Genomic DNA, 70,456 nt, shown 5'->3' with positions numbered 1-70,456 from the left:
GTATGGGACCGTGGAGAACCTCAACGCTGCCAGTGAGAACCGTCCAAGCCACTCGGGACGTCCCAAGAAGCGAACAGCCGAGCTGGTCGAAAGTGTGAGAGAGTCTCTCCAGAGTCCGAAACGCTCTGTGCGTAAGCGAAGTCAGTCCCTCGGTATGTCCCGTGAGACTTGCAGGAGAGTGCTGGTGAACGATATCAGGGCTTACCCATACAAAATACAGACGCTGCAGACCCTTACAGCCTCAGACAAGAAGCAGAGGAGCGCTATGGCAGTCAAGATGCTCGAGAAGATCGAGGAGACACCAAGTTTCCTTAACCTCCTTTGGACCTCAGATAAAGCCCACTTCCATCTTGACGGAAAGGCGAACTCCAAGACAAATGTCTTCTGGGGGTCCTCCAGACCCAATGAAGTAGCCACCAAGCCCTTGCACTCTCCTAAGTGCACGGTGTGGGCTGCAATCTCGGCCAGAGGCATCATCGGACCAATCTTCATCGAAGAATCTGGCACAGCAGTGACAGTCACCAAGGAGCGGTATGTGGAGGTCCTCAAAACCTTCAAGAGTGAGCTCCAGACCCTCTACCCGTCGCTCATGAGCAAGTTCTGGTTCCAGCAAGACGGAGCAAGTTCTCACACCTCAAACCTGTCCCGAGATTGGCTGAAAGAGAACTTCGGAGGCCGAGTGATCAGTCTCAAGACTGATTTTGAGTGGGCACCCCAGAGCCCGGACCTAAGCCCCCCAGATTTTTTTCTTTGGGGATATCTTAAGGACAGAGTCTACGCAGGGAAACCCAGAACCATCACGGAACTCAAGGAAACCATCAGGGAGGAGATGAGAGCCATTACCAATTCAGTCTGTAAGAACGTCATGGACAACTTCGTGCTGCGCCTCAAGAAATGCACGGGGCTAAATGGAGGCCATCTAGAACACATGCTGTAGAACGGAGAAAAAAAGGCCAAAGACCCTAGTGTTTTGATTTGATGTTTTGAATATAATAAACTAGTTATGACCAAAGTTTCATTTCATTCGGACAAAACACTAAGAAACGGGGCCTAATTAGAGTTGGGGCCCGTTTTTTTTGGGTCACCCTGTATATCCAAACCAAATAGGTCTACATGTTTCGTATCTTCTAAACTAGTCTCCTGTTGGGCTAGCTGATTCTTCCTTAATGGACAAATCAACCTTTACTTAGCTACTTATGCTCGGTGCATGTGTAAGAACCAATTATCGATTCATGGCAATTATTATGCAACTTTTGTACCCATGTTACCTTTAGATGTAAAAACAAGTTACACAGAACAGCCAAGAAAGAACCTATTCTTGAATAAAATTGTGAACCTGAATCATGTCAGTTCATCAGATTGCATTGGGTGAATCGTCACACTGCTAATAATAAAAGTTTTTCAGCATGTCGGTCATCCCAATACACACTTATAAACTCTATCCCAAAATCTTCTTGGTTCTTTTGGTAAAGTCACGTAGAAGGGAAATAATAAAATAATAAAAATAAACCAATTAAATCATTCTCACGACGTTTCGGCCACAACGCAAGCAGCCGTCCTCAGGTGAAGAACAGGTCTGTCGGAAAGACAGCGTCTGAATAACTTTCTGACAGACCTGTTCTTCACCTGAGGACGGCTGCTTGCGTTGTGGCCGAAACGTCATGAGAATTATATTTTATTATGTTTTATTTTTTTTATTTTATTATTTCCCTTCTACGTGACTTTACCGAAAGAACCAAGAAGATGAATCCCTGCAGTCACGAAAGCTTTAAATCGAAATATATCCCAAAACACTGGGACTTAGGCTATAAAAAGTGCAGTTTATTAAGTGTATTTCAGATAAGACCCATTCAGCTCGGCAGATCTTTTTCGATGGCTACCCGGCCAAAACGGCTGCTCTGGTGCCAACCACATTAATGGGAAGGGAGGATTTGCATAGAACAAAAATAGGGACAATTTATTAACATGGATAATAAACAAACCAGAACTATATACAATTGAAACCTAGCTAGTAATCCAAAATAACATTATGCAGGGCACTTGTGAGAAACTGACATGGCGTTATTTATAATGTAATTTCAAACCAGCATTCATTACAATTGCATTTCCTATTTTATATTGACAGTCTTTCAGAAAATGGAATTCTCACTGCAGTCACAAATAGTTTTACAAAGGGCATTTACAAATGTGGCTGTAATAGTCATGTTCGCAATGACCTCAATGCAAATAAAGATACGCAAGGTCGTAATATTGAGATCTGTGATCAGTCCATTCCACAATTTAGGCACTGCAATTGAGAATGCCCTTCCTTGCATTTGAGCATGAGTCCCTAGTGCGATGTGTGAAAAACATCATCACTCAGGAGACAAAGGTGGCCAGGCGTGGTGCTGGCCACCCACCCCTTCATGTGCCTTCATAGGTGTTCGCAAACAGCACTTGTCCTCATAGTCTATTAAAGGCTATAGGGGTATATTTGTCTTTGTTGTGGTTTAACATAGAATGGATGAGACAAAAACTTCCTGGTAGACTGAGTCCACAACGTGGGTGGAGGAATCCACGGGCATAATCACATGTTGCTACCCGCTTTAAAACAGGATGATTTCAGTGGTGCTGGGCTCATTCCTGTCTCGCAGACTTTATACTTTCTGAGACACAATGTTGTTTAAATTCAAGTAAAGGCTTTTGTTTCAACCTAGCTTCAATAACAACGGAAGCAGCCCCATTGCATTAAGGTATCAGGGACACACAAACATCTGTTCCCTTGTGAATACGCATGCACTGAATTAAAAGAAGTCTTTGTTTTTTGGGTCTTCAGCTGTGTGCAGCACAGAGCTGTATTGTAAACAAGCTGTAGGCGAACGCGGTTGCTGTACAACAGCAGCGATTCATTTACCAGTAAACGTTGCTCCCATCGTAATTCGACACAGCTCCACATTATGCGGTTGTGACTTGTGTGCCATGAAGGGCAGCGCTATTTTAAATGCACTCCGCACTGTCTTGAATGGGCACTTTCTTCTACTTATTGTTTTTATATGTTGGGGGGTTGATCAGCAATGTTTATACGTTTGTGCCACGATTGACGAGCCAGGGAATGGCTTCAGGAGTAGCCTGGTGAATGTCTGAAATGCTGGCAGCGAATGATAGTGGGCAGTGCCGTGCTATGCGCTCCACGGTTCAAGATTAGTGACCACAGTCCTGAGCTGTTCTTAATTTACCACTGGTGTAGGAGGGAACCACATCTGTTGTGTACTTTTGCACAACGGGAGGGCGTTTCGTTGTTAAACTGTAACCATGTGTAACACTGCTCTTAAAAATGTTTACGTTAACAACGATAAAACGGTTTACCCATGGCACATCACGAGAAGGGAAATAGAATCAAGGATACAATTTATTGAAAAATAAAAGGGAACGGGAAAGAGAAGAGCAAAGAGAATGAATGGGAAGTAAGAGGAAAATGATGGAAAAGAAATGGAAAATAGAACCACAGGGTGTGGAAAGATGAGAGTATGAAAGTAGAGGCTGCTTCAGGGCCTCATGCTGCACCGAGCAATGTCTGTTTTTATAAAAGGTCATGATTCAATGGGGGTGGCCACACACAGGTCACGTGATTTAGGGGAGGGATTCACCTCATGTCAATGTATAGATGTGCACCGCTGTTTAAGTCTCTCGTCACAGATAGCACCAGGCCAGGGCCAGCGTAGTAGGATGGAGAGTATATTCTTGGTTCTTTCTGTAAAGTCACGTAGAAGGGAAATAATAAAATAATATTAATATAATATCAGAAAATTTAATATTTATTATTTCCCTTCTACGTGACTTTCGATAAAGTCACGTAGAAGCGATATTAATATAATATAAAGTCACGTAGAAGGGAAATAATAAAATAATATTATTATTTAATGTATATTACTTTGTCTATTACATTGATAAATGTAATATACAAGGTACAACACGTCAAAGAGGGAAAAATACAAGCATTTCAGGCCCGCCACTTCATACAAGCAAGCGACAGAGTCAAATCAGCTTACTCATGTACATGTAGACCAGACGTTTGTTCATAATGCAAGTTTGTACCCAGTCGGGATGCAACAATACAATTCGGTTATTAAAATAAAAATGTACTTTAATAATACACACATCGAGTCGTGTGTCTCAGACTTGATTACAGTATTTATGACAAATGCTCATTAAAGATAATTTTAGCCTTTGCCATGTTGAACAAGGCAGAATAGGAAAGAGAAAAAAAAATATAAGCACATTTGCAAATGATACACTATTAACAAGGGAAATGAGCATAGATACTTGAATTGAATCGTGCCTCGGAATCGTGACAATCGATTCGCTGGGGGTTGATTTGTTAGAGACCTCGTACATAGAGTGGCTGATGACTAAATCACCTGGAATGAGCCCCAATCTTGGCAGATCTCGGCAGCTAAGCGGGCTCGAGCCTGGTTAGTGTTTGAATTGGTAGCTTAGATCAGTGCAGCAAAATCGATCAATTAGTTATACTTCAATTTTCTCACATCTATGCTCTGTTTCTTCACCAACCTGCACTGACCAGCATGGTGAAGTTTGCTAAAATGAACGCACATGGTCTGCACCGCAGTAGATTGACAAAGGGCACAGTGAGTGTCACTTCATTAGTGACAAGGCCTGGGGTTTCTGTTTCTCTCGGTTTCTTTGTCTGCTGTAAAGGTCACCTCATCACCATAATTCCCGCGTGTGTGTTATTTTCTAACAGATCTTCATGCTTCCAGTCAGCCCAGTGAAGTTCTACTCACCAGTGCTCTCCGGACATCGTCCCGGCAGCTAATGCCATGGGGTCAGTACACTGTTCACACAAACAACTCGGCATAATAGAAGATGCTATGTTAATATCTCAGTGGCAGAGGAGGGCTTTGCACACTGCGGTCTATAACTTAACAACCTCCGTTCAAGTCCAGCTAAATGGCTGATGTCAGTGGAGAGTAATATCTGAACGAGTCCTCCCCCCACCTCTTGCCCTTCATCTTAATCAACTCGCACTGACCGTTGTGGCAAAGTTTAGTGAAACAACCTCCAAAACTGACGAGGCATGGAGAGGCCTTATTTCAGCAGTGGTTGGCAAAAGGGTTGTCATGAGCGATCCTGATTAATTCAGTGCTGGATAATTCACCGCTGTCTCCCAAGATCCTGTATTGTAATAATGCAACGAATACCTGCACTCGAACTGATTTCATCGCTCCATCTCCTTGACCATTTGTAACGTCGTATCGTTAAATATCTGAAATGTTTGTCAATTGCTCCCCCAGCGTGTGGATCAATGATGGAGGAGATGAGCGGGCCCTCGGGCGTCATACACAGCCCTGGCTGGCCCACGGCGTACCCCGGCAGCCTCAACTGCAGCTGGTTCATCCGCGCTCAGCCGGGACACGTCATTACCATCAGGTACGGGACGTGACCGCTATTAGGAGAGGGGGGGCAGCGTCTCACCGGCGGCGCGTGCTCGTGCGTGGGAGAGACTTGGACAAGGTGGCAGTTGAGAAGCGAGGCAGTAATGATGTGGCAATGATGCGGCGTGTCCTCGAAATAACGTGGGCACATATACCGTGTCTCCCGTACCTCTGATTGGCACTGTTGGATACGTACGGTGGGAAAGACATTCTTTGGGTCTTTCGGTAAAGTCGTCATGACGATCGCTTGTGTTGTGATCGAAATGTCGTAGTTTTTTGTTTATTTTATTTTTATTAATTTTAACCTATCTACGTGACTTTACCGAAAGACCCAAAGAATATGAATTCCTGCAGTCACGAAAGCTTTAAGTCAAGGTGGAAAAGACGTTCAACATTCACACATGGGTGACCGTGTTGTTTGGGAGTGCCGCGGTGATGAGATGTTAACTCCCTCGTCTGGTATGCAGGAGGTTGTGGGTTTGATTCCAACCCTGATGCCTGTGTATTTGGAGTTTGCCTGTTGTCCCTGTGGTAGCGTGGATTTTTCTCCGCATCCGCCAGTTTTTACATCCACATTTAGAAGCGTGTTTAAGAATATTTGGCTGGTATAAATTCCTACACGATAAGCCATTTCATTGAGCTATCATTTGTAGCCAGGTCGCTTTTGAAAAAGCTATATAGCTCAATTGACCTTACTTGGTCAAATAAAACAGTGTTTTATAGTTTTTTTGGAGAACAGCTCAAAAATAGAAAATAAATTGGAGACTAAAAAATCTCACTCCTGAAGCTCAAACATTGAACAGCAATGTTGCCTTGTTATCTGCGTCTCCACGCTGAGTGGAAACGTCATGAGTTATCCAGGTTTAGTACTTTACAATAACTACTGGCTCGTTTAGTTGTGCTCCAAAATTGGCTTTGAATTTTATTTGGTTTAATTGGTGGGTCCTACCTTTCTTTTATTCGCATTTCATATTTTTATAATCTTAAAAGCAATATAAGTAAATTACAAGCTATAAACATGCAAAAGTTGGTCGTTTTAGTCAACTGGGTTTCAGTAAGGAAACTGGTATACCAGGGCAACTGCTATTGAAATAATAAAACATTTTAAGGACACACTGTGCTGACTATAAATAGTATATAATTAAATTGCTTACTTTCACCTGTTAATAATTAAAAGGCAGTATGTTCTGGTCTGTTTAACACCATCCTTAAGGGAAATAATATGGATCCGATCTCTGACCCTTAAGAACAGGTTCGCAGGTTTGCTTAGCGTTTCTGTGAGGTCTTGGGGTGGGGAGGGCAAGGTGGGGCTGACTGTCCTGGTGCTTGTGCTGCTGTGCCTCAATCAAATATTGGAGGAGGGAGCCCACTCCTTGTGAGTAGTTGGCTGATCTTCTTGGTTCTTTCAGTAAAGTCACGTAGAAGGGAAATAATAAAATAATACAAATACAACAATAAAATAATTCTCACGACGTTTCGGCCACAACGCAAGCAGCCGTCCTCAGGTGAAGAACAGGACCTGTTTTATTTTTATTATTTCCCTTCTACGTGACTTTATCGAAAGAACCAAGAAGATGAATCCCTGCAGTCACGAAAGCTTTAAATCGAAATTTAGTTGGCTGATGTGCCATCGTTTGAGGATGCTGCGGGAGAGTGGAGGCAGTCGCCCTCCCAACAACAGCGAAGGCAGAGGAGCGACGCTCACAACAACGAGCGACGTGCCAGGCAGATAAAGTGCGGAGATGGCACAGTGGGGAGCACAGTTGGTGTATCTGCTCGTCATCTCAGTCAGTGAACCGATGGAACCTGGGTCTGTTCTGTGGCCTCCTGCCAGCAGGCCTTGGACACTTCACATGGCCTCAAAGTGCACCTAGAATGGCACAAGCGCCATGGTGACGTCACCGCTACTTTGGTGAACGACGGTTATGTTAAAATTTGTTTTGAAGCTTTGTGAAAAAAATAGATTGTAAATTGAGGTCAGGTGTGCCGCTAAATGATATTCTAGGGACATTTATGTATTGAGGCTCGATTGTATATATTTGTGTGATGGGATATAGCTGAAATTCCATAATTTCTTGTAACTATGACGATTGCTTGTGTTGCAATTGAAACGTCGTGATTTATTATTTTTCCAACTACGTGACTTTACCGAAAGAACCAAAGAGTATGGATTCCTGCAGTCATGAAAGCTTCAAATCAAGATTATACTTTTTTTGTAACCGAAGCTTCAAGCTTAGGTCGGACAGCTCCCAGATTCGCCCCGAATGATGTGCTGAATACATTCCGATCGTAAATGACTCGGAACAAAAAAAAAACCCGTCAAATAAAATTTGGTTCCACACTTAATTTTGCCCAACGTCTAGCTTTGATAATTAGAATATCAGTATGAATGTCATGGGGCAAACATTAATCTCGCCGGCAGAGTGGGTGAGAAAGTGCTGCCCTGTACTATGTGGACCAGGTCATTTGAAAGGATCTCAGAGGTAACTCTGTTACCGTGGGCCGTTCACTGCTCTGTGAGTGATCTGAATGGTTGCTTTGTCTCATGATGCTGACAGCACCATCAAGATAATGTTGTGGATTATTTTTTTAAGAATCGATTCCCGTGTAAATCTTCTACTCCAAATCGCTTACAATTCATCACCGCATGATTCCAATCGCAACGGCGACTGCTCGTGTGCGAGCCGTTTGGATGATGGTGTGCGCGTGTGTTGTGTTTTTTCCCGGCGGCAGCTTCACGGGCTTTGAGATGGAGGGTTCCGAGGGCTGCACCGCCGACTGGCTCATGCTGGGGCCGGGCAGTCGCGGCGCGCACGACTACCGCGCGTGCGGGAGCGCGCTGCCGCCGCCCTTTATCTCGCCACGCGACCACGTCTGGATCAAGTTCCACTCGGACGCCTCGGCCTCCGGGTCCGGATTCGAGCTCCGCTACGTCACCAGTGAGTCCTTCTCCCCCGGCGCGATCATTTGTTGTCACTCATCCATCTTATTGTTCTGCCGCTTGGTTTAGAAAGTTAACGGGAAAGCAAGGACTGCAATTCATGACTGAGCTGCAGAGGTTAACTTCGTGTGTTGGACCGAGCATTGTGGCACATGAAATTCCACACTTTGGTGGGTAGGTGACATAGATTTGTGAAAATTCCCAACCCTTCTGGGCTGCGAGGCGATTAGGAATAAGTATGCCATTGGTGTGGTAAGTGGTGTGGGCAGGCCCTCATTCAGAAGTGGATTGACATAAGGGCGGTGTATGCCCATGTTCATGAGCGTTCAGCAGCAGAAACTCAACAATCCTTCGACCAAGTGCACAAAGACACAAACCAGATGGCCTGGCCTATTTTGTGCACGCCACGTAAACGTTTACAGTTGCAGTGTGTGTGTGTGTGCGTGTGTACCTAAGCATTTCTGTGAGGTCCAGGGGGAGGGGACATTCCTCAGCCTGGATAACAACATGGGACAAAGTGGGGGTGACCCTGCCGAGGCTGCGGTGCCTCAAATATTGGAAGAAGTCACCACCTATGAGTGGCTGGCTGAGGTGCCATCTGTTGAGGAAGTATTGAAGGCAATCCAGAATCTGAGTCCAGGAAAAGGCACCGGGCAGAGATGATCTCCCAAGCGAAATGCTTAGGGGGAGGGTGGCGTTTGTGCACAGACTGCCCTACATGACATAACAGTCTGGACCACTGGACGGGTTCCGCAGGATTGGAAGGGATGCCCTATTGGGGTCCCCCTCTTTAAGAAGGGGGACCGCACAGACTGTAACAACTACAGGGGCATCTCTCTCCTCGGTGTGCCGGGAAAGGTCCTGGCAAGGATTATTCAACATCGCCTTGCTAGGCATACTGAGGAGAGGCTTGCGGAGCCCCAATGCGGTTTTAGGAAAGGGCGGTCCTCCTGCACAGATGCCATATTTTCTGTCCGTCTGCTACAGCAGAGGTGTAGGGAATTCCAACAAGACCTACATCTCTGCTTTATTGATCTGGTCAAGGCCTATGATACCATCAGTAGGCCTGGCCTCTGGGTTGTTCTTCATGCTTTCGGAGTCCCTCATCCTCTGCTCACGATCATTAAGGACCTTCATGATGGTGAGCGGGCCCGGATAAAACTACGTGGCCGGGAGTTGGAGCCATTCCCTGTACACCTTTGGGTGCGACAGGGATGTCCTCTGGCTCCCACATTTAACATCTATTTCGACCACGTAGTTCGTGAAGCCTTCAATAGCTGTACCGGAGGAATTTCCATCTGGTACAGATACAATGGGAAACTGATCGATGCCCGGATGCGGAAAGGGATGGCTCCCTATTGCTCAACCATGTTATGTATGCCGATGATCTGGTAATTGCTGCTCACGCAGAGGAGAAGTTGGAGGTGCTGCTGCTGAACCTGGAGCTTGCCACCAAGAGGTGGGGCCTTACCATCAGCCCCACCAAAACTAAGCACCTGCCTGGGTATTTTGTACAAATCGGACATTTCACCCCCACAACTCCCAATTGGTGATAGGGCAGTTGTGGAGAGAATGGAGAGTTTCCCATACCTGGGCAGTGTGCTCATGACTAGCTCCGGTTTAACAGCAGGTCTCACTCCGAATCAGTCGAGCGGCATTATCTTTTCATCGGTTGCATAACGCTGTGTGGAAGTTACCTGGTCTGTCGCTCCGCATGAAGCTTCACGTCTTCCCGGCCACAGTCATTCCCTCCCTTCTCTACGCTTGCGAAACGTGGACCCCCATAATGGAACATCTTCGCTGATTAGAAACATTTAGGCTGGCCTGCCTACGATCCATCCTGTATTATCCAGGCTGAATTGTGTGAGGAGCTCACAAATCCTTGAAAGATCTGGAAAAAGTCCCATCGGTGAGCTCCTCTGGCAGGCAAGGCTACATTGGCTGGGTCATGTAGCCCACATGACCAGCCACCGCATGCCTAAACAGCTTTTGTTCGGCCGGATCGAGGGGGCTAAACGGGCGCGGCACGAGCTAGAGAAGAGATGGAGTGATGTGGTAAAGGAGGATGTGGAGCTGAGCGGACTTGCCGATGACTGGTACCAGCGGTGTCAAAATCGGCCTCTGTGGAGGAGGCCCGTGAAGGACGCTACTGGGCAGTTGGAGGCAGTCGCCCTCCAACAACAACGGAGGGCGGAGGAGTGACGCTCACAACAACGAGCGGAGCGCCGGGTGGCTAAAGCACAGCAAGTTGGCACAGTAGGGGGCACAGGTGGTGTATCAGCCAGTCATCTCAGTCAGTTGACCCAGTTGCACCTGCGTCTGCCCCGTGACCTTCCAGCGGGCGTTCGACACTTCACGTGGCCTCAAGGTGCACATAGCCTGGCACAAGCGTCATGGTGACGTCACCGCCACTTATTGGCGAATGGCGGTTGTTGTTGTGAGTACCTGTGGGGAGCAGTAGTGCAGTGGTTAGCGCGCTGCACTCCAAACCTGGCGATCTGGGTTCGATCCCCTCTCATGGCCAACACCGGTGACCATTATCTGAACTGGTCCTAGACCTCCCCTAAGTCAACCCAGCCTCACATGAGTACCTGGTGCGATGTGTAAACATTTCCACTCGGGAGAAAAAGGCGGCCGGGCATGGTGCTGGCCACCCACCCCCTCGTGTGCCGTGTCGTCCTTCATAGGTGCTCGCTAACAGCACTTGCCCCAACCATCTGCTAAGGCTATGTGGGGGATCTTTGTCTTTTGTGTGTGCCTGCAGGTCTGCTGCAGGCAACTCAATGCCCGGACGACCAGTTGCGCTGCGCAAATGGACGGTGCGTGCTGCGCACCTGGGAGTGCAACGGACAGGACGAGTGCGGCGACGGATCAGACGAGCGTGGCTGCAAGCCCAACGTTGCACAGGTGAGGTCCCCCCCCCCCCCCATCACCTGTCCAGCCACAATGGCCTGGCTGAGTCCCCTGTCCCATAGTCCCAGGTTTTTTAATAAGTATAACCCGTAAAAATATAAAGGATTTAAAAATATATTCGCCTGTGGAGGACGCGGTGATCGATCCCGCGACCTTTGGCATGGGAAGCGAGGGCGCTACCAACTGTGCTACTCCGCCACGGCCTGTGGAGGGGTTACGCTCTGGGCTCTTACACTGTGACGTTCAGCCAAAGCCATGAATGAGTTCTATTTGAATATATGTAAAATACAAAATGTTTGCCTAAAAAGTGTAAAATTTTGGGATTTTTTTTTCACGAACATTAATTGTCTCGCACAACGAGTCTGTGTGGAAAATGTCAGCTCGATTGGATCACGGGAAGTGGGTTAAAAAACGACCGAAAGATTTGCACGGTCGTAAGCAAGCAAGCACGCAAGCAAGCACGCAAGCAAGCGAACTTAATATAAAGGATTTAAAAATATATATTTTGCCGAGGGATGTACGTTCCCTCTTGACCGATGGTTAACTCTTGAGACGGCGTTGCATTTCTTGAGTGGTGTCCCCACTGTGGCCGCATTGTCAGGCTGCTCAGTGTGAACAGAGTTTCTGCTGCTGTCTGGTTTTGAGAAGTCTTATGTCGGCGTTTATCTGTGTGTTTCGGCCGATTGCACTATGCGCCGTAACCCTATCAAGTTAATATTAGTACGTGCTATATTTTGTAAGTGTCAATCGTCTAAGGTACCTTTGTTAAAAAGAAGAGAGAGCGACACATAGCTTCAAAGTCTCTTCACATGTGTGATTCATTAAAATGGAACGCGCGACTCTGTAAAACAAATGGTTTTTGTACTTAGGTGCTTGTGCTACGTTGCGATTTGTCCCATGAGGTCGGTGTCCTTTGTAAATGACAAAAAGACTTGACACGTACCTTCAATTGCATCGTTGTAGCACTGGTGACATTGCTGGCAATACTTGCATACAGTTTAATATAACATTTTAGCAGACGTGTCATTGGAGTGTAGTAGTTGTGCATTGGACTACAGTGTTACAGTTTTCTTTTTCATTCATGAAGCCTCATACCCTTGTTGGACCGTATGAGAGACAACCTCAGTGCTGGATGATCCACCAACCCCTTGCTTACAAAGCGCTGGATCACAGGCATGCCCCATCGCCACCACGCCTGGCTCAACCCACCGTCGCGTCCTAACAATCCCGCCCTCTAACCGACCGACCCGTTGACCTCCCCGTCGCAGATTGGCGGACCAGAGAACGCGCCGTGTGGGTCGCACTGGCTGCGCAACTTCTACGGCTGGTTCAGCTCTCCGCGCTACCCGCACGCGTACCCCGCGGGCGCCAACTGCCGCTGGGTGATCAACACGGACGACGCTCGGCCGCTCGTGCTGCTCTTCGTCGACCTGCAGCTGGCGCCGGGTTCCACCGACACCCTCGAGGTGTTCGAGGGCCTCAACAGTGGCAACGACAGCGACGCCGGTTTTGGCAGCGAGGTGGCGGTCAAGCCGCTGGTCCAGTTGACGGGGCTGAAGCGCTACGACCTCCCCGTTAGTGTGCAGACGGCGTCGGGCCAGGTCGTGGTGCGCTTCTTCTCCGACCGGCGCTCGAGCTCGGCGCGAGGGTTCAACGCCACGTACCGCGTGGCCGGGTACTGCCCGCCATTGCAGCACCCATGCGGCGGAGGTGAGTGGGGGTGGCGGTGCCATCCGCGGTGAAATGAACGTGAACTCTGGTCGTGCAACAAACTGATGCTCTGAAAAATAGCAACGTAGTCAAGCGGTGTGCCTACCCCCAGCTTCAAACAATGGAACGAGTCAACAGCTTCTCCATTGTACTAGTTCCCCACAAACATGAAATTGGATGGATATTAAAACTTCACCATCCTGTAAAATGTTGTGTTTCCTCCATAAAACTTCATCACCCCTATCCCGAATGCCAATCAGCAGTCCCCTGTTCATGTACTTGGTTTATTCGCCTATTATCATTCCATGTGGGCCTGGCACAGATGGTATTTTACATAGCATGAATATTTTTCACGAAAGAATATCCACACATATAATACCAGCTTAGATAATGACAAGTATATCCTCATGATCAGCTATGGGTCGATCCACAGTTGAGCTCAAAAACATCAGTACGCACATACTGCCATGCTTCTTGTATAGTGTTTGGTTCAGGAATATCCTGTAATATACAGGATTTTTTGGCCATTTTGCCTCTGCCCCAGTTGTAACTTTAAGCCTCCGAGCCTCACCCATGGGTACGCCTCTTCCTTTCGTTCACTACACGGTCGTAATGTGCGTATGTATGTTCAACTTCTTTCGCGTCGTACATAGTCAACCGTGCTCATTGGAGGTGCGGGGTAAGGACGACAAACTGAACACAAAAAACTCTTCAAAAGAGTTGAGTTTTAGAGGCATGACGTGATGCAGTAGACGGGTGCGATGGATTTTGACAGGTTTGACATCGTGTGTCTCTGCGAGCAGGTGGCTCGGACGGCGGCTGCTATGACGACTCTCAGCGCTGTGACGGCCACTGGGACTGCGTGGACGGTCGAGACGAGGCTGGGTGCGGTCAGTGCCCGCAGGAGCAGTTCCCCTGCGCCAAACCAAGCCTCGGCTCTGGTGAGCCTCTCCCCCACTTTAGCTCCGCTAGGGGCACAACGTGTGTGGTTAGATGTTATATCTCCCTCGCCAGGTATGCGGGAGGCATGGGTTCTATCCTGACCCTGCCGCTTCTATATTTGGAGTTTGCAACGTTTTCCCCGCGGTCGCATGGGTTTTTCTCCAGGTTCTCCGCTTTTGCCCTCCACGTTTAGAAACGTGTGTTTAGTTATTTTGCTACTCCTATGAAATTCCCACGTGATGATGATATTAGCCTCTTCGATGAGCCATCTTGTGTAACCAGGTCGGCGGTATAAGTGCGTACACCGCAGCTGGTTGGCAGACCACTTGTGGTCATGTCAAGTGTGGGTGCTCCCACCTCTTCCGAGATATTTGGCTCGTGTGGAAGAGTTGGAGAAATCGAGGGTTTCTTTAGAACTCGAGTGAAAGCACTTCTGCCAGTAGTGGAGTGAGCAAACAATTGCAGGGTGGCTGCACCTTTACTTTCATGAATACATCTATATATAATCTTATTTATACAAATGTTAGCTGTCAAAGCATGAACATTTTGTAAAAAAAGAAATTGTCTAACTTCTCTCAGGCGCCGGCACGAGCTGCTACGGCCGCGCCGAGCGGTGCAACTACCAGACGCAGTGCCCCGATGGCTCGGACGAGCGGCACTGCCTGTCGTGCCAGCCTGGCACGTGGCACTGCCACAACGACCGCTGCATCTTCGAGAGCTGGGTGTGCGACGGGCAGGACGATTGCGGCGACGGCTCGGATGAGAAGGAGTGCCCGCTTGTGGTGCCGCGCCGCGTCATCACGGCCGCCACCATCGGCGGCCTCGTGTGCGGCCTGCTGCTCGTCATCGCGCTTGGATGCTCCTGCAAGCTCTACACGCTGCGCTCGCGCCAGTACAGGTGCGCCCTCCTTCCTACGTAGCCATCACGCAAACTCTGGTCACGCTCACAGCCGCAGCTTTTGGCTAGCCATCGAAAAAAGATGGTCACTGTGTCGCGTGCTTTCAGATGCGCTCCTGAAGCCGTCTGGAACGTTCTTCCGATATTAGGAAGCGACTGGAGCTATGCACTTTTAAATCATCTCGATTGCAAGATAGTTTCTTTAGAACTACTTTTTGTGTTTAGTTGGCCTTCCTCTGATTAGCATGGTTGGCTATGTACGGTTCATAGAACCTCCCAACCTCTAACCCGCCTGTTGCCAGCTTGCTCATAGCCATTCGAAGACACTTCACCGTTCTCCTTCTTTCACATGGTGAGGAGTTGATCGGCAAGGTTTACATGTTCATGTTGAGTTTGGTGAAATGGTGAACGGCTTCAGTGGTACGCCGATGAATATCTGGAATGGATGCCAGCGAATGATCGAAGTGAGCAGTAGTGCGTTATGCAGTCCATGGGTTTGAGATTGTGGGTAATTTATATTTTTACATGGCCATTGGGGTAGGAGATGTTCACATCTGCCATGCGATATTTTGATGTGGTTTAATACAGGCCATTGATTGCAGGGTAAATTGAAACTGGACTATGAGCCACTCTCACTTGCTCTCACGTCTCATTCCCACGCCTCATTCCCACGCCTCGATCATACGGAATGAACAAGATGGCACAAAACACTACAAACGAGGCAATGCAAGTGAGACAACAAAGGATGGTTTAATGATATCAACCACGATTCATGTCATTCGAATCTCGGGTGCGGTTTAATCTTCGTGACATGGCTCACGAACGAGGCTTGAGTGACTGTTCCCCCGTCACCTTGTGCAGGTGGTTCGACAGCCCGCTCACGCGACTCGATGCTGAGCTGCTGTGCCGCGAGCCGCCCCCCTCCTACAGTCAGCTGATCGCACAGGGCCTTGTGCCGCCCGTAGAGGATTTCCCCGTGCACACGCACGGTCAGGTGAGCGCCCTGCTCTGCACTTTCCTGTTACTTACTGTGTGACACAGGCAGCCTCGCCGCCCTTTGCTTTGTGGTTATTCATTGCTACTAAAGGGCAGATTTTGTTGTCCTTCCCCCGCACCTTCGATTAGTACGGTTGGCTGCGTACGGTGCGAAAGAAGTTCGACAAAAAATACATACATACCGCCCGTCTTGTAGATGGCTTATTGTGACACACGACACTTTACTGCTCCTTACCATACACTCATCACCATGGCTTAAATTCAGCTGGGTTTGTCTCGCTCGGCAACCCATAAAATACTTCTCCATCCTGTACACCACAACCAGCATGCCTCTTGCTATTGCTGTTGCTGATAGTCACATGCCTGCTTGAGTCTGCCAGCGACCTCGTTAAATGTTTCTCTGTGTGGAGGATACATCCTGTGTTGTTTTTTTCATGTGATTTGAGGCCACATGAGTCCTTCTGCGATGAAACGGCCCACCAATTCCATGTATCCATCACTCAAAGCATCTTAAGCAAAACCAATAATGTACTCGAGAGGAATAAATATCCATCTGGCATAACTATTTCTAATTTAGCGTGCTCAGTCACTTCTGTCCACTGCAAGGGCTTCTTGCAGTGACAAGTAACTGAGGTGTGCATGTTAATGTGTGGTTGTTCTCTAAAGGTATTTGAAAGTCCCATTCAGGCCTCGGTAAGGAAAAGGTTCCCCAGCCCTGGTGTATTGAGATCTGATCTTGACATCATTCAGGAATGAAGATGTTGAGAATAGATTATGAGATTGGATGCTGATATTACATTCTGGAATTGTGTTGATAATAAAGAGCCGATATTGGAGGCAGGTGTTTTATATTCTATGTTGCTATCACAGTGTGGATCTCTAGAGTCTTAGTAATGCACGTTTGTGTTGTATTCTTTGCTGGAACAAGGTTTTGATCTGAAAATCTTGATATTGAAGGCTGGTATTATGATTTTCTCTGCTGGGCTTTTAATAATAATGAATCCACTATTGTTAGGGTTTTATCTAGCAGTGGATTGCCAAAGCGTTATGCATTATTAAAGTAATTTATCCAGAAAGCCTCACTCTGTAGAAATACTTTTTGTGGAGTTTCCTGCAATTTCTGTGTTTAGCCTTTTTTTTGCTTTTGCGTAACGTAATGCATAACAAGGAGATGACACTCGCATATCCAGACAGCTGCATCTCTGCCACCTCAAAGTACAATGGGTTTGGGAGTTTGACAAATCTGTGTTATCCACAACCCTAACTGCCAGAGCATCGGAACACATGCGCGTGCCACCATGCCCGGTGAAATCACCCAGAATGCACCCGATCTGGTGCGATCTCGAAAGCCAACCAGAGTTGAGCCTGGATAATGCTTGGATGGGTGACCATGATGCAAAATAGGTTTTCATAAGTCTTGCAGGGCTCCATTGTGGGAAGCAGAGAGCAGTGCTTCCAAGTACTTTGTGGTACTGCTATGGGTTGACGTCTATGCCCCTGCGTTGACCAAACCCACAGTGACTCTTGTAATGGAGTACAATCAATTAACCCCACAACCCTCGCAGTGTGTGGAGGCCCTCTTTCAGTCATGGATTGATAAAGGGCTGCACCTTTACCAGCATATCTCAGGAATAAGTTTCGCAGGCTGGTGATACCATAGGCTGGCATTGTAATGTTGTGTACGGGGGTAAGATGAGGTGCTGATCTGCGTGCGTGTCTGTGTGCGCTCATCAGGCCTCGGTGCTCGAGAGCCTCCGCTTGGCCATGCGCACGCAGCTCGGCCTCTCCGTGGCTGTGGGTGGCGCCCACTCGCGCCACAGCCACCGCCGCGGCCGGCTGTGGCGCCGCCTCCGCCGCCTCCTGCGCGGCTCATCCCGGAGCAGTCGCTCCGGGAGCAGCCGGCGCCACCACGGGGCGGGGAGCTCCGGCCGGGGGGGCGACAGCGGGGAGACGGATGGGCTCGGGGAGGGCGGCCCGGGCTCGGGGATGGCGGGCGCCGGCCTTGACTCGCTGGTGTCGAACCTGACTGGCGGGGCGGGCGCAGGGGTGGGCAACGGGTCGCGCCTGCAGCTGCTGCCGTCCGACGATGACGACAGCGACGCGGAGTGCCAGGACGGCGCGGAAGTGCGCGGCGCCGACGCAGGTCCCCCCGGCCTCTCCTCGCCGCTTGGCCTGCTGCACAAGCAGCCACCGACTCACTTCGTCGAGGCCGCAAACGCCGGCACGGCCGCAGCAGCAGCAGCAGCAGCAGCGCATACAGCGACCGCCGAGGATGCCAGCATGTTCGATGCTGCGCGGCGCTCCCGCTCCAGGCCGACCGCGCTCTGCGCGCAGGCCGCCAGGGCGCCGGTGGCCACCAACGGCCGAGCAGGCGTGGACGGCGGCAGGGGCGGCAGCCCCAGCGGCAGCGGCGGGGGGCTGGGCCCGCTGAGCAGCGTGGCGAGGATCCTGCGCGCGAGGATCGGGAGCCCCCTGTCGCGACGGCGCGGGCCCCCTTCGCCCGGTGGGGCGGCACCGGACGCGGGGGAGGCAGCGGCTGACGTGCCGATGCTCATCGCCATGGAGGACTGCATGGGTGGAAATGGTAGCGGCGGCGGTGACGGCGATGGAACGAGAGCGACGGAAAGTGGCACGGGGAGCACGGGAGGGGATTGGGTCGGGTGGGGGGGTGCTCGGCCGCGAGTGTCGCCCCCCACGGAGGCGAGACGCGTGGCCGGTGGTGGCGGCCGTGATGCTGGGGACACGAGCGACGACGACAGCCTCCTGTCGTGCTGAGTGGACGGCGCCAGGACCCTAAGCCACCGCCGCCCTCTCCCCACCTCCACCGCCCGCCCGGCCTTTGCACCGGCAGTGGCGGATCGCCAGATTCTGATCCACCGCCTGTGTTATCTCTCTCTCTCGTGTGTGTGATGTGTTCAACTTGTTGATTGTCTCCCCACAGACAAGTGATGTTTTCGAGGAATTACGGGCAAAAGACGAATCTGTTCTGCCATTCCTCGGCGCTGCAGAGCATGTGGTCGCAAACAAGAGGCTACCCCCATCCACTGCCTGCTCAAGCACCGTAATTAGTGGGCAAATATTGTCAAATCTTCCCTTAATCTCTCAGTCTGGAGAGCATCGAATGGCAAACGTGGGGACCGGTTTGACAATGGAATCATTTGGCAAGGTGTTCAGGCGCTAATAATTCACGCTCGCCCCATGCTCCCACGCAGCCCTACCTTTCGTAACGTTTCATACCTAGAAATAATTTCGTACAAGCAAAAAAAAGGGATGCATTGGTCCAAAGATTTTGCGAAGTTTGGCATTATTTACAAGCTTGCATAGTGCTGCAGCGAAGGGTGAGTTCTAGAACAGTGTCTTGGATGATGGGTGGTGTGGATGAGGCTGGGGAGGGAACGGTCTTCTCGGGGGGAGACTGGGGATTCACCATAGAGCCTCCGCCGCCGCCGAAGGAAGGAACAAGACCAGCCTCGGGCAATCAATGCATTTGATGAGCGGGGAGTGCAGCGGGGGGGGGGGGGCGCCTCTGCGTCTGTTATTTTTAACGGAAGCTTGCCGAGCCGGCAATGGTGGCAGGTTTTTTTGCGGGACGTCACACGCCGCTTCCCTCGGTGCCGTAGAGTGGCATCAATTCCACGCTCGTTAGTGTTGCGCGGTGCACACGTGCCCCCTGTGAGAGGCCCCGTGGGAGAGTTCGCTCTGCGATCGGGCCACACGGCACTCAAAATTCCTCCTACCTCGACTGCCTCCTGCTATAACCACCGGGAGCCATCCCAGCCAATGTGGGTGAGAGCAACATCTGTTGGACAATTATCTAGGGCCTCTAGAATTTTGAGATTTTCATGTTGGACCCCCCCTCTACAGGCAGAGCTCACAAACCGATCTGTCACATCAGTCTCCTGACTACTGTGATCTTTGCACTTTTATAGCAACTACGCTAAGCTGTTGCCGAAATATAACAATGTAAGATATTTGAGAGTTGATGGAATGAAAAAAAGATATATTATAGTAATTATAATTATATTAAAGGGTAGGTACATTTACGGCGATTAATGGTACACATTTTTAGTGTTTAGAAAATAAAGGAATATGTGCTTGCTTTATTTGCTTTAGGATAAAAAATAGGACATGTACAGCAGTGTTTATTGGTCACAATGAATGTTGTGTGGGGAATCCTGACTTGGGAACTTTGAATCAACCTGTGCTGGGCACAGCAGTGCGGGCTAAGACTTATTTTGCCTGTGGACGTAAGCTTCAGAACCTATGCGGGGAGGGTTTGAGAGAAGAAAAAAAACTACACCAAGCATTGCCCAGTATTTTTTTAGCGTTATGATGGAGTACGGTTTCAGGCACTCACAATGCAGCATCGAGCTTTAATGAACTTGCATTATTTAGTCTACTCTGCATATGCAGAGAGATTTGATTAATTGCGTGCGATGTTTAGAGGTGCTTGTAAATTCGTTGTTGAGCACTTTTGCTTCAAGGCTGCTTGCTTCAGTGGTGTTGGGATGGTGGTTACTTGGTAGAGGCATTTTCTTTGAGCGCTTAGGTGGAGAATACAAAAAACGGGGCCAGGGCAGACTGATGATTATCTGAACCGATGTGGACTTGGCCCCGTCTCGATCAGATACCGTGAAATCCACATTGCACGATCGTTAAACGCAATGAAACCTACAGCAGCGCCCAGCGACAGGTGGGATGGGACAGCACATTGCACTGTGATGTCAAATACCACTTCTGAGTCCACCCCAGGTCTCCCTTGCACTGTCTGCTTGCTTGCTTGCTTTGTAGAAGGATGTTTTGTGTCTTCGTTTTTACATTTTGATGGCAACCTTCATGAATTTAATATTAGTCAGATAAGCATTGAATGCACTGACGAATGAACTTTGTGATCAGAGTTTGGACATCAATTGAAAAGGGCAAATGCTGGCCTGCGAGGTGGGTAGATGGGCAGACCTTGAAATTCCCTATCGGCTATACAGGACATCTGTATCCATGGGATCTGGATGTTGTAACAAACCCACATTATTAAAGGGGAACTTTTGTGGTGTTGTCATAGCAGAATAATGCTGCCAGCCTTTTAACCTGAGCTGTGTGTTTCAGTTGAAAAGACAAATAATGTTTGTTCTATGTTAAATTAGACTTAATAGGAAAATAATGTCGCATTTAAGAGCTGTTGTTGTGGGAAATGGGTGAATGTAGTGTATACTGTTAAATCGAAAAATTCCAAAGTTGTTACTGGTCTTGAGAGCAGACAACTTAAAGGGGGATACTGAAATCATTTTGCAGAGGGACGGGGTATCATTTATAAGACGCGGAAAATATGATGCTGAGTAAACACCATGGACGAGCAGTAAATGCATTACTCTGGCTCCCCATCTCCGCCCGGTTTTTGTCGCATCTTGTGTCTACCCCCTTGGACCTCTTTTTTTTTTCCTCCCAACGACGACTAAGCGGTGCCGGAGCTGCGCCAAGCCAAGCCCGGCGTGGCTCAAGGGGCCAGCAGGTTTTTTACGGAAGCTGTGAGCTGTGCCACTGACGTGACATGCAATGAGTTGGTCGAGACGCATGTAGATAACACGTATGATGATAATTATTGACTCTCTGGCCTCGGTTGGCCCTTGGTCATATTCATGTTTTGTGAGGTCAGTGTGTCATGGTCTTGTTCTGGTTCGGCTCGACACATAGCTTGTGGAAAACCACCCGTAACCATGATGAGGGCCCTGTGCTGGCTTGAATCCGATGTGCCGGTGGACAAGGTATTATATTTCATGCGTTGTGAAGCATTATGCCCACCAGCGCTACCTGGATCATGATTTAGGCCATTGCTGATTTGCAAACTCCTGCTTTGTAATCAGTGCTCAAAGAGCAGGGGTGGTGTATTTGCAATTACGATCCAGTGATGCAACACAATTTGCTAGTTTTGCAACTTAAAACGCAAACATTCGAATGTTTGTGAGAACTGCATCGATGCCATTTCATGCTCTGCTCGCCTAACTTTGTCAACTGGTTTCTGACATCGTCTGGCTGGTGATATTAGAGACTGGCTTTAGAGCCAAATTATCGTTAACTTTTTCGACGTGAAGGAATATGCACCCGTTTAGTACAATTAGGCCTTTTTACAACTTTAAAATACATCTATTTGGTTGAACTGTCTCAACTAAACCATATGAAACCCGGTTAAAAATGTATTTGTCAAAACGTTGCATGTTATTACCCCAAAGGGGTAGTGTCGTTTATTCATCTTTTAAACATTTTGATCAACAATTGTGCTCAATTTAAATTATTTCATGTAAAGGATTATTGTCAGACAATGCAGCTACCGCTAACCCCGTGGTCTTGAGAGGTCAGGGTTGAGAGATACATCGGATGCTGTCGAGTTATGTGTCTCGACAACACTGCCCTAGCAGAGCGACCACCCACGCAGGTTTGATATGTAGCAAGAGGCCATCGAGATTCAATGCCACGCGCAAGGCTGCACAATACAAGGCTTCCTCGGAGCCTTCTTCAGAGGAAACCCTCCCTTGAAAACGGGTTGTTGGGTCGATTTGCTGCTGTCTGCGCATTATAAAAGTGTACATAAAGAAGAGTCTTAAAATAAACGACTACAATGTGTGTTCTCTTTATGCTCTGATTGCAGAATTTTATTTTGTAACTGTAAAACAGCAGAATCTATATTTGTCTTGTGGCACCAAGATTGCCTTTTTCGTATGTCGCTTATCTCATATCTTACTCTGTCCCATCCCGTCTTCTCCCAATCTCGACTGCCCTTCTGTGCCTCCCTCGCCCTGCGTCCAGTCCCTTCTTGTTCCTACACTGGAACAAACACCCACTGCATATTAAATAATCATCTTCACCGACATGCTACTTCCGTCCCTCAACCCCCATCTCTTCTCCCTTGTCCATCCTGCTACTGCCTGCCCCGGCCCCGCAGCTACGACCAGGCCTACCCCAAACCCTATAACTACCAAAACCCTATTACTACCCAAAACCCTCAACCACTCCCCATCTGTCCTGTCACCATAACCACACCACTTTTAATAACGCCACACTTTATTTAAACCACTAGCATGTTACGTACGATTTGTATTACTCTTGTAAAACGTCTTGAATTAAAGCGCGATATAAATTTATGTAAGATAAAATTTGATTTAGAGGGTAGCGAGAGCAGGTTGGAAATTATTTTAGAAAGCTGAAATTGATTGTCAAGAGCAATACGTGCATACCAATGTGCCTAAAGTGTTCAATCGGGGTACAGTATATTTGCTTGCTATGACATGGATCGGAAACATTGACCCTGAAAAACATTGAAACGAATCTGAAATGTACGCGAAGCTTGAAAATTCATGCATTTAATTACAGAGGGTCACAATGAGGAACACATGGATCAGAACAAACGTGAAACACTTAACAGAAAACTGAACTGGGCTTGAGCAGTAAAGGTCGTTTGGAAGGTGAGGGAGCGGTGGCCGAGATGTACGTTGAACGTATTTCGCACCGTACGTAGCCAAGCGTGCTAATTAAGAGGTGCGGGGAGAAGAACGAAACAAAAAAAGTCCTAAAGAAATGAGTTTTCAATATACATTTACAAGTGCATAGCTCCAATGGCTTCCTAATATCGGACGGAAGGTCGTTACAAAAGGCCGCAGTAACGCAACTGCAAGCTCGCGATGCGGTGACCGTCTTTGCACGATGGCCGAGCCAAAAGCCGCCGCCGCTGCTACGAGGATGACGGAATGAGAGGTGGATTGACAGGTCGAGGAGCAAACTTCCACCCCGGAGATTGCGCAGCGGTGCGATCATCTCGTTTGCAGGAGCTTGCTAAATCGAATGGCCGTCATCCAGCAGTGGACAGCGATTAAACAAACGCCAGGATCACAACAACAACAACCGCCATTCGCCACTAAGTGGCGGTGACGTCACCACGACGCTTGTGCCAGGCCATGTGCACCTTGAGGCCACGTGAAGTGTCGAACGCCCGCTGGCAGGAGGTCACGGGGCAGACCCAGCAGGTGCCACGGGTCGACTGACTGAGATGACCGAGATGACTGGCTGATGCACCACCTGTGCCCCCTACTGTGTCAACGGGATCACGCAACTACAGACAGCAGCAAGCATCGCCATCCGCCTACCCACCACCACCTCATGTTCTTCTGTTTGGGTCTCCCCGCACGTGTTGCTCCCACCACGTGGCTTCCTTGTCACGTGGTGCGGACTGCGTGACCCCCCCCCCCACCGGGCTGCGTGACCCCCCGGGCAACCGTGCAGCAGGAGTCGCGATGTCGCCCGGCTGCCGCTTCTTTCGTCCTCGCGGGCTCCTCGCGGGCTCCTCGTCGTCTCTCTCCTCCTTCGCCACCTCCAGATGCTTCGCCCCCTTCACCTCGTTCTCCTCGTCCACGCCCGGTCGCTCGCTCACGGCTGTAGCCGCAGCGAGGAGGCGCCCGGGCCTAGGCCTGGACGTCTTCCGCGGGCCCCCCGCCCTCGCCTGGATTACCAGCCGGGGACCCTGCGGTGGCGGCGGCGGCGGCGCCGGCGATGTCGCCGCCCCGTCCCGTGGATTTCGCACGGCCGAGCTGCGGTTAAACTACGACCTGAGGCAGGTGGACCTGACCTCGACGGAGAGCCGCAAGTTCCACTTTGACACGCACGCCATGGTGCGTCTCTTGGAGAGCAATGGTACGCGGTGGGGTGGTGGTCAAAGTGGTGAAGGTTGTGCTGGTCCCGAAGGTGGTGTCGTGTCTGTGGTCTCTGGAGGCGAAGACGCTTTCGGAGACAAGAGCCAAGGGTTGATGGAACACGTGGAGATTTGGTGGTTGCCGGCAGTGGGCCAGTGAACCCGTCTGTGCGGACGCTCGTCTTGTGGCCAAATCACGCGGAATGCGCCTCATCTCGGGGGTTAAGCCTGGTCAGTGTTTCGTTAGATGGCCATGAACAACCAGGTTCTCGGGAGTGACGGGGTTACGTGTTTGGTAAGAAGATGGTAATGCACACCAATAATTACACTACTTCTGCGGCTTAGTTCCACACCTTTAACCACTGCGCACTGACCAGCGTGGTGAAGTATGGTCACATAATCCTCACGACCCGCACAGTGTGAGGAGACCCTCGTCCACCAGTTGGTGAATTGTGGCTTCGTTACCATCGGTATTTCTCTGCTGCTCCCCTGTCATTGTTACCATCTCACACTGATGTCATTCATACATTTCCAATATGACTAGAGCGTCTATACGATAGGTACACGTGTGTTTTAGATGCTCTTCACACAAGCTCACAGTGTACTCACTCGCCACAGTCCATTCTCAATCCACTGCTGTCCGCCTGTCTTATAATCACTTCATAACATCACCAAACATGAGCCTTCAACATGCGCCAACCCTTGTTCTTCAATGTCCTCTGACCCGCCCGTACTGGACATGTGTAAAGAAAAGAGCTTCATAGCTTATCGGATTCAATTTAGGATAAATCAAAATTCTGATTCTTTGGTTGGTCCCCACAATTCATTTCTGGTGAATTCCCAATGTGGGTCTGTCCATAGCTAGGTTGCCGCAGCCACGCTGGGATTAACCGCCTTGTGCATGCCCTTCTGGGCCGGCACCATACAGTGACATCCCAATGTCACTACACAGGCAACAGCATACAAACCCCCCGACCTGCGCAATAACAAGCATCTAACATCAACATAATAAGACCATGGGAACCTCATTTGCCAGTGAAATTATGATAATTGGTTTTTTTACCCTTATATCTGGCAACAAAACTGACACCTTTTTTACAAGGAGTCATGTTTGCATAGACCGCAATACTTGCAGTCATAATACAAACAAAAGACATAACTCTGATAATGTGCACTGTCCTTGAAGTTGATTGGTCCACACCCGAGACAGCTTTCCTTAGAGCCTAGTCTCACATGGGTTGGACCAGATGATGCCAAAAGGCGCACTTGAAGTTGATTGGTCCACACCCGAGACAGCTTTCCTTAGAGCCTAGTCTCACATGGGTTGGACCAGATGCGCCTTTTGGCGTCATCTGGTCCAACCCATCTGGTCCAACCCGTGTGAGACTAGGACCAGATGCGCCTTTTGGCGTCATCTGGTCCAACCCATGTGAGACTAGGCTCTAAGGAAAGCTGTCTCGGGTGTGGACCAATCAACTTCAAGGACGGTGCACATTATCAGAGTTATGTCTTTTGTTTGTATTATGACTGCAGGTATTGCGGTCTATGCAAACATGACTCCTTGTAAAAAAGGTGTCAGTTTTGTTGCCAGATATAAGGGTAAAAAAACCAATTATCAACATAATAAGAGTTATAACGTACTGCACAATGCACCCTTTGACAAAATAACACGTTCAGGGATCTTATTAAATACACACTCTGTTCCAAGTGTTAGCAATTTGCTGTTTTATCATGACTCGCATTAAGTAGCTGCTTTTAAAGAAAATCGACCTAGTTGAAAGAAGGAATGGGCTGAAGCCATAAAATACCGTGTGCATCTTACTCTCCGCACATCTTGACAAGAGGTTTTATTTGGTCCGTACTGGCAGCTGTAATATTGATCAGAAACATGGACATTAGCAAAAATGTAACAGAAGACCGTGCAGAGATGCATGCCCAGAATTACACTGAGAAAGGAGTGCATGGATCAAAAAGCAAATGCAAATCAGAGACATTGTATTAATTCTTGAGAAAAGTGGGCTTTGACAGGACACATCGCTCGCAGGGATGATGGCCATTGGACGAGACTAACCATGGTACAGCAGCCAAAAGTACAGAATACCTCAAAGTGGACAGCCATAGCAAAGATGGAGTGATGATATCAGTTCGTGGTGGGAGTTATTTTTATCCCGGTTGATAAGCACAGGCCCAGTGGCCAAAAACTCCAGAGCCTTGAGCCACAAATAGCACTATTGAAGGGTTCATAGACATGGTTATGTAATTCTTGAATTGAGCAAGGCTATAGGAACTTGGGAAAAGAGATGATGAGAAGGATGAGATGGTGCAAGGTGGCTTTTAGGACTGAGCCTGGCAGATAATGATGCTTACAGAACTGTGGTAATATTTCATACTGCGAAAGGCTCCGTCCCGCCATGAGCCCGTAGGCATATTCCACTGTCGCCGTCCCATTTGCTTCGCCGACAGGGTTCACCACGGGGCAGGCGGAGGTGTTGGTCGCTGCCCTCGTCAAGATCCTCAGCGCCAACATGGAGGCCGTGTACCGTGAAATGGTCACCAAATCCCAGCAGGTGAGGCCAGTGTCAGGAGGGAAGGGAGGGCCCGCATGAGATAACAGCACGGATAATGCAAATCGTATTTAAATTTGGGACGGGATTATCATAGTTTGCATAATAATTGGGGTGAACACGTAGACTTTTTTGGTTTGTTTTTAAGTCCTTGGTCATTGCAGTCACAAATGAAAAGCAGCTAATAATAGAATCGATGCACTTAAAGGCACAAGTTGACAGGGAAATCTAATATTGCAATTTTTTTCGTAAGCACCGTTAATCCACACATGGACAATTGAGAGTTAACTGTAGGTGTCTTGATAGCTGTGCCGTGTGAGCTTTCTTCGCTCTGATTCTTGTGTTCCCTTTGGGCACTCCACAGGCAAACATGCTCGACAAAATAAATTAGCCTTGCATCTCACCGAGATTATTATTTTCAATAGTTTTCGAGACTCGGTGATTTAAATATTGCTTTGAACTTTGGGTGTCACTGAGTCACCTGATTCTCTGACCCTTGACCTGGATTCTGCTCACCACAGGAGATCATGCTACAGCAGGTGATGGCGCATCTGGCCGCTGTCAAGAAGGACATGATCATTCTGGAGAAGAGTGAATTCTCGGCCCTGCGAAACGACAATGAGGTGCTTGTGCCGTCCCGCGACAAACGGAATGAGCGACTGTTTTGTGTTATAGTTGTCATTTGCTACTCTTTTATCCCGATTGTCTTTATCGGCACCGTGCCGTAAGACAAAGTATTCATTCAGATTTCTTGTTACGACAGTACATGTACCAAATTTTAAATGATAAATCCAGTACCTCGATGTCTGAAAAGGAATAATTGTCATGTTCTTGATTCATAAAGTTGTATTGTAAAAGTATTATTTTTCTGACACCAGCCCCAAAATGTTCCCTGTTTGTGCAGAAGATGAAAATAGAGCTGATTCATCTGAAGAAACATTTTGAGGTGAGGCCAGCATTTTTTACTCATTGAGTAAAAAAGAAAATACATGCAAAAAAAACAGCATTTACATCATCCATTGCCACACTGTGGTTCTGCACTCCTACGTCTTTGCTCCCCACCTTCACCAACCGGCGCTGGCCAGTGTGATGAAGTGAAATAGCTCCCACGATCCACATGATGTATGGGGGCCCCCATCCTGTTGACAAAAAGCACCGCACGTGCCAACAAAATCATTTGTTAAACGTGCACGGCAAACACCAGATTTTGGGTGCATTACGGGACAGTGTACCGTCATGAAACCTGGCAGCCCCTTCTTATATTTGACCACCTGAGATACAAATGACATTAAGAAGGGGGGGAAATACAATTTTACTTCACAATTTAAGAGACTATTCTCAAACGCCCTGTGCTGTGGTTCAGCTTAACATTACAGCTGTCCCCTCTTGCTATTCTCGCTCTCCTAGGAACCAACCAACCAATCACACGGCCTCGTGCTGCACTGCCAGTAGGTCGCTGCTGATTGGCTGGTTGGTTCCCCGAAGGTGAGGGGGTGGTGAGTGAAGGAGAGGGGGCTTCGGCTGACCTGACGTCTAACTTTCGTGATCTATGTGCTTAAGTATAAGCCCATTGAGAAAAAGTCTCATTTGCTCAATTAACGTTTTACTTTCAATTGAAATTCAAACAAATGCCTCATTGGGCAATTCATGATATGTATTTTAGAGTAAAAAAAAAACACAATGGCCAAATCACACAGAATGCACCCAATCTCTCTTGTAATTGAAGCAGGTTTGGGTACGGATAGTGCTTTATTCAATGGGTGGTGACCCCCAGTGCACAGTAGGTTGTTGTAAGCTACACAGAACAGTGCAGACAAATCCATTGTATTACTGTGCTTCTATGACCCCCCACGTCTCTGCTGCACACCTTCACTCAACCCACACTGACTGAACGGGAGACCGATGACGGACTGGCTGGACTGCAATAAAATGTACTTGTGTCCGCGAAAGCGCTGTACTTCTCTCACGTCGCCATTGTGAGGATGAAGTTATGACCGGCAACTCCCATCCCTTTCAGGATGAATTCCTCAAAGTGAAATCGGATGCCAAGCTCGACATGAACCTGGAGAAAAGCCGCGTGAAGGAAATGGTAAAGAGGGAACGACAACATTGTGCCTCTCGCTGCGTTCATTCGCGTCTCCGTGGGCCTCGTGTGTCTGCGTGCCCTGCCTGTTCGCTTTGTTGGTGTAAACTTCATTATTGAAACACCCTTGATGTTCCCTTTGGGTTATGCGTGTATTTCTCCTACACCCCTGTTGACAGTTTTCTGACCAGGAAAAGAAACTCCTGGAGATGAGGACGGAAATTGTGGAACTGGTGAGTCCCTTAAAATCATTCGCTCTGGCTGCCCCGAAGGTCACCACCGACATAATCAGCTGTTGCACAATCGATTGTCGGATAAAGATTTCACCATGCCGATTATAAATAAGCTGGAAATAAATTGTTATATTACCCATTGAACGCGCTTTTCTTCCTGTGTCGCAACTTAAAGCATAGAACCTTGCCGACCTTAATTGTGTTGATATTTTGCGTAACTGACAGCGCGTGCATTATAAGCGTTGTAGATTGTGAAGCTGCAATGGTTAGAATGCTTACGGCAGGAGAAGCCAGCTGTGCTTGTATCTGTATTGGTGCGCTTTGATTCGGAAGTCACCCAACAACCTTCCCCACACCAGTGTTAATGGAAGCATATGTTGCTTATATCAAAAACAGCTTATCTCAGGTGTGTTTATATCCACGTGTCATTTATATGCAGCTTCATTTTTCCCGATTTGATGATTATTATTGCAAAATCAGTTTCATTCAGCTTTTCAAATGTATTTCACATTTTTATTGGATTAATTTTGCACGTTGCAGTACAGTACTTCGAGTATGACAAAAAAAATCTTAAAATTTCTATATCAAGAGTTCACTCAACATATGCTGTCATATCGTGTAAAAAAAAAAAACATCTTGGCAATGTCGTACCCCCGACGAGCCCCCTGTCCTGGGTGACACTGATGGACGAGCGGACGATGAGGTGTCCCCGACGATGTGAGCCCGACGTTGACTCGGTGATGACCTCGTGCGCTGCAGCATGCGGAGGAGGACCGAGCGCTCACCAAGACCAACAACCGCATCGACACGGAGATCGCCGGCCTCAAGACCATACTGGAGTCCAACAAGCTGGACACCATCAAGTACCTCGCAGGTACCACGGCTACGCCTGGAGCCAAGCGACGCTCCGTGAGGGGCGGCGTCAGTAGCCGATAGCAGTGTGGGATTGGGCAGGACGCTGCTTCGGTACAACGGATGACGGTCCGGTGGGAGAGACTAACAGCTTTTTTGCTTTTATTGTAACAAAACGCGAGCCCGGTACAGCATGCCACGCGGCTCACACAACCGGGTGTCACAATTCACGGAGGGCAGTCCCGACACAACTGAACTATATCAAGGAGGGGAGGTAGAAGGTGGGGAAAGAGGCCTGCTGCCCCAACCAAGTGAGGGACACCACGTCGGGGAGAAGATGAAAATGTAAATGAGGAGGGGATAACTGGGGAGGGGGGAGTATAACCAACCTAATGAGGGAAACCTGGGGTAGGGTGGCAATAGGGGGAGAGGGAAGAGATGTGGGCAGAAAGAGGGAGGGGCCCGACACCAACTGTTGATTGTTGGCCAAAGTGGAGGGGAAGGGTCCAAGGTGATGTTGACTTTGAGACGGAGCGATGACATTGGCTCGTGTCCAGTTGCCGGGTGGATTGTGATTGTTGCGTTGTGGGACTGAGGATGGCAGCGACTTGGGCGGGTCTTCATTCAGCAGTGGATTGATCACGGCTGATGATGATTCTTGTTGGTGATCTAGTATTGTGTCGTGAGTTATGAAATGTATATTATGAATGTATATTTTACTTTTGGTCATTACAAAACCATGGTGGAGCTGTGGTTTAGCGCACAGCGCGATGAGCCCGGTCACCTCGGTTCGATTCCCTGACATGGCTCGCATCAGTGGAGAGAGTGATATCTGAACCGGTTCTGGACATCCACTTCATTAACTTTCTCTGACCAACATAGTGAAGTTCGGTCAAACGACCCCCATAGCTGGCATGGCTTGAGGAGGTCTTCATTGAGCAGTGGATTGACCAAGGGCCGTATATTACGTTGTATATGCAGCCCAGCCTGGACCATTACAGCGTAGGTTTACTGCGTAGCTCCCCAATGTGTTTTCGGGTTGTGCCGCGTGTTGTTCGGCACGACGTCCGACGTTTACTCCACGTGCTGAGAGCCTCCTCCAGGTACTCAAAACTGAAATTAAACGACCGCAGCAGTTGAACTCACCGCGTTGCTTTGATGTCTTCTCTTCCACGCAGCATCTGTGTTTACGTGTCTGACCATCGCCCTCGGATTCTACCGACTCTGGTCCTGATTCGCCCGAGCCGCTCGGGGCGAGGAGAAGTCCCTGGGGGCGGGTGAGCGAGTGAGTTGTTGACTCTGGAAGAAACGGGTTTTGGAACCTTGGAAGAATTGCAGCTCCTTGGACGTGCGTGACCCGAGCAGATTTCCAGTTAGCAGTGCATGTGCCGTTTGCTTGATATCCGTCGCTTTAGCACACCGCTTAGAGCAGCAGGTGGAATATCGGGGCCAAGTTGTTGTCTTCGGAGTCCGTAGAGACAACTCTCAAGCACGGTGACGTGTGCTCAGACTGGGCCTGGAGTGGTGTAAGAGAAGTCTGCCTTCTCTCGGTACATTTCCGTGAGTTTCGCCCGAGCCTCTGCTGCCCCAGCGGCGTTGTTAAGCAATGGGTGTCCTTTTCTACTTGTTTACTCAAAAGATGAGCGTCTGTACATGTATAGCCCCTTTTGTCAAGACACTGTTGGGTGATAATCTCCCCCACGCCATGCCGGTTGCGGGGGTTATTTTACCATGCTTCACCACGCTGGTCAGTGCAGGTTGGTGAAAATAAGTCCTCATTAATTTCAACATATTTTGATGGAGAGACGAGAGGAGTGTGAGAGTGTGTGTAGCCTCAAATCAACTGTAAATCAGGGCATTAGAAACTTGTGCTGCCACGTTGTCTAATCCAGACCTAAGCTTCATGCTGCCACGGTTAATTAATTTTATTTTAACGCATTGAGTACCAGTCGCATATTGACTCGGGGACCATTTTTAAGGATACTAGCCGGGATTTCTCGACATTTTTTGCATTGGCTATACCAAGACAGCGACCTGCCATTGTTAAAAGGCCCTATACTGGCATGTGAATTGCACTCATTGTTTCTGCAGTTTAAATGTATTCTGATCATTTGTCAATGGGGAGGGTGAGGAGGGATGAGGAGGTGTAGTGATGAGGACATGAGGTGGTGTGCGGATGTTGGTGCCATCTTGCCGTTGTGGTGATGGTCGCCGTGATGTGGCGATGCTACGATATCGTAATGATATAAGGTCCACAATTATCGCAATGTCATTTTTGCTAAATATCATGAAATCGTGATTATTGTTGCTTATATTTCAAAAATATGTTATTTCCTGACAAAATATGAAATAACAATTCAAATTTCACTAATTCTAGATATATAGCTATTATCCATTAAATTAGTGGTTTGTAAAAATTTTTCCAGTTTGATGGATGTCATCATTTTCAGACAGCATGTACGTTATAGATTTAAAATTTGCAATAATTAAAAGACTTATGGCGGGCTCATGTTAAGTGAACTGCAGTATAACTTTTCTTAAGTGCTCCATATTATTCATCAACATTCATCAAAGCATTAAAGATTGAATAAAAATGCTAAATACACCAAGTTATGGGAAAATTATCTCGTGATAATCATATCGTCAGAAAATATATCGCCGCAACCATAGTGGTGAGTAGGAGGCCGAGTATGTTAGTTAAGTCCCAAGGTCAGAATTGCGCGAGTGAGAATGCGCGAGCTTTATCAATCCTTGCAAACGAGACGTGGGCATCATTACACCTTCACTTGCCCGTATCAGCTGTGAGACATTTCTTGCTGAAACGACAGAAAAGTCACTGTATCAGCTTGCCTTCTGAATCTCGAATACCTACCACAGCAGCAAGTACATGAACTTTGCTGCTCATGTGCTTTTTCGTGTTGACTTGCAATCGGCGCTATCGCGCTTTTATGATATCATCTTTCATATACAGTATTCTCAGAATTCTACTGCACCACAGGCATTGATTTGACTGAAAATATCTTCTTGCAGAGTGCAATTTGTAGGTGCCGGCTCATCGCCGTGGCTGCCATCCTGCTGCCTGTCTGTGGGGAGTGGTGGTGTAGTGGTTAGCGCGCTGCGCTATGAACCTGGCCACCCGAGTTCGATTCCCGCTCATGGCCAACACCAGTGACGATTTTTTGAACCGATCTTGGGCCTCCCCTAGGTCGACTCAGCCTCAAAATGAGTACCTAGTGCAGTGTGTAGAAAACATCGCCACTTGGGAGACAAAGGCGATCGGGCGTGGTGCCGGCCACCCACACTCCCTCATGTGCTGTGTCGGCCTTCATAGGTTCTCGCTAACAGCACTTCCCCAACAGTCTGTTAAGGCTATACGGGGGAGCTTTGTCTTGTCTTTGTTGTCTGTGTTTCCTCCGCGATTGTGAGATTCAATTTGTTTGAAGGACACAACAGGAAACGACAACAATATTAAAAGATGTGCAAGAAAGTTAGACGCACACCAAGCTTGTGGCCCGGTTGTTGATACAAATGCCTACGACTTGCGTTAGCGACTCGCTGCACAAATGTTGTGCGCTATATAAACCGGACTTATTCCATTATAAAAATCTGGTTACGTATTTAACCCAACTGGCACTCACAATTTTTATTATAAAATACAAGGAAAAGTGTGTCTTATCTGGAGAATATGGTAAAAATGTGTAATTTGCATAAAATCATTTGGCTTATTGAAATGTACATAATCATTTAAGCGTTACTGTTAATGTCTGAAGAAAGGTGTATGAGGGCGGGTGTGTTTTTTATGTAATGTGTGTGTTATAATTATGATTCCCATCATGCATTACTGCCACCCTCTTGCTCCGTACGACTGCCTCTCTCTCAACTTGGACTAAGTCTGTATTGATGTGCATAGTCAGCGTGACCTCTGCACGTCTCCTAAGCCAGGCTTAAGGCATGGAATCAGGGGGTGGGGGGGGAAACTGGTAGTGGTGCAGACTGTGTCTTTGGGATCCCGTTCTAGAACCCCTTCCATTGAATGCCCTTTACTTGAAGGAGGTGTGCCCCGTATAGTGCATATCAAGTTTAAGCGGCGCTTAATACCAGAGGTGTGGACTCGAGTCATGTGACTTGGACTCGAGTCAGACTCGAGTCATGAATTTGATGACTTGCGACTCGACTTGGACTTGCATAACAATGACTTTGTCCCACCTATGAGATGTGGACTCGAGTCATGTGACTTGGACTCGAGTCAGACTCGAGTCATGAATTTGATGACTTGCGACTCGACTTGGACTTGCATAACAATGACTTTGTCCCACCTCTGCTTAATACACACACCACCATTCATGACTCGTGAAGCTACGTCACTTGTGGACCACCAGTGGAGTGCCGATTTGAGCTACGTTCTCCACTACCCTACTAATTTCCATATGAATGTAGTCGCTAATCAGCCACACAGCTGTAACAGAAGCTGTATAATGGTGAACTTGTTCCTGTCTCTTCATTACAGTTATATCCAGTCGCAGTGGCGGAGCTATCCGGTGTTGCAAGTGGTGCAACTGGGTTACGAAGAGGTGGGCGAGGTGGGAAACTAGACGGGGGGGAGGGTTCATTTCATTCCTTGCACCAGGGCCAATGCTAACCAGACGACGCTACTGGTCCAGTAATTGTGATCGCACACCCGTGGACAATTGTAAAACCCCAACTGTGCCTTGATTTTAATGATTGGCAAGAGCATGAAACCAGACCAAAGTATTTGCGCCGCATACTTCCCAATAGGACATTCTGACTGTTGAGGCTTAATGTGCGAAAAGTTGATTGTGTGTTCTGGCTATAAATGAAATTGAATTAAATCTGGGACGATTTCAGTGCAGTTGCCATCAAGTGTCGGGTCGTGACATTTACAAGCTTGCGGTAAAACGGATGAACTGAGGATGCTGCGACATGAACTTTTGAGATGATAAAATAAATCGGATTTGATTAATCGCACATCTTTTTCACTGGTTTTATTTATTTTACTGCTGTGCCGTGTTAAGTATAGTTATTTTGAGAATTTGAATTTTTCCCCCTCTCGAGTACTCGAATCGAGGTGTGCACCTGTGACACTCACCCAGAATGCACCCCAACTTGTCAGATCGGAGAAGCTAAGCAAGGTCGAGCCTGGATAGTGCTTGGATGAGTAACAACCACACAAAAACAGATGTTATAGGCTGCTTCAGAACTACGTTGTCAGCAGCAGAGCACCATGGAGTACTTCAACCGCACTGACCATCACAGTAATATCAAATGAATGACCTGCTTGCCATGGGAGAGGCTTTCAACAATGTACATGTACACACTGAACTTGCAGCTCCTACTAATGTCCACAAAATAATAATTAGCGTTGGTGAGAATATTAATTTAACAAAATGGATGAGCCTTTATATCTGTCTCTACATGAAAAGTAAGAATTTCTTACGCAAACCCATCGGCCACAACCCGGAAGCCCTTCACTTCAGCAGCATTGATTCAGCACAAGCAAACTCTGGAGCGGTTTCAACATACAGCGTCTCATCAGCAGTGCGGCTTGCTTGAATCAATGATGGTGAACTGCCAGATGTTTATATCGGCAAGGACGCTTGACTTACGATAGAGACGGGCAGAGAAACACGTGGAAAAACGGAACTGGACAGAGACGCAGGGAGATGCACAAGTGTTAACACTGAGCCACCCTGCCACGCACGTGAGCACGTGTCGTCCTACACCGGCGGATCTTAACCTGGGGTGCACGCACAACCTGGGGTGCACGCACCCCCTGGGGGATGCGAGATGCCTCTTCCTGAGAACCAAAGGCATGCAGGCTGCAGAAAAGGTTCAGAACCACTGTTCGAGACTGTCACTGCACGGATTCGCCACGTGTGGATTCACAATTGTGTGCTGGCACTGGAGATGCACACAAGTGATTCACGATTTTTTTGCACGAACTACTCGGTACTCGGTAACGTGATTGTGTCATATGTCAAGTTTGGAGCAGTTGCGAGGGAAGAAGCAAGACAACATTTTGACTTGTGGTGGGTGGCACGTCTTCCGACATTCGACACCTCGCGTGGTCCCGAAAGCGCACCTAGCCTGGCACAAGCACCGTGGTGGAATGACCTTCCCCCCCCCACCAACACAAAAGTGGCACATTTGGCAGCCGTTGTTGTGACCTGACCCCGGCGTGCGCGCCGTGGTCGAAACCGCGTGGGCGTGAGACGCAACGGTCTGGGTAAAATTTTACTTAAAGCTTTCGTGACTGAAGGAATTAATATTCTTTGTTTATTTTTATTTTCTCCGCCTGATGACGACCGCTTGCGTTGCGATCGAAACGTCGTGAGTTTTCTTTATTTTATACCTACGCGACTTTACAAAAATAACCAAAGAGTGTGGATTCCTGCAGTCACGAAAACGTCAAATCAAGAAAAGACATCTTCACCCCCCTCGTTGGCACCCGGCAGAGGGCGGCAGGGAGACACGTCCGGGACGTGGGGGGGGTCTCCTCGTTCGTTTCAGTTTTTCAAGTTTCATTCATTAGGTATAGCCCTGTGAGCCATACGGCTCTTGAATCGGGTGCAACCGCAACAAACAAAAAACATGAACAAGAAAACATCTTAAAGTGACTATGCGCAAACATAAAAATCCAGGGAAAAACTGCAAAGTCTTCCAGAAAAAAACACCGTACACCTACGCTGTGTGCAAAAATCACAGTGGAATGCAAGTCAAACAACAACAACAACCACAAGACAACTTAGATTAAAGCCATCATTCTCACTCCGTCGTGCACGCATCGATCCATTTGCGGCCCCCTTTTTAATTCATTCCCCCGGCTCATTCGTTCGAAGCGAACGATTCGTTCGGGGTGGTTACAGGACGTTGGAAGTGGTGGTGGTGAGGAAAGACAACAAACTAAACACAACCAGCGGTTCTCAAGAGATGAGCCCTCAATGTGGATTGTTACTGGATGGAACCTCCTGGTTACACCAGCCCACAGGGGATTATTGTGTCCGTCCGTCGTGCATCCAAAAATGGGAGGGGTGGGGCTGGGTGGGGGGTGGGAGGGGTGGGGCTGGGTGGGGAGGGGCTGGGTGGGGAGGGGCTGGGTGGGGTGGGGAGGGTGGGGCTGGGTGGGGGGTGGGAGGGGTGGGTCTGGGTGGGGAGGGGCTGGGTGGGGTGGGTGGGGCTGGGTGGGGGGTGGGAGGGGTGGGTCTGGGTGGGGAGGGGCTGGGTGGGGAGGGTGGGTCTGGGTGGGGAGGGTGGGGAGGGGCTGGGTGGGGAGGGTCGGGAGAGGGAGGGTGGGGAGGGGCTGGGTGGGGAGGGTGAGGAGGGGCTGTGTGGGGAGGGTGGGGAGGGGCTGGATGGGGAGGGGCTGGGTGGGGACGGTGGGGCTGGGTGGGAGGGGTGGGGCTGGGTGGGGAGGGGCTGGTCACCCCGTGGTGCCCTTATAAAACTTAACGTTTAACCTAATCACGCCGGCTTGTGCCCGCCCTCACAGTCGGGCATATTTGCGGAATACACCACGCCGCCGTTGACCCTGGCCATTGACCGAGCAACCCAACGTTCCTACCAGCTCCCTCCGCAGGAATGTTTTTTAAAAAGGTGCGTCGCCTCTCCACCAGTGGCTGCCTAATATCGGAATGAAGAGCCAGCCGCGGGAGGGCATCTGAAAGCGTGCGATGTTTGTTAGCGTCTTTGTTCGATGGCTGAGCCAAAGGGCGCTGCTCCGAGGATGACCTGAGTTCTTTGGGTGACGATGATGGTGGTGGTTTATGCTCCTTGACACATAGTTGTCAACCCATCACGGTTTAATCCGCATTCTTGTACAGGGAAATTTAGTTTTTAGGTCCATACGGCGTACAGCCGTTTCAATGCAACAACAAAAACATAACTTTGTGTTTCTCCCTTGTGATGGGACTTTGTAGAATGAACGTTGAGATTTATAAGGGCCTGAATTGGTGTGTAATAAAGTAGGGCCACTGCTAAGGGGTTGACGGGTCGTGTTGACGAGATGTCGTTGTTGTGTACTGGCGCGCCACGATCCAAATGTGAAAAACGACACCGAAAATGATCCGACTGAAATTGCACATAGCAGCAACCATCGCACCCCTCCACCTCATACGGGCAAGTGACTGGCAGGGTCTAATGCCCGTTTTGCAGAACCCAGGGTTGCTGAGCCACTTGGCGCCCTCACAGGGGCAGCTGATGGGGGGTTGATTTGAGACGTTCATTATCACTTTCGTACACCCCCCCACCCACCCGATTGCAAAAATAAAATGTTGGCAGGACCCTCCTGAAACATTGAGGCCCTTCTTGACCAAACTTTCAACAACAACAATCAACAACAATAACAATCAACAACAACAATAAACAACAATAACAATCAACAACATCCCCAGCACAGAATCCTGAAGCCCAAGCAACAGCGTGGCCCAGCCCCCGCTGCATCAGCTGTGCGGTGACGTCAGCCGCAAATGATCGCGCTCTGATTGGCTGCGCGCACGTCGTCGAGCTCCACCCCCTCTCCGCCGATTCGTCGATCTCCGTGCTGCTGATTGGCCCCCTAGTCCAGGCGGGGCCGTAAACTTGTAGCCAATAGGAGGCCCTTTTCCCCGACTGTTGCTAAGCGCTCCGCCCAACTCGGTCTCAACGTCTGCGCGCCCAAGGCGGCCATCTTACTTAGGGAGGTCTGCGGAAACGGTACTTGCTGCGCCGCGTCACGGGCATGCAGTGGACTCGGGGGAACGGCGATGGTGGTGGGGGGGGGGCAAGGTTGCCCTCACGTAAGATGGCCGCCACGAAGCTCTCACGTCGGCGACCGATTGACGGACATCAGGGGGCGGGGCCCCGAGTCCCCTCCCACACGTGGAAGGGAAGGGAAGAGGAGGGAAGCAGTGACGAGAAGATGGCGGCTCCTGGCGGGCAGGTGGAGCGAGGCGCTGCGGCAACAACAGCGGCAACAACAGCGGCTGCTGCTGCTGCGAGTGGGGCGACGCACTGGCAGGGAGGCGATGTCATGGCCGAGGTGCGAGCAGCGGCGGCGGTAGCGGTGGCGGCGGCGGCAGGCGGGGAAGTCGCGGTGGGTGCGGGTGAAGACGGGGGTGTCACCACCCGTTTGCGACAGCTCTACCCGGCCGTGAACGAGGACGAATCTCCGCTGCCCCGTGCCTGGAGCGCCAAGGACAAGCTCAGCTACATCGGCCTCTCGCTGGGGAATCTGCGTGTGCACTACAAAGGTGCTGACGTGCCCCCCAAACTAAGCTTGCCCCCCGCCCGCTCCCTCTACCCACGCTGACTTCCACGCCGTCGTCAATCCTGACTTGTTTTCCCGTCCGCTCCCTTTTTGTTCGTCCGTGTTTGTCTTTACCCGTGTCGCGATTTGCCCTCACAGGATGGGCATAGCCAAGGATGGTCGAGATAAGTGGGCAGGGGACAGCGTTGACCCCAGGAGAGAAGCGATCTTGACCCATGGGATGGACATCGGTACTACGGCTGACCTGTGTGTGTCGGGGTGGCAGGGTTCACGCGTGAGTTGGTATCCCCAAGGACAGGGCTTATACCCAGAAGGTGGATTTGCGGTTGGGTTGATCCAGCGGACGGACTTGCTATGATTGATCCTGGTGGACAGGGGGTAGGGCCCTTCTTGGGATATCAGTGTCGGCGTTGGCCCAAAAGGTGGACAATGGCAGGGCTGATTTAGGATGCGGGCAGGACCCATTTGCCATGGACAGTGATACGGATCGAATGATGCAGTAGAACGATCCATTAACAACTTGGGAGGGCTCCTCGCAGTGTCACCCCCACTTATATCCATTCCACTCTGGCTCTTGTCAACAACATTTGTAATATTGTCACAGCTGCAGTACGGAATTTTAATCTGGAATCCTGACCACAACAACACAGAGATGTGCCCTGGCGTTCTGCTGTGTGTTGGGGTTCACAGAGGATGGAGGCGGGGGTGGTAAGTCGCGTCGGTACTCTGTGTTCCCGCAACCTCCACTTGTGGCTGTTAACCTTGCCCCACGCCCTCCTACCACCACCACCACCACGACCATCCCACCCCGTGTTATCTCCCATTTCACCCCAGCGCCGATGTTGTCACTGGTTGAGCCATCTCCTTTGACTGGAGATATCGGTCAGACCCTAGTCATTGTTTAACAAGCCATGGTGGCGAGATGTTAACTACCTCGCCAGGTATGCAGGAGGTCGTGGGTTCGATCCCCGACATGCTGTTTATTTGGAGTTCGCGTGTCTCTCTGCGTGGTCGAATGGATTTGTCTTAGGGTCCTTAACTCTGGCTTTTCCATCCGCATGTGCCGAGAGTATTTGGCTGCTATAGATTCCCACGTGATAAGCCACTTAGGTGCGCTATCATTTCTGGCCGGGTCGCTTCTGAAACAAGAGCCATATAGTTGCAGTGGGCTTTACCAGGTAAAATAAAAAAAATATATAATATCTTAAGAACGAGGGTGTGTTCAAGTGCTTTGTTCACAATAACAATCGCAGGGGTGTTGTTGCGCAGTGGGCTAAAGCACTGCGCGTGTCTCCCACCCAACTCGATAACCTGGCCACGGTGAACGGCAGTGACGAGGGATATCTGAACTGGTCCCAGTCACGCCCCCCCCCACCTCAGCCCTTTCACCCAACCTGCTCGGACCAGCGTGGTGAAGTATGGTCAACCAACACTCATGACGGACATGAGTGTTGGGGAGGTCTTGCAGGGTCTGGTCCCTTCGTCGGATGACCAACAGATAATGGTTTCATGGGCAGAGTGTTAGGCCCAGTAATGACATTGTTAGGCCATTTGCTGGTGTTGTTATGAAGAACCTCACTCCATTGAGGGGAGGAAGAAAAACATTGTCATGTAAAGACATAATGTTGATTGGGTAACAAAAGTGGGCTTGTGCGCAAGAAAACTGCTTGGATGAAGTATGGTCCGTGGTCGAGATCATCTACAGAGTGTGAGCCAAAGAAGGGAGAACTTGCCGAATACACGTCCATCGTGGAGACGGAGCCATGAAATCAGATCGTGTGTCTTCGCTAGAATTGCTTATTGTGAGAAATGGCTATGACTTGTGGAAGCATTCATCCAGCGGTTGATTGACCATTACTTATGAATAAAGATGCAATCACAAATATCTTTATTGTTTAGGGTTTTTTTATTATGCGTCAAATATTCAGAGTACACTGTGCTGCCACCATGGCCACCATCCAAAGCATCATCAATCCTATTAGACCCAAGCTCCCCCGTTTGTGTTCTACTGTAATGTGCCAGGTTTGCTACTGTAATGTGCCAGGTTTGCTATGTTATCTGCAGCCTTGCTTCATGTGGCTAATTCGGAATCCACTGCACGACCATCGTAGCTTTCGCCCAGACCACATATTTTGCTTCTTGGTACCACCTCAAGTGGCATAACTTGAGCAGTTCCAATTTCCTTGTGGCCAATAACAGTGAATTCTGTGATAACCATTTGAAATGACTGGGGTTATGAAATAAGTTACTGTTATTAGCTGTATAAATCTGTAAAAGCAGAGCTAAAGTTGTACTACTTCATGTGCTACAGATTTCTGCTTTTGCCCATGGGCTATAGGTAACACAAGACAAATACTGGATAATCTTCCCCCAAGGTGTAGTTACGTTTAATCCCTGGGTTTGGCCTCAGTGGTTGTTGCTGTTTAGGAGAACATTTGGCATGTCCATTTGAATATCGTTATCGTTCTAGGATGTGATTCAACAACGTGAAAAATACGCACAATCTAATACAATGTTAATTCGATACCAAACATGCATTTGAGTGGTGTATGTCACTATGTAATTAAATTAAACTGACACCCTCACCTGTGTGCGCTGCAATGGCGACACATTTTGCTGCCAGCAATAAGACCCGGCATGAGGTCCTGTAATATCACATTAGGGTGAGACAAGGGTGAAAACTGCACATATGTGACATGTGAATAAATCCCGAGGGAACACCCAAGGCTGTGCTGTGCATTGCAATCTGCTGCTGGGGAATTATTTGGCCATACTATGTTGGTCATTGCAGGTTGGTGAAGTGGGGAATGTGTATGTGGAAGCACAGTACAACAATGAATGTTTCTGCACTGACCTCTGCTGCCCACCACTTTGTCCCATGTTATTCAAGGAAATTTGGAGGGACACATGCATCGAAGAAAGTTACCTGGATTAGAGAATATTCCCAGGTTAAATAAATAATTCAAGCGGCTAAGAAAATGAAGTGGGCTTGGGCAGGACACATTGCGAGAAAGGACGATTGTAGATTGCCAGGTGTGGCCACACCGAGGAGATGGAACAATGAAATAAGCTTGCGTGCAGTGTTAGGTGGATTACTACATTCTAAGTTCGTGAGTGGATTGATCATGGATGATAATCAGTTTCTGCAACATTTTCTATTGTAAGAAATTAAGCTTCCCAAATTTGGCTAATCCATACAAGATGCCAACTTCTGATCATATCACAGAGGTCACATGCCTACTTGAGTTTGAGTGCTCTGCAGACCGATCATTGTCCATGATGCACATTTTTCAACAAATTTCGTTGGCTACTCTATTTCTCTGCTGAGTTGCCACAATTGCTTGATAAATGCGTCGCCAGTGAGAATTTCTGTCAATAACTGTCTTAAAAATGTTCCCTTTTATTTTGCAGCTATTTAATCCGATCGATTTTCATTAGCGGCGTCAGTTGAGCGGGTGTTCCTTGCAGCCGCTTTTGCCAATGAAGAACTTTCATTAATGCTTCACCCTTGACTCTTTCGCAGGGCATGGCAAGACACCCAAAGACGCAGCATCGGTGCGTGCCAACTACCCCATCCCTGCTGCGTGTGGCATTTATTATTTCGAGGTGAAGATCGTGAGCAAGGGCAGAGACGGGTGAGTGCCGCTCTTGCCCCCCAACGCGGGCACGCTCTCCGCCTGTCAAAAAGCACCTGTGTGGCTCGCTTGCTGCGGGGCCCAATGTGGTGCGTCTCGTGTGTGTGTGTGTGCGTTGTTCAAGCCAGTGAACGAGGCGTGATTTGTTTTACGATCTCCCACCTCTAGGTACATGGGGATTGGGCTGTCTACACAAGAAGTGAATATGAACAGATTGCCTGGTAAGGATTAGAGCCATTTACATTTCACACAAATCTCTAAGGCTCAGTGCTCTGATAATAAATAACACAGCCATTTTATTTTGTTGAATACACTACGTCTGTAAATTCATCCCTCTATCAATGGTCATCATGTATATATGCAGAATATTTTATTTGTATGGACACTGCCTTCGTTAAAATCACCTAGAATCTCTGAAGCTAAGCAGAGCTGAGCCTTTTATGGGAGACTGCCTTACACAGCAGGCTGTTGAGGTGCAGCATGGGGCAGTACAGCAACATCCATTTTACTGGTCGAAACCCACTGGTTCCACCAGCCCACAGGGGATTATTGTGTCCGTCCGTCGTGCAGGAAGGGGCTGGGTGGGGAGGGTGGGGCTGGGTGTGGAAGGGCTGGGTGGGGAGGGTGGGGAGGGGCTGGTTGGGGAGGGTCCGGAGGGGCTGGGTGGGGGGTGGGGCTGGGTGGGGAGGGGCTGGTCACCCCGTGGTGCCCTTATAAAACTCAACGTTTAACCTACTCACGCCGGCTTGTGCCCGCCCTCACAGTCTGCCATATTTGCGGAATACACCACGCCACCGTTGACCCTGGCCATTGACCGAGCAACCCAACGTTTCTACCAGCTCCCTCCGCAGGAATGTGTTGCTGTCGAGTGTTCCCATGTGTAGTAGGCTCTCCACATTCACCAACCCACACTCACCCCCACGACCCACTAGCCGCAGAGAGGCCTTCATCCAGCAGTCGACTGACAAACACCCGTGCGTGCGCATGGACAAAATATATCTGGTGCCTCTTGCGTCTGTGCCAAAGACAAATCACAAACATATCCACCTCTCTGTGCTTGCTGTTTGCCAGTAGCCATGTGGGACACGGGGTACAAAAGCAGGTGTTTAGATTGTCTGTACACACGCAGGCAGGCACGCACGCACCACTTTTGGCACGGGCAAATCCAATCAAATTTAATTTCCCAAAAATGACTCTGTGGAAAAAACACGCCTCATCACTTGAAACTTATAAACAGTCCCCTTCGAAGCCTGTATGGGCGGCACAGTTTGTGTTGTGTAGCACCTATTATGTCTGGTATGGCCCACGAGGGAGGAGGTGGGTCCGACACCGCGCATGCCCGGATGCTCTTGGCTTTCCCGTGGTGGCGGCGCCAGTGCTTTGTTGACGTGTGTTTATCAGCCCCTCGTGTTTTAAGGGTTGTTTTCTCCATTGGGGGGATGTTTTACGCAGCCAATAACGTTTGCCTCTAGTGTACAAAGCCGTACATTTTTGCTGCGATTGTAGAGAGCGATTGCAAGGAACGTGTGGATGTGGCCCTTTTGTTAATCCACTTCTAAATGAGCGCCTTCCCACGCAGTGCGGGTCTTGGGAGTTATTCTATCATGCATCGCCACACCACTTAGCTCTGCAGCCGTATGTGATCACCTGTTTGTGCGTGGTGTTCATCCATTCAATCGCTATCAAGGCTCACTCGTGCTGAGAAACGTAGTTGTTTGGTCATGTGATTCTGGATAAATAACATGGCCCTGCCTATCACGCACTTAGACCACTATCTCTGGCAATGATAACGCAAGTACAGCAAACACAGACATAGGCAACTGAAAGCATACAAACTATTTCACACAAAAGGCCTTCAGACGCTCGTACACACGCTAGAGCTCACAGACACGTAAGAGCTCACAGATACACAGACCTAGTAATTAATTTAAGTTAGGACAGGTTCCAATAATGGTATTCATGTCTGGGAATCGAATATATGGCACCCAGTTCATAGCACAGAGCAAGAACCCACTATGCCACCTACAGAGGCAAGATCGCCAATATAGCCTTCAACAGACTTTTGGGACAAGTGCTGTTAGCAAGCATCTGTGAAGGCCAGCACAGCACACAAGGGGGTGGTAGGCAGCCAGCACCACAGCCAAACTGTCTTTGTCCTCCAAGTGGTAATGTTTACACACCGCACTAGGTACTCATTTGAGGCTGAGTCGACCTAGGTGAGGAGTTCCAGGACCTGTTCAGATAATAGTCACTGACGTTGGTGGGCCTGTGAGTGGGAATCGACATTGGGTCGCCGGGTTCGTAGCGCAGCGTGCCAACTGCTACACGCTAACCACGTGATCACAAAGACAAAGACCTCCCATATAGTATTTAATAGACTGTTGGGGAAAGTGCCGTTAGCAAGCACCTATCAAGGCCAGAACGGTACATGAGAGGGCGGGTGGCCAGCACCACTCCCGACCGCCTTTGTCTCCCTAGTGGGGATGTTTACTACACACCGCACCAGGTACTCATTTGAGGCTGAGTCGACCTAGGGGAGGCCCAGGACTGGCTCAAATAATCCCCACTGGAACACACACACCCAAGCACACCCATACACTGGCATGCTTGTACAAACACCCAAGCATGGGGCTGTAGCTGTGAGCTGCACTATCTTAGCCTTGCACAGCCAAGATAAGCATCTACAGGAACATTAATAGTTAACTGCAGTGGCACAGCAGTGGAGTCAGCTCTTACTTTTTAATGTTCCATGTGTTGACATTTCTGTGTGCAGTGTTGTAAACGCAGCACGTGTGTGCTTACACACTGTACTTGTGTACTTGTGCATGTGTACGTACGTGGTAACATTAATTATTTACATCTGAGCACCCTGTTGTTTTGAAGATTTTTCCTTTCTATCTGATCTATTCGGATAAGAGCACCTAACAGAAAAAAAACTATAATTTTCTTGTTATGGAGAATATAAGTAACTAAATAAGCAGATACTGGTCTCCTTCATAAAACCCTCTCTACATGAACAACAACAGTATTTGAATGCAACTCCAACAGCCCTGCACAGGCTGATCATCTATTATTAGGGGTGTCTGGAATGGCCAAAAGTGAGTTGTTTTGTCCAGTCGTCTGTCCATTTTCAGTATTCAATTCCAAACACTTGTCGACCGCTCCGTGTGTGTGCACGTATGCAATGGGGTGCGGGAGTGTAGCACTTAGCGCACTGCGCTACCAACCCGGTGACCCGAGTTCGATTCCCGCTCACGGCCAACACCGGTGACGGTTATCTGGATCGGTCCTGGGCCTGCCCTAGGTTGACTCTGCATCAATTGACTACCTAGTGTGATGTTTAATAACATTTCCACGAGGGAGACAAATGCGGCCGGGCGTCGTGCTGGCCACCCACCCTCATGTGCCGTTCCGGCCTTCATAGGTGCTCGCTAATAGCACTTGCTGTTAACAGTTTGTTAAGGCTATACTGGGGGATCTTTGTTTTGTATGCAATATTACATGTGAGTATAGTTAAGACTGGTGGGGCAGTGGTTAACGAACCTCATAATAAACCCAAATACCTGGGTTCGATTCCAGGCCATGGTTAACATTCGTGGTGAGTGATGTTAGAACCAGTCCTGGGGTTCACCCTTCACCAATCCTCACTGATCAGCGTGGCGAAGTATGGTCAAACAGCCCCAATGACAAACACGGCTTTCGTCCAGTAGCATATTGCAGAGGGCTGTAAGTTGCGTGTTTTTAGCTCTATTTGTTGCTTATTTTAAATCACTAAAGTAGCAACAATTAATAATGTATTACATCTGTGTGAGTTTATGAAATGCAAATGTCCTCGTGTTATCCTTATTCACTTGCACAGTGTGTGATATGTCAATAAGCAGCGACGTACATCAATGCACAGATTATTTGGTAATACTCCCTTGGTGATTGGGTGCACAATCAAAAACAACAACAAAAAACACATTCGTTAGTAACACTGCCTTAAAAAGATAAAGTATATAAATGGTGACCCTTTAAGAAATGGCTGTTGTTTACAGCACATAGGCAGAGTTATATTTATATTAAGTAACATACGTTGATGCCAGCCATGTTGATAGTCATCATGTAATGACTGCGCATTGATTCCGTTGCGCACCACAGCACGCAGTAAATCGTGCACGTGAGAATCCGTTATCTGTTCTTTATGCAAATGAGATTCCCGGGGTTTCATTCAGGCCCATGGAGAAAATGTGTGTACAGAGGTCGAACTTCTTTCGCACCGTACGTAGCCAACCGTGGTAACCGAAGTTGAGAAAATTAAGCTGTACAAAATAAGACTGGACAGTTGACAACGGATACAAATAAGGCACAATCAATTGTCGAAATGAATCTTGACCCTGAATTGTGACGCGGTCGTTGAAAAATAATCTTTATTTAGACTGGAATAACCTGATGAGCTATAAAGCTCTTTTTCACAGGTGTCCAGTCATCGCTTTGGAGGGTGAATCATCGCGTACCTAAATTGCTTCTCCACATTTCTTTCACCGGTTGAGCGAACGCCGCGTGCAATAACAGGTACTGTAGGCTTCTGTGGGGGGCTAAATTGCCAGCTGAGGGTCGTGCAAAAACTGTTGGCCTGTACCATGTTCCAGTGGCTGTGCCACCTCGCCTTCACCAACCTGCGCTGACCAGCATGGTGAAGTATGGTCAAAGAACCCGTTTTACCCGCACAGCGTGGGTAAGCCCTCATCCAGCAGTGTAATTGACCTCGCGGATGTACATGTCCTTACGAGTGCTATTCCATTTGAAATGCTTTGACATTTCCGTTAATGGTGCCTCCGCTGCGCTGCTGCTGCTGCTGCTGCCGCCCCCAGGCTGGGACAAGTACTCGTATGGTTACCACGGCGACGACGGCCACAGCTTCTGCTCGTCGGGCGCGGGGCGTCCGTACGGCCCCACGTTCAGCACGGGTGACGTCGTGGGCTGCTGTGTGAACCTCGTGAACGGCACGGCCTTCTACACCAAGAACGGACACAGCCTCGGTGGGCACCCGCGCGGGCCGCTGTGTGTGTGTGTGTCTTTGAGTGGGCTGCTGTGTGTGTGTCTTTGAGTGGGCTGCTGTGTGTGTGTGTCTTTGAGTGGGCTGCTGTGTGTGTGTCTTTGAGTGGGCTGCTGTGTGTGTGTCTTTGAGTGGGCTGGTGTGTGTGTGTGTCTTTGAGTGGGCTGCTGTGTGTGTGTGTGTCTTTGAGTGGGCTGCTGTGTGTGTGTGTGTCTTTGAGTGGGCTGCTGTGTGTGTGTCTTTGAGTGGGCTGCTGTGTGTGTGTGTCTTTGAGTGGGCTGTTGTGTGTGTGTGTCTTTGAGTGGGCTGCTGTGTGTGTGTCTTTGAGTGGGCTGCTGTGTGTGTGTGTCTTTGAGTGGGCTGTTGTGTGTGTGTGTCTTTGAGTGGGCTGCTGTGTGTGTGTCTTTGAGTGGGCTGCTGTGTGTGTGTGTGTGTCTTTGAGTGGGCTGCTGTGTGTGTGTGTCTTTGAGTGGGCTGCTGTGTGTGTGTCTTTGAGTGGGCTGCTGTGTGTGTGTGTCTTTGAGTGGGCTGCTGTGTGTGTGTGTCTTTGAGTGGGCTGCTGTGTGTGTGTGTCTTTGAGTGGGCTGCTGTGTGTGTGTGTCTTTGAGTGGGCTGCTGTGTGTGTGTGTGTCTTTGAGTGGGCTGCTGTGTGTGTGTGTCTTTGAGTGGGCTGCTGTGTGTGTGTGTGTCTTTGAGTGGGCTGCTGTGTGTGTGTCTTTGAGTGGGCTGCTGTGTGTGTGTGTCTTTGAGTGGGCTGCTGTGTGTGTGTGTCTTTGAGTGGGCTGCTGTGTGTGTCTTTGAGTGGGCTGGTGTGTGTGTGTGTGTCTTTGAGTGGGTTGCTGTGTGTGTCTTTGAGTGGGCTGCTGTGTGTGTGTGTGTCTTTGAGTGGGTTGCTGTGTGTGTCTTTGAGTGGGCTGCTGTGTGTGTGTGTGTCTTTGAGTGGGCTGCTGTGTGTGTGTCTTTGAGTGGGCCGCTGTTCGTGTGTGTCTTTGAGTGGGCTGCTGTGTGTGTGTGTGTCTTTGAGTGGGTTGCTGTGTGTGTGTCTTTGAGTGGGCTGCTGTGTGTGTGTCTTTGAGTGGGCTGCTGTGTGTGTGTGTCTTTGAGTGGGCTGCTGTGTGTGTGTGTGTCTTTGAGTGGGCCGCTGTGCGTGTGTCTTTGAGTGGGCCGCTGTGTGTGTGTGTCTTTGAGTGGGCCGCTGTATGTGTGTGTCTTTGAGTGGGCTGCTGTATGTGTGTGTCTTTGAGTGGGCTGCTGTGTGTGTGTCTTTGAGTGGGATGCTGTGTGTGTGTGTGTTTGAGTGGGCTGCTGTGTGTGTGTCTTTGAGTGGGATGCTGTGTGTGTGTGTCTTTGAGTGGGCTGCTGTGTGTGTCTTTGAGTGGGCTGCTGTGTGTGTGTCTTTGAGTGGGCCGCTGTGTGTGTGTCTTTGAGTGGGCTGCTGTGTGTGTGTGTCTTTGAGTGGGCTGCTGTGTGTGTCTTTGAGTGGGCTGCTGTGTGTGTGTCTTTGAGTGGGCTGCTGTGTGTGTGTGTCTTTGAGTGGGCTGCTGTGTGTGTGTCTTTGAGTGGGCTGCTGTGTGTGTGTCTTTGAGTGGGCTGCTGTGTGTGTGTGTGTGTCTTTGAGTGGGCTGCTGTGTGTGTGTGTGTCTTTGAGTGGGCTGCTGCATGTGTGTCTTTGACTGGGCTGCTGTGTGTGTGTCTTTGAGTGGGCTGCTGTGTGTGTGTGTCTTTGAGTGGGCTGCTGTGTGTGTGTGTCTTTGAGTGGGATGCTGTGTGTGTGTGTGTCTTTGAGTGGGCTGCTGTGTGTGTGTGTCTTTGAGTGGGCTGCTGTATGTGTGTCTTTGAGTGGGCTGCTGTGTGTGTGTCTTTGAGTGGGCTGCTGTGTGTGTGTTTTTGAGTGGGCTGCTGTGTGTGTGTGTCTTTGAGTGGGCTGCTGTGTGTGTCTTTGAGTGGGCTGCTGTGTGTGTGTGTCTTTGAGTGGGCTGCTGTGTGTGTGTGTCTTTGAGTGGGCTGCTGTGTGTGTGTGTCTTTGAGTGGGCTGCTGTGTGTGTGTCTTTGAGTGGGCTGCTGTGTGTGTGTGTCTTTGAGTGGGCTGCTGTGTGTGTCTTTGAGTGGGCTGGTGTGTGTGTGTGTGTCTTTGAGTGGGCTGCTGTGTGTGTCTTTGAGTGGGCTGCTGTGTGTGTGTGTGTGTCTTTGAGTGGGCTGCTGTGTGTGTGTCTTTGAGTGGGCCGCTGTGCGTGTGTGTCTTTGAGTGGGCTGCTGTGTGTGTGTGTGTCTTTGAGTGGGTTGCTGTGTGTGTGTCTTTGAGTGGGCTGCTGTGTGTGTGTCTTTGAGTGGGCTGCTGTGTGTGTGTGTCTTTGAGTGGGCTGCTGTGTGTGTGTGTCTTTGAGTGGGCCGCTGTGCGTGTGTCTTTGAGTGGGCCGCTGTGTGTGTGTGTCTTTGAGTGGGCCGCTGTATGTGTGTGTCTTTGAGTGGGCTGCTGTATGTGTGTCTTTGAGTGGGCTGCTGTATGTGTGTGTCTTTGAGTGGGCTGCTGTGTGTGTGTCTTTGAGTGGGCCGCTGTGTGTGTGTCTTTGAGTGGGCCGCTGTGTGTGTGTCTTTGAGTGGGCTGCTGTGTGTGTGTGTGTCTTTGAGTGGGCTGCTGTGTGTGTGTGTCTTTGAGTGGGCTGCTGTGTGTGTCTTTGAGTGGGCTGCTGTGTGTGTCTTTGAGTGGGCTGCTGTGTGTGTGTCTTTGAGTGGGCTGCTGTGTGTGTGTGTCTTTGAGTGGGCTGCTGTGTGTGTGTGTCTTTGAGTGGGCTGCTGTGTGTGTGTGTCTTTGAGTGGGCTGCTGTGTGTGTGTGTGTCTTTGAGTGGGCTGCTGTGTGTGTGTGTCTTTGAGTGGGCTGCTGTGTGTGTGTGTGTCTTTGAGTGGGCTGCTGTGTGTGTGTCTTTGACTGGGCTGCTGTGTGTGTGTGTCTTTGAGTGGGATGCTGTGTGTGTGTGTCTTTGAGTGGGCTGCTGTGTGTGTGTCTTTGAGTGGGCTGCTGTGTGTGTGTCTTTGACTGGGCTGCTGTGTGTGTGTGTCTTTGAGTGGGATGCTGTGTGTGTGTGTCTTTGAGTGGGCTGCTGTGTGTGTGTCTTTGAGTGGGCTGCTGTGTGTGTGTGTCTTTGAGTGGGCTGCTGTGTGTGTGTGTGTGTGTCTTTGAGTGGGCTGCTGTATGTGTGTGTCTTTGAGTGGGCTGCTGTGTGTGTGTGTCTTTGAGTGGGCTGCTGTATGTGTGTGTCTTTGAGTGGGCTGCTGTGTGTGTGTGTGTCTTTGAGTGGGCCGCTGTGTGTGTGTCTTTGAGTGGGCCGCTGTGTGTGTGTCTTTGAGTGGGCCGCTGTGTGTGTGTGTCTTTGAGTGGGCCGCTGTGTGTGTGTGTCTTTGAGTAGGCCGCTGTGTGTGTCTTTGAGTGGGCCGCTGTGTGTGTGTGTCTTTGAGTGGGCTGCTGTGTGTGTGTGTCTTTGAGTGGGCTGCTGCTGTGTGTGTCTTTGAGTGGGCTGCTGTGTGTGTGTGTGTCTTTGAGTGGGTTGCTGTTTGTGTCTTTGAGTGGGCTGCTGCTGTGTGTGTCTTTGAGTGGGCTGCTGTGTGTGTGTCTTTGAGTGGGCTGCTGTGTGTGTGTCTTTGAGTGGGCTGCTGTGTGTGTGTCTTTGAGTGGGCTGCTGTGTGTGTGTGTCTTTGAGTGGGATGCTGTGTGTGTGTGTCTTTGAGTGGGCTGCTGTATGTGTGTGTGTCTTTAAGTGGGCTGCTGTGTGTGTGTGTGTCTTTGAGTGGGCTGCTGTGTGTGTGTGTGTCTTTGAGTGGGCTGCTGTGTGTGTGTGTGTCTTTGAGTGGGCTGCTGTGTGTGTGTGTGTCTTTGAGTGGGCTGCTGTGTGTGTGTCTTTGAGTGGGCTGCTGTGTGTGTGTCTTTGAGTGGGCTGCTGTGTGTGTGTGTCTTTGAGTGGGATGCTGTGTGTGTGTGTCTTTGAGTGGGCTGCTGTGTGTGTGTGTCTTTGAGTGGGCTGCTGTGTGTGTGTGTCTTTGAGTGGGCTGCTGTGTGTGTGTATTTGAGTGGGCTGCTGTGTGTGTGTCTTTGAGTGGGCCGCTGTGTGTGTGTGTCTTTGAGTGGGCCGCTGTGTGTGTGTGTGTCTTTGAGTGGGCCGCTGTGTGTGTGTGTCTTTGAGTGGGCTGCTGTGTGTGTGTCTTTGAGTGGGCTGCTGTGTGTGTGTGTCTTTGAGTGGGCTGCTGTGTGTGTGTGTCTTTGAGTGGGCTGCTGTGTGTGTGTGTCTTTGAGTGGGCTGCTGTGTGTGTGTGTGTCTTTGAGTGGGCTGCTGTGTGTGTGTCTTTGAGTGGGCTGCTGTGTGTGTGTGTCTTTGAGTGGGCTGCTGTGTGTGTGTCTTTGAGTGGGCTGCTGTGTGTGTGTGTGTCTTTGAGTGGGCTGCTGTGTGTGTGTCTTTGAGTGGGCTGCTGTGTGTGTGTGTGTCTTTGAGTGGGCTGCTGTGTGTGTGTGTGTCTTTGAGTGGGCTGCTGTGTGTGTGTGTCTTTGAGTGGGCTGCTGTGTGTGTGTGTGTCTTTGAGTGGGCTGCTGTGTGTGTGTGTGTCTTTGAGTGGGCTGCTGTGTGTGTGTCTTTTAGTGGGCTGCTGTGTGTGTGTGTCTTTGAGTGGGCTGCTGTGTGTGTGAATATTTGAACTTGTCCTGGGCCTTGCCTCTGTCAAATAAGTACCTGGTGCGATGTGTAAACATCAGCACGGAGGAGAAAAGACGGCCGGGCATTGTGTTGGCCACCCTTCTTGTGTTGTCGGTCTTCATGGTACCGATACAACACTTAAGGGCTACATGGGAGGTCTTTGTGTTTTTGTAAAACTTATGTGTATGTGGGCTGTTGTGTCTGTCTGCGGATCGTTCTGTGTGGGCTGGTGTGCATTTGTGTGTACAGGCCACTGTGTATTTGTGTGTGTGGGTGGGCTTCAATGTGTGCGTGTACAGACTCCTGTACATGTTGCTGTGTATATTTGTGTTTGTGTTGCTGTATATGTGCATGTGGGTTTGTGCTCACTGCCATGGCTAAGTTTGCGTACACTGGTGTGCACTGTGCTGGTTTGTGTATATGGTGGTGTCTGTGCAGACTGGTAGCAAGTGTGCCCAGTGGTTCGTACTTTACTAAAAACCCACCAACCTGTGTTCGATTCCCAGCCATGGATAAGATCAATGGAAAGTGGTATTTTAACCTCCCCTAGGTCGACTCAGCCCTAAATAAGTACGTGGTGAGGTGTGTGAATACCAGCACTAATGTTGTTGTGGCCACAGCACCCATGCGCACCATGATGGTGTTGATAGGTGCTCACACCTACAGCACTTGTTCCATTCGTCTCAAAGACTACTGGGGAGGTCTGTTTTTGTGTGTGCTGGCCAGTGTGTATGTACAGGGCGGTGTCTGCGTGCAATTTAACGCGCGTGTGTGTGCCCGCGCTGGCTGCGAAATGGGCCGTTCTTTGTGTGCGGTCTGCTATGTGAGGGGTGTCCGTATGTATCGCACTTGAATAATAGCCTCTAGAGCATATCAGCTATGTGCATATGAATGCAGAGGGTTGTACTGTATGTCGCCAAACCAGTTTGCCGCATTCACATGTGGTTAGGTGCGTTTGTGTAAGGCTGCATATTCCAGCCACATTCAAAGTAACAACCCGTCTCAACTTACCGTTACTAAATCCATTTATTTTGTTTTTACTGTTTACAGGGACAGCATTCACAGATCTCCCGGTGAGTTGAAAATTCATTAATATGCACCACGAGCGCAAGCTGGTTTTTACCGTCCAGTGAAGTACACCACCACCTGTTGTTAGCTCCTCCTCATTACCCCCCTCTTGGGGTTACCACTTTGCATGATCGGCACATTCTACGGTGTGACTGTTAAGCTCCGGCGATGGCTCACGATTCCAGGCCGCAAGGTCTCAAAAGCCAGTCCACCTTTTACTGTGTTACTCGCCGCCTTCCACCATTCGCGTGTAAATTACTCGGTGAACATTAATCGCTCCTGTGACCAAATCTCATCATACCTCGGAAAGCTAAGCTCCTGGGTAATGTTTGGATGAGTGACCACCACCAGAATAGATTTTCCCCTTTTTTCTGGCAACAAAGCAGGTGTTAAGATGTCAAAACACCAAACTGAAACCTTTTACAAGGAATCATGTCTGCATTAACCACAATACTTGTGGTCAAAATGCAAACAAAAAACATACTCTGATAATATATGCATTGTCTTAGAGGCTGCTGCAGTGCCATGTGGTGGGCAGCAGAGGGACAGCACAGCAAAATCCATTGTTGTGCTCTACTACTCCTACTTTTATGCTCCCCATCTTGACCAACCCGCACTAACCCGAGCGGTGAAATGGATTCATAATAACCTCCACGACTCCCGCACAGTGTGGGTAGGCCTAATCCAGCAGTGGCTTGACAAAATAGTGTACGTGTGTGCAATTGGGTTGTGGTAAGACCGTGTATATATGTATGTTGAACTTCTTTTGCACCGTACGTAGCCAAGTGTGCAAATCAGAGAGAGAAATCAGAGGGGTGATGGACAACCAACTAAACATTAAAAGCAGTGATGAAGAAATTAGTTTTCTATCTTGATTTAAAAGTGCATAGCTCTAGTGGCTTTCTTGATATCGGAAGGAAGAGCGTTCTGGCGCGTCTGAAAGTGCGCGATGCAGTGACAAGACCAGTGTTCCATTGATATTTGATACAATAAATACCATACTGGCTTCCTCAGTCCCAGTGCAGCTATGTCCACCGTTGTTGTATACGGATGGCTGATAAATGGTGTGCAATCATATCTACTTTTTGGCTACCCCCGTATTTGTAATCTTTTTTCCGAGTGCTCCGATTTCCCGCACACATTAAAACATTGTAATACGTATGCACCTCCGTGTGTTGTACATTGTGCAGGATCTAAACGCCAATGTCGAGGTCTGCTCGCCACGAGAGAGCTTTGGGAGAGGGTTCCCGTAGTTTTACTCCAACTCTGTTGATAGAGCACAGTTCTTGTCGTTTCTTGTAGACCACGCTGCATTCTTAATCTCTTCATCGAGGCAAGGTATGTGATTACGAATACAATATGGTCTTCAAGGTAAGGCAAGAAGCCTTCTCCAACCTACAATTTAAATGAGTATAGAACAAGGGGTTCCGTGAGGACGCCAACTTCTCTTTTATGCAGCCACGCTAACCCGTGATGGGACGAGCGGTGGTCATGCTTGGCCTTGCCCAGGCTGGCACTCTGGTTTGTGTACGTTGTGGACTCGGCGGACGTGGTGGATGCCTTTTTTGCCAGAACCTCGGCCGAAGGCGGTTCATTGGTCAAGGTGGATATTCGACATTGCACCGTGGTACCCAATGATATAGCGACGCCCAACACTCTTTCCGTTGTTATCCCCGTGTGCTGCAGCCCAACCTTTACCCGACGGTGGGGCTGCAGACCCCGGGGGAGGTGGTGGAGGCGAACTTTGGGGGGCAGCCGTTTGCGTTCGACATCGAGAACCACATGCAAGAGTGGCGCGCTCGCATCTCCGCTGCCATCGCCCGCTTCCCAACGCCCGGCAGCCACGCAGCCTGGCAGGGAACCCTGCACACGTGAGTGCCCACCTAGCCCCCGCCAACAGCACTATCCCCACTGTGAGACCTCTCCTGACTTGACTTGACCCGAACTGACCAACCCGGGCCATGTAACGGCACAAGCCAGAGATTTTGCGAGTTGTTGGTCGCTGCTTGTTTTTGGGAGGCGAAACGGGATAGTGGTCGGCACTTCTGCCGCTGACTTATTTCGTATGACGTTATTGAAAACTGCAGGCCACACGCACACAAAGACAAATGTCCCCCGTAAAGACTTTAGGATATTGGGGCAAGTGCTGTTAGCAAGCACCTATGAAGGCCAGCACAGCACACCAGGCAGGAAGTAGGTTGCCAACACCACATCTGGCCACCCTTACCTCACTTGTGCTATTATTTTCCATTTTTAAATCCTTTATATTAAGTTCGCTTGCTTGCGCGCTTACGACCGTGCAAATCTTTCGGTCGTTTTTTAACCCACTTCCCGTGATCCAATCGAGCTGACATTTTGCACACAGACTCGTCGTGCATGACAATTTATTTTCGTGAAAAAAATTTAGCAAAATTTCGCACTTTTTAGGAAAAAATGCATTTCATATTTAATTTAAAATACCAATGTGATAAAAATGAAACTCTTACTCAAGAAAAACAGAAATTTATAGTTAAAAACTTTGTTTTTACGGGTTAATTTTTATCCACTGCACTTGGTACTCATTTTAGGCTGAGTCGACCTTGGGGAGGCACATTAACACTTGAGATAATCATCACTAATGTTACCTGCAGATGAATATTGAACTCGGGTTACAAAGTCCGTCGTGCAATATACTACCAACAAGTCCACTGCTCCGCACGTGCAAAAATACACAAAGACACATTACACAATCACCATCCCACAGACACACGTATGCACATACACACATGCAAGCACACTCGGTGTCACTCACACACAGATGTACAGACACACACCAGCCCGCATGGATGCCCACCAAGGCCATGCCCATTCCTGATGTATGTTCACGCAGCAGCCACTAGGTCCTGCAATTGTCCAGTCATTTCCGTGACAAATAACTTGATGTTGTATTATAAATAACGTCTTTGTTAGAAAATAGCTTATTACGAGAGTAGTTTATTGTGTGCTGGTGGCATAACTTATGTCGCAAACACGTGTGTGTTGACAATGCCTATGCTGTCCCTGTCCCAATCTCACAGCATGGTGGCATCTTACCTGGTGCATCATGGGTACTGCGGCACAGCGGAGGCCTTTGCAGCATCCACAGGGCTGGAGCAGGAGGAGGATATGCGCTCGGTCCGGAACCGGCATCGTGAGTTCCGCAGGCTCACCGCCATCCCACTCATCATCACGCATGGTACACTTCCAATGTAATAGACCTTTGTAGAAGAGCCGCATGTGGATGGGAGGCCACTGTGTTTGGAAACATTCATGCACTGTGCATGTGTCACAGCTCTAGCCTCTGTCATCACATTCAACGAATAGAGATCTATTTTAAACGTCCCAGATTAAAGTCATTCTTTTCAGTGAGACAATAGATTAATATTGGTCTCCTTTCATAAGGCATTGCTCATTAGGCGCAATACGTTGCGATGAAGGCCGTTGCAAAGCATGCTGATCCCAGCATTGTTAAGCGACACACAAGAGTGTATTTCTCACTGGCGTGAATCATCACATCAGTTAGAACTTTTGCAATGACGGCAGTAATCGCTAGCCCCGGTCAGGGTGGGTTCCAGGCACGACGCCCACACGTTATTCTCAGTTGTAGCCCTGGCGGCGTTTGCTTGCGACGATCGCGGCTGCTGCTGCTGTGTGTCGGGGGCCCAGGCATCCAGGCGCTGGTGCTGGCCGGACGCATGGGTGAGGCCATCGAGGCCACGCAGCAGAGCTACCCCGGGCTGCTCGACCGCTACCCGGAGCTGCTCTTCCGGCTCAAGTGAGGGGGGGTGGTGGGGGGCCCCCTGTCTCGATTCCGAACGAGCACTTTAGCCGCTGCGGATACGCGCCTCCTTCACGCGCGCGTTGGGCACTTGCGTAATATTTTTGCTTTAAATGAAGCGAGCTGATTGATGTCGTTGATGTGAAGTGCGCTGTATTAATAACGATTGATTGATCAGAACTAGAGAATTTCAAGCCGGGTAAGTGAGACCGCTGCGGTGGTTGCTCTGCGTGGGCTCATAAGCTTGCAACTTTACAGGTGGTAACTGTTGTCTGTACATTGTACTGACCTCCACTGAGTTGACTTGGCCTAAAATTGAGCCAAGAATCGCTATGTGTTGACTGATCGCAGGACTGTGGGGATGATTGCGTGCTGTTGGCACCCAGGTCTTTTCCCAAACCACAAACTTGTCACATCTCTTAAGCTTAGCGAGCCCAGTCGGTTCGTGTTTGGGCCCGGTTTCGTGTTTGGATTCTGTTGGTGTATTAGCCCAGTTAGTGTTTGAGGCCAGATAGTGTTTGGGTGGGAGACTGCTTGGTAATACCAGGTGTTGCAGGCTTTGGCTGCAAGGTGGATGAATAATGATAGCACATTAGTCGACCGTTTTTATTCAACTGCGTGGAGCTATAAGTGGGATCCCATTTAAATGTGGTTGTTTTCCAAATGAAGATAAACACCCATTCTTGGAATTTGCCAAATGTCCCAATACAGGGCCCCTCCTGAAAGCAAGTCTTGAGACTCATGACACTTTTCTGGGTAAATGGGATTGTTGTCATTATTATCAACCTCCGACAGTGTGCCAGGCTGGATCGTAACAGCTGCTCAATGTCGGCTCTTACTCCAGTTGCATGTAAGATACGCCTGTATTGCCTGCGAGGTTGATGCGTTGCGCATGTCATAGGTGTGTGTTTTGCGTGTGTCCTGTGTATTGTGCATGTGTCCGTGTGTTGCTCGTTTCGCGCATGCCACAGAGTGCGGCAGTTTGTGGAGATGGTGAACGGCACGGACAGTGAGGTACGCTCGCTGGGCGCCCGCAGCCCCAAGTCTCAGGATGGGCTCCGGGTGCCACACGGATCCGGCCACACTGCAGCATCCTCCTCCTCCTCCAACCCCTCCTCTCCTGCCGGCACCACCAGGGGCCTAGGTTAGCTTGGAGCTACACTTCCCATCCACACTCGCATATACTGCTCGCGATACCGATATCTGCAGAACGGTAAGCTCATCTTGTCCTTAGTCAGCCTAGCCCAGTGGCAGGAAACTTTTTCCTTACTCATGGCCGAATAGGAATTTCAAATACTGTTGGTTGCCTACATATTAATACGCACACTCTTCATTGTTATCCAATGGTAACGCGTAAAATAATGTGCATGTCAACTGAGTTTAAAGGGGCCCCCTTACAGTGACAAAAGTGACCGAGCATGGTAAATTGGAAACAAAGTGTTGCCAGGCCAAAATCACTCCCCTCAAGTACCCAAATACAGCAGCTGAGATTCTTACAGTGACTGATACATTTAATATGTGGGCCGTTTTTAAGCGGTAGGCCTCATAATCCAGCCCACGGGGCTGTAGGTTCCCCCGCCCCTGGCATCGCCTTATTGCGGTCGTTCTTACTCACCAGCAGCAGCGGAGGCCGGAATGAGTTGCGCGAGTAACGGACGCACGGGAAGGACGCCACACGCCGGCCGGGACAGGAGAGCTCGTCGCACGTGCAGCCCCACACCCCACGGCAGCGGCAGCAGCAGCAGCAGGTACGAAGCGACCAGCCCTGCACCCGATGCATCTACCGTGCACAGGGTTGTGCACTGCGCACCGCACGCAGCAGCAGCAGCAGAAGCACAGCGTCACCCGCTCGTACTACGCGACCCAGTAATAGCTGTGGGAGTGAGCTGAGCATGTGTCTGGACAGGGTAATTTTTTGAGTTGTGAGTCTGGCACCGCTGAAAACCTGATTTTGGGTTTTAGCCACCCTTGGTAAAACTGGATTAATAAACCGAGTGAGTTGGTGCTCTCAACCCTGTTACCATCGAGCATATGAAAAATAACCCTCTAAATATTTTTCACTTAATTTGGCACATTTGCTATTTGAGAATTAAACATTGTAGCGTAATTGACAAATCAAAATGTTTTACGATCACTCATAGTCATTGACTAAAATAAAAAAAACTTTTTATTTTTAAATGTTGACCACTGCTGCCATGGAACGCTGATCTCGCACGCACGCAATGCTCAGGCCCACCACATCATCACAGCCGGGCGACGGCGGGGCCGGTGGTGCCGGTGGAGCCGTGGAGGTGGCGGACACCGGCGAGACTCCCATGGAGTGTTGCACAAACGGGCTACACGGCGACTCCAGCGAGCGAGTGTCTAACGGCAGGCAGCACGCGACAAACGGGGCGCTGGAATCGCACCCGCCACAGGCCGGTGAGTCACTGAGGCTGCTGCTAGCTGCAGGGAAGACAGCGGAGGTGGCTGTGCACTTGAAGTTTTGTTTCCCATTGAACGTTATAAAGGTGATGAAGCGTGTGTGCCGACTGCTGTAAAATCAGCAGGTTTTCGTTTATACAGCGCCTTCGTATCAGTGCCTTTGTATCAGTGACGGCGTCTCTGAGCGCTTTACGTAAGTTAAATGTACATGAACGCCCGAACATGTAGAATTAAAGACATTAAGTTTAAAATATAAAAACGGACTTTGGAGACCCCGTGACAATTATACACAGCAACCATTGCCCCCTACTCTGAAAACTTGGCTGCACGCTCCTGAAAAAAGTCGCAGACCCAGTGACACTTTCCTCGGTAAGCAAGCGTCATCATATTCAAAAACATTCCAATATTATGCCATTGTGCAGTGATGTCACAGCCCGAGGCTCACATGATGTTAATTGAGGCCCCGTTACTGCACCGGGGCCTTGCCTGTTTAAACGAAGGAAATCCACTTGACTTGAGTAACTTGAATCTTGACTTAAAGCTTTTGTGACTGCAGGAATTCATATTCTTTGGGTCTTTCGGTTCGGTCACGTAGATAGGTTAAAAATTAATTTAAAAAATAAACAAGAAAACACGACGTTTCGATCGCAACACAAGCTTTGTACCGAGCATTTTGCTGCCAGTACATGCCGGTGTGCTCTTTGTAAGAACGAGAGAACTTGTAAGAATGCAATGGCAATCAGATTTATGTAACGTGGGCTTCCCCACTTTTAAATATGAATGTAAAAGTTGTACGTTTTTATGCAGACCCCCCCCCCATATAATGTGTACTACATTTCTTAACACCTAATATTTAGTCATCTTATTTATAATATTCTTTTTTCTGGTGCACATGCGTTCAAACTGCGTTTTCTGCATTGTTTGGTTTATGTATTGAAATTATCTGCTTGGCTCTAATTGTTGTAACCCAGGACTCCCTGGAAACACATGACCTCATGTCTCATTGATCATGAACGAAGATCATATTTTGAGGTTAGCCTCTTTTTATGCAATAATGCAGTTTCATATTCCAAATTTAAATTGAAAACGGTGTATGCACCCTTTAGTATGATGATGATGATCCAAGCAATATGCAGGCTTAGCAATGCTTGGCGTCTGAGGTCTGCTCAGATCGGGCACATTCTGCGTGATTTGGCCATGGCATGCACCACGTGTAACCTGTGTAAAGGCTACGTTGTCAGCAGAGGGGCAGTGCAGCAAAATCCATTGTTGTACTGTGCTTTTCTCGAACGTCTATGCTCCTCGCCTTCACAGAACCGTGCTAATGAAATCATTCCCAAGACCCGTGTGACATGGGAGGTCCTCATCCAGCAGTGGATTGGCTGAAGGGCTGTGTTGATGACAACTGCGGTAGGTACATTAAATGAGCTCTCAAGCCTCCTTCACTCCTTAATTGTGCCCTGCCCTGTGCCCCGCCTCAGACGTGGAGGGGGACGATGAGCGCCCTGGCGGTCCCAGGCCGTGGGCGCTATGCGGCGGCGCTGTCGAGCACATGGTTCACTTTGGGCGGGAGCTGCAGGCCGAGTTGCAGCGCATGTGCAGCGAGATTTCGCGCGAACACACGTGGCACCTCAACGCCCGGGCCCTGCAGGTCCGTCTGGGGTCTTCGTCCTTGTTTGTGTGTTCTCTGCATGAGTGTGTGTGTGTGTGTCATTATTTAACGCTAGGAATGGTGGCTGTCTTGTTATGAACCCGATGACCCGAGTTTGATTCTTTCCCATGGCTAATATCGGTGGCAAGTGATATCAGAAATGCCCCAGGTAGACTCTGCCTCATATAAGTACTTGGTTTAGTATGTTAACATCAGCACTTGGGAGACAAAGGTGAACAGGCGGAGTGCTGGCCATACCACCCACCCCCTTAATCGGTGTGAGATAAAGGCAACGAGGAGATCTTTGTTATGATTAGTGTGTTTTATTGTGTGTGTGTGTTATAATGCATGTATGTTTGTGTAGAATTATGTTGTATAGCGTGTGACGAGTCTGTATGCTGTGTCACCATCAGGATGCTTTCAGTCTGCTGGCATATGCGGACCCGTGGAGAAGCCCCGTGGGTTACCTCCTGGGGCCGGCGCAGAGGGAACACACGTGCGCTGCCCTCAACAGCACCATCCTGGGTGAGCCCACCGCACCCACTCGCCCAGCCCCTAGTCATTCCATCATTCACTTGTACATTATCCACTCCGATTCCTTCACCCTCGTTGAGGACTTCGTCTACCAGACTGATTATTTAATCTAATCCATACTGTGCGCAACCGCAACACTGCAGGTATCAATACGTATCTTGGGGTGCTTTGGTGGCGAGGTGTTAACTCCCTCTCCTGCTTTGCCGGAGGTCGTGGATTTGATCCCGATCCCTAAAGCCTGTATATTTAGAGTTTGCATGTTCTCCCAGTGGTCGTGTGGATTTTTCTCCGGGTCCTCTGGTTTTTCACTCCACATTTAGAAACATGCTTTTAGAGTATTTGGCTGCTATACATTTCCACTTGATGAGCTACTTCGTTGAGCTATCATTTGTGGCCAGGTCGCTTCTGAAAAAGAGCTAAATATCTCACGGGACCTTAGCTAGGAAAATAAAAACTTCTTCCTTAGCACTGCTTCACTATGGATTTCCCTCCCATTGTCTCTTTTACCCAAGCCCTTGTAATCATAACCTTGCTCAATGCAAGAAGTGTGTTCTCTCTTATCTATTACCACTTTGAAAAGTGACGTTTGTTGCTGGCGGCTTAATATTTTTGGCATTTGTGTCTGCTCAGCAAATGTGTAAAAAAAGGAAATATTGCTTCTATGACAGCCAATAAATCCCCTGCATCGTCAGTCATTTGATAATTTATATCTATAACGTATGGGGTTAAATCACGATAGTTAACCAATACAGTTAACTACCGCGAATAATTGATATCATATCTTAAAATTCTATTGTGACAAAGAACATAGTTGAAGATTAATGTAGCTGTTTCGGAAATGTTCCCATTCTGCTATTGTGACCTCGTAGCCAACCAGCCAACAACAGCCTCCCTGACCGGCGCTCCTGCATTACAATTGTATACTCATCTATGTCTGAAGACCGCTACCCTCGTTGTCTCTGTGTTTGTACTTTCTTCAGAGTCCCTGAGTCTGCCGAGGCAGCCGGCGCTGTCGATGGTGGTGGGGCAGCTCTCGGAGTGCCTGCGCCTCATGCCTCGTGCCGGTCTCGGCTCGGCCGCCTTCGCACCCATCCACGAATACACGCACTGACGAACGGCGCCACGTAGCCATCCCACCCCCCTCCCCCCCACCGATCTCTTCCCCTCCCCCAAGAAGGATCACTCACCGGGTCGCATTCTCATCACAGTCGACTCCATTATCTTATGTGCAGCGCTGGCAACACCGGGCAGTGTTGTACAGGCAAACAAACAACAATCAATTGCGGAGCAAGGTAGAAGGCTCCATAACGGTAAAGCATTTGAGTTGTTCAAAACTAATTTAATAACTTCATGTGTCATGAAGGTGAATAACCGGCTGCCTCTTCCCAAGAGGAGGAGGACGGCAAATGTGAGTTGCATTGCGTGTGCATGCAACCCTCAGAACCATCCACTGAGTTCGGAGCCATTTTCATTTGACCGTGCAAACACGCTGGTCATGTGCATGTCACAGGTTCGCAACGGGACAGGTTTATCCATAGAAGTGGCGCGCGTGCGCCGTGATCACACGACTGAACACACGTGTGGGTCCCCCGAACGGCTAATACACGACATTAGCTTGGGAATTCCAGGTGTGCGTGACGGGTTATGTTTGTCGGAGCAGTTCGACGCTGCGAAAAAGGCCCAGGCACGCGGACAATGCTCACTCACCCAGATCCAGCGAATTGAGAGAAGTTCAGAGGAGTTATTGACCACCGCGTTATGGTGCGAGGGCGCGTGTGGGTGCACGGTAGTCGCCCGTGAAGAAAGACGCAAGCACCCCCCATGCTCTTCCGCCCACGTGTTCCTTCAGCCGTTCCTGCATCTGCGTGCCCACTTGTTCCCTCCTTCAAAGCGTGGGGTTCTGGTCCATTAACGTTCTATTGTACGCGTGCAGCTTTAAATGTGGAAGGTTCGCTGTAAATTGTGAAGCCTCTTTTCATTAGCAAAACTAAAAAAGGGTTGAAGAATGACTTGCAAAGATGATGAAATACGGTTCCATTAAGTTCGTGGCCAATAGGTGTTCGCAGGCTTATGCAATGCCTTTTTTGGATGAAATATTGATTGAAGAAAGTGTGCTTTTGTCATTCTCACTCTTAAGCTCTTCGAATGGTTGCCAAGTATTAAAAACAACTTCTGGTGCATCAGCTAGACTATGTTTTTTCTTTGGCGAAGTGTTAGTAATATGCTGGTTGTGTATACAAAGTGGCCATCTTCATTATGTATTAGATATAAGAGGGTTTTTTCAAACTTACCGTCCTTGTTTTTTTTACCACAATAGGTTTTTACTTCCCGCTGTCAATTTACAAATTAAAATAAATACGGATCCGATCAGATTTTGAAGAAAACATCGTAATCGAAAAAACATGACTGGATCGCCATTTTCTGGATCTTACTGTGACACAATCAAGCGCCGTCACATCCCGATTAGCCAATCGGCTCAATGATCCTTAAGCGCATAAAAAAATGTATCATTATACTGCAGCATTTGTATAGGTTGGACACCCCCTGTTGAATTACAATGACCTATGTTGGATTCAAAAGTGGGGATTGTTTATTTTCTTGAACAGCAAAACCCTATTTACATGATGTTATTAATTATGTTTTAAATAATAAAGAAGGATTGTTCTATACTCTTGTGAATTACATGAAAGCGCAATCCCCTTGTGTTTCAACGGGGTTGCCTTGCCCATCGACTCTGACGGCATTGTCCGTATGGTGTTACTATTAATTTTAATGATCAGGATTGTACCAGAGAAAACACGAACCGTCCCATTGGCATGGAATTAAATTCAGAATGTGACCAGACCCAGGGAAATTGGGTCCCAGCAGACCTGAACTCTGCACCCCTCGTATAAATACTGCATATGTATATATTAAAAAAAACTGGATTAACGTTTGGATGCATTTTTTAAACATGGATTTTATTACGTTGGAAGGCACTAAGGCAGGCGATTAAGTCTCGCAATCCTTGACGTCACTAATTTAGTGTATGTTGCATTGGGCAGAGCCAAAAATAGCATGGCCCTCCACGTGAATTCTTGGCCAGTGCAGTGCTGTAGTGGCTTATTGTGAAGGCGCCTAATAGTCGCTGCGTCGGGGTTTCTGCGGTGGGCTTGTTTTTATTTAAGCAGTACAGTACAACATATATTTACTCATCAGGTTACGTGGTGTTGTGGCGTGAGCAGTTGATCCGATTGAAAGGTTGAGAATTTTAATCGCATTCCTGGGTCAATTCGGGCCACCATCCCTCTGGAAAGTCGGCAGCGTCCTGCCTCTGGATAAACTGGCCCGCACCATGTGAATGTGGAACTCTCACCACTGGCTCTGCTGCCGAGCAACCACCACCCTGTTGCTTGTTTACGCAGAATGATGCTGAAGTATGTTTATATAGATACTGTATTTACACACAAGGTTACTCTTGGCAGTTATACTGATGACACCTCGTGGAATCGTCGACACGAGAGATGGAACAATGCATCACTTGATTGATTAATATTGATTCTTAAATGCACGATACATATACCAAAGCGCGTCTGTAAGAATCGACTTGAGTTTTTTTTATCTGTATACTATGTATTGGTTTCACATTACCCCCAGCAACCACTAGAGGCGCAACCATTTACCACGTAAAAAAAGAAAATTGTGGATTAAATCGCGACCATGAATTTGTCTATCATCAAATAATCACAGGTGGGGTGGATGGCTACTGCATCTTTCCAGAACAAGACGTAGAGACGACCTAATTCCTCCAAACCATCAAGCTATGGCCCGATGGGTGTGGTGGGGAATATGGCACATGCAGACGAATGTCCAAAAAAAAGTTTATTTTTCTCCTGCTGTCCATGCATGGTGGGGGGGCGGGCAGCACACACAGCACGCCATGTATTGCAGCTTTGGCCAGAACCTTGTAGGGACTGGTGAACGTGCAAATGGATTTGGCAAAAAATAGCCCCGGAAAGATCACCCGGCGGTGTTGCTCGCCGCCGATAGACTGGAATGTGCTGTTGGGTGGCTGTGGGTGGAGGCACTTCCAACGCCTTGGGTCTGCCCTGCCAGTGGCTAATTATAGTCCATTTGGCCTCACTTTGCGTACATGTCAAAACTGTGGGTCGTTCATTTAGTTTACAAAAGGATATGGACCCTTTTTTTTTGCTCGGTATGTTTTCAGACCCCAGTACTCGCGTTTGCAAAACTACTATCGGGATGTATTAATAGGGATGGTGACGTGGCCGGTCGGTTTTTTTTTTGTAGAGCTTCCACTGTTCGAAACCAGTGGGTTGTGTGGCTACTGCGGGTTTATTAACCATACAAATACTACGCGCCGTCTGCTTTACAGCGGACGTTTAAGACGTCGTAACGCCGTTCACCAAGTGTAGGCCATTGCGTGCTGGCGTGGCGGTCCAAATTTGAAAAGTTACCCTTAAATTAGTAAATTTAAAAGATACAAAGCAATGATCTCCCCTTTGTGTGAAAACGTAGCAGGATCCTCCTGACCAAGAGTTATAAGACACTGAGGTTTTTCTGTGTAAACGAGCGTTATAATAAATAATGGGCAGCTTCTTGATGGATACAAATCTATTTCTGTGCAAATTGCTCATTGCGTTGTGATAATGTCTATGGAGTTGCGCTCATCACATTTAGCAGATTGTCCAAACACAAGAGGTGACTTTATAGTAACCACAACAGCACGGTTAATTGACGTCTTACTCTACCTCTCCTCCATTTCACATGTTCCATTTCTGCACCCCCGCCTTGATGATGCCCAGCTCCTAAAGCCGCTCATATGAGAATGTTGATGCAATGAAAAGGCAGTGCTCTGTTTTAGTCATGTTGAATAGCCCAACTATACAAGTGAAGGTAGATAAAGTGCGTGGTATAAATAGGGTCAACACCCCACATTCGTTGGTACGAACTTTTCATAAAAAGTGTGTTTTTAAAAAATAAATTATATGCATTATTACAATAAGGCCTCAATGGAGGAGAAAAAACACGCAATGCTCGAACCACTTCACAATTCAGCACAGACGTGAGCATGTTTTGAACTCCTCATTGAGGCGAATAAGGTTACTAGTTATCTGAATTGCTTTGGGGTTCTATCCTGTTTCGACATCGTGCGACGTTTCGCTATCAGTTTCCGAAGAGGTGACTAGCACGTGGCGCAGAATGTTGGAAAATAAATCTGGCAAAAGACGCGGCACAACACAAAAGCACATCAAAGCACACCGTACATCACAACCGCGACAACTTTAGTAATAAGGTGGCCGATTAATGCATGCACACACATCACATTTAAGGATATCTGATGTGAGCAAAGGTTTATTGGAGGATGTTTAGTTCTGTTGTAGTGAGTTTTTACCCAGATATAAAGAAACATGTACTGTTCTGAGAGCAATGATGCCCTCTGGGTGTTTTGATCCGTTCGTGGTAAACCGCGACATAATGTTTGGAAGATATACACTTGTAAATAAGTGTTGCAAATGTGGCTTTTGAGCGGATAATGTTTGTTGAAGGAAGGCTCGCATTGACAATGTCGAGACTTTTTAACGATATGATGGTTATTAAAATCTAGAAGTTTACTGCCATTAATGTGACGTTTTTTTGCGAATGGCATCTAAACCAGGGTCACACCTGTCAAGCTGGGCTTGTGTCCCGTTGTGATCCATTCCCAAGAAAGGGCATTGATCTGGCCGTTATGGCAATCTCACAATCAGCAACGCAACTCCTCGCAAGAGGCTCTGGTGCTGGATTTGGGAAAAGTGGCAGTGGGTGAGAGCCACGTGTACACTGCACTGCACCGTTGCTCCAGCGTGCACTGGTTTGACTCCATGAGTCACTTTATTCAGCAGATTGACCCAAACCCAGGATTTAAAGCCGACGAGTCGGGGTGAAGCGGTAGCTGCAGTGTGCGGGCAATCGGGCGCTGTTGGTGATTAAACTTCGTTGAATAAACGTTTTCCAGTTTTGTGTTCAGTGTAACACTATCCCGGTGTCCGTGTCATTTACAGGCGAAATGGGGGGGATGGGGGGCATCGCATGGTCTGCATGCGCGCGCACGCATTTGGTGTCCCTCAAATTCAAGGTCGACTTGCTCACCCTTGGGGCTCGTACAATGTCAGGACAGAGTGCCGGCACCATTGTGATCCTAGGTTCGGCTGATTAAACGAGATTTTCAAGTGGTAGAATCCAGAGGTGTGGACTCGAGTCATGTGACTTGGACTCGAGTCAGACTCGAGTCATGAATTTGATGACTTGCGACTCGACTTGGACTTGCATAACAATGACTTTGTCCCACCTATGAGATGTGGACTCGAGTCATGTGACTTGGACTCGAGTCAGACTCGAGTCATGAATTTGATGACTTGCGACTCGACTTGGACTTGCATAACAATGACTTTGTCCCACCTATGAGATGTGGACTCGAGTCATGTGACTTGGACTCGAGTCAGACTCGAGTCATGAATTTGATGACTTGCGACTCGACTTGGACTTGCATAACAATGACTTTGTCCCACCTCTGGTAGAATCCCAGACACCAATAACCGCACACAACGACATTACTGAGCGACATTTGGTTTGTTACTTGGCATATTCCAGCTGAGCGCTTTAAAAAAGAAAATAGTGTTGGCTTGACACGTGACATATGCACACTTTGCACGACGTACAAAGGTTGTGTGCCCCCCCCCCCTACATTGCCCAGGGCTCTGCCACCAAACAAGAGGAGACGTTTTTTTCGAACTCAATATTAGAAGAGCCGCAGTTAATATGAATATGAGACGGTCCTTAAAGAGCCACAGCTTGCCTACCCCTCCCCTAGCCTCCGCACTCTGGGAGTAACTTCAGAAGTAGTTCTCCGCACGGCATTAATGTTGAGTCACAAGCTGCGCTTGTAACACCTGCCCCTTCTGAAAAAAATGGGTACAAATTTTATTTATCATTTTGTAAGCCATTTCACACCAGCATCTGGGGTAGCCGATTAGCCACCTGTTTGGTTTTAGTGTAGGAAACACATTCCTGCGGAGGGAGCTGGTAGGAACGTTGGGTTGCTCGGTCAATGGGCAGGGTCAATGGCGGCGTGGTGTATTCCGCAAATATGCCCAACTGTGAGGGCGGGCACAAGCCGGCGTGATTAGGTTAAACGTTGAGTTTTATAAGGACACCACGGGGTGACCAGCCCCTCCCCACCCAGCCCCACCCCTCCCAGCCCCACTCCCCACCCAGCCCCGCCCCACCCTCCCCACCCCTCCCACCCAGCCCCTCCCTGCACGACGGACGGACACAATAATCCCCTGTGGGCTGGTATAACCAGGAAGTTCCTACCATTATCACGTGTTTGAATGGCAGAAATTGATTTGAACTGATATCTGGTGGTATTGTGTTGGACTTTATAACCGTTTACTGCACGGGTTAAAAAAAAAACGAGGCTGAACTAAGATATACTGTATATCCCGGTTTGGTCTGGGAAAAAGTGGTAACGCTATCACGTGCACACATGACCTCTACGGATGCAAGTCACAAACTTCTCCATCGCTCCTGACGCACCCTTTACGGTGACACACCAAACCCACGTTGCGCCGAACCCAAGCTTGCACGCAAAACACCCCATCACGTTCTCATGTATCATCACCGCCACATCCTACCAATTTTTTTGCCCGCCTTTCTCCCCTACTGCCCATCAATTTGCTTTCCACCGGATGGAAAACGTGACTTCAACACTGCGCCATATATGCATGAGTACAAATGTGAAGCCGGTGGGTGGATGAGTATCTGTAACTCACGAGCTCTCAAAGAATTTGAATCATAGGACATAGGAAGGAAGAATTTGCATCACGGGACCAAGCAGCTTGCGCCTGATTGCACTATGTAACACAATTTTTGTTCCTGGGTAGTGTCATTTCGTAATTGCTTATGCCTAAAAGTATAGAAAATGGCTATTATTACCCACAAAATTTACTTTTGTGACCAGGACAGTGATATTTTTAAATGTACCTATTTTCAATGAGAAAACGGGCGAATTTGTGTCTTTTCGTTCACATAAAGTGAGAAAAAAACAACATGAATCAAAATAAACATGTATTTATGCTAAAGTAGTAC

General features: G+C 48.8%; 3 protein-coding genes across 7 annotated transcripts in view; all 3 read left to right on the top strand.

The window, feature by feature from the left end:
- The window catches only part of LOC144936878 (low-density lipoprotein receptor-related protein 3-like), a 28,133-nt gene extending 5,668 nt beyond the window's left edge, over window positions 1-22,465 (top strand). Inside the window, exons 2-10 of the mRNA XM_078864073.1 lie at window positions 4,742-4,822; window positions 5,292-5,427; window positions 8,166-8,371; window positions 11,138-11,280; window positions 12,555-12,996; window positions 13,800-13,937; window positions 14,518-14,836; window positions 15,698-15,830; window positions 17,567-22,465. Of these exons, the coding sequence (XP_078720199.1) occupies window positions 4,742-4,822; window positions 5,292-5,427; window positions 8,166-8,371; window positions 11,138-11,280; window positions 12,555-12,996; window positions 13,800-13,937; window positions 14,518-14,836; window positions 15,698-15,830; window positions 17,567-18,607 (2,639 nt within the window). The 3' untranslated portion in view covers window positions 18,608-22,465. The remainder of the gene's footprint in view (window positions 1-4,741; window positions 4,823-5,291; window positions 5,428-8,165; window positions 8,372-11,137; window positions 11,281-12,554; window positions 12,997-13,799; window positions 13,938-14,517; window positions 14,837-15,697; window positions 15,831-17,566) is intronic.
- A 1,561-nt stretch (window positions 22,466-24,026) lies between these two features.
- LOC144936876 (mitochondrial calcium uniporter regulator 1-like) lies at window positions 24,027-35,217 on the top strand. 4 transcript variants are annotated; one of them, XR_013637501.1, is made up of 9 exons: window positions 24,027-24,508; window positions 26,970-27,073; window positions 27,592-27,693; window positions 27,975-28,016; window positions 29,088-29,159; window positions 29,333-29,386; window positions 30,146-30,260; window positions 31,417-31,523; window positions 34,746-35,217. XR_013637501.1 is itself a non-coding variant. In XM_078864071.1 (9 exons), the coding sequence occupies exons 1-8, from the start codon at window positions 24,112-24,114 to the stop codon at window positions 31,470-31,472; spliced, it is 942 nt and encodes a 313-aa protein (XP_078720197.1). In that variant the 5' UTR covers window positions 24,029-24,111; the 3' UTR covers window positions 31,473-31,515; window positions 34,746-35,217. The 4 variants fall into 4 exon arrangements, 3 of the variants coding, with proteins under 3 accessions (XP_078720196.1, XP_078720197.1, XP_078720198.1); XM_078864071.1 differs by having other exon boundaries at window positions 24,029-24,508; window positions 31,417-31,515; XM_078864070.1 differs by lacking the exon at window positions 34,746-35,217 and having other exon boundaries at window positions 31,417-34,739.
- A 3,907-nt stretch (window positions 35,218-39,124) lies between these two features.
- LOC144936875 (ran-binding protein 9-like) lies at window positions 39,125-64,995 on the top strand. 2 transcript variants are annotated; one of them, XM_078864069.1, is made up of 14 exons: window positions 39,125-39,483; window positions 43,024-43,135; window positions 43,304-43,356; window positions 47,989-48,156; window positions 53,904-53,926; window positions 55,608-55,792; window positions 56,978-57,090; window positions 57,606-57,714; window positions 58,689-58,861; window positions 59,339-59,465; window positions 59,948-60,138; window positions 61,623-61,792; window positions 62,206-62,317; window positions 63,307-64,995. In XM_078864069.1, exons 1-14 carry the CDS (start codon window positions 39,153-39,155, stop codon window positions 63,435-63,437), a joined length of 1,998 nt encoding a protein of 665 aa, XP_078720195.1. In that variant the 5' UTR covers window positions 39,125-39,152; the 3' UTR covers window positions 63,438-64,995. The 2 variants fall into 2 exon arrangements, with proteins under 2 accessions (XP_078720195.1, XP_078720194.1); XM_078864068.1 differs by having other exon boundaries at window positions 59,336-59,465.
- The last annotated feature ends 5,461 nt before the right edge of the window (window positions 64,996-70,456 follow it).

Source organism: Lampetra fluviatilis, chromosome 17 (genome assembly GCF_964198595.1).
Source record: "Lampetra fluviatilis chromosome 17, kcLamFluv1.1, whole genome shotgun sequence".
Classification (NCBI taxonomy): Eukaryota; Metazoa; Chordata; class Hyperoartia; order Petromyzontiformes; family Petromyzontidae; genus Lampetra; species Lampetra fluviatilis.
Note: the sequence above shows the minus strand (reverse complement) of the source record. Positions and strands in the feature narration are given on the sequence as shown.

Bases quoted from the DNA above. Each gene is read 5' to 3' on its own strand.
- LOC144936876 (XM_078864071.1), top strand. From the start codon at position 24,112: ATGTCGCCCGGCTGCCGCTTCTTTCGTCCTCGCGGGCTCCTCGCGGGC. The intron at 24,509-26,969 runs GTACGCGGTGGG...CTTCGCCGACAG, and splicing joins GCGTCTCTTGGAGAGCAATG to GGTTCACCACGGGGCAGGCG. The intron at 28,017-29,087 runs GTGAGGCCAGCA...CATCCCTTTCAG, and splicing joins ATCTGAAGAAACATTTTGAG to GATGAATTCCTCAAAGTGAA.
- LOC144936875 (XM_078864068.1), top strand. From the start codon at position 39,153: ATGGCGGCTCCTGGCGGGCAGGTGGAGCGAGGCGCTGCGGCAACAACA. The intron at 48,157-53,903 runs GTGGGCACCCGC...TACTGTTTACAG, and splicing joins CAAGAACGGACACAGCCTCG to GGACAGCATTCACAGATCTC. The intron at 55,793-56,977 runs GTGAGTGCCCAC...CCAATCTCACAG, and splicing joins TGGCAGGGAACCCTGCACAC to CATGGTGGCATCTTACCTGG.